At 38.4% G+C, this 72089-nt stretch overlaps 1 protein-coding gene and 1 non-coding gene across 2 annotated transcripts; one reads left to right on the forward strand and one right to left on the reverse strand.

The window, feature by feature from the left end:
• Positions 1–15311: 15311 nt before the first annotated feature.
• LOC120077301 lies at positions 15312–16385 on the reverse strand. The gene is made up of 2 exons (XM_039031189.1): positions 16293–16385; positions 15312–15725 (listed from the first exon to the last, which is right to left on the reverse strand). Exons 1-2 carry the CDS (start codon positions 16383–16385, stop codon positions 15312–15314), a joined length of 507 nt encoding a protein of 168 aa, XP_038887117.1.
• Positions 16386–25012: 8627 nt separating this feature from the next.
• On the forward strand, positions 25013–25119 carry LOC120078885. The gene has a single exon (XR_005482162.1). It is a non-coding gene; the product is annotated as a small nucleolar RNA R71 (small nucleolar RNA).
• Positions 25120–72089: the final 46970 nt, after the last annotated feature.

Below are 72089 nucleotides of genomic sequence, written 5' to 3' on the forward strand. Positions count from 1 at the left end.
AATAGTCATACATTAAGTAAACATGGTAACTTTTACAGAATAAATTTAGTTCATGGCATTAACCTTCCACCTTACCCCGTAAAAATTACTTACTCATGTTAAAAGAGAGAATGAATGTAAAGATGGAGAAGATGATGAAGATCGCCATGATAATATTAAGATAAAGATAAAGTCGTTGTCTACAAAATGGATAATCTCTTAAACAGAATGTAATACAACAACAAAAGTAGTAGAGAAGTAAAAGGAAACCATTGTCAGTAATTTGTTTCTTCCAACAGATGGATGTCAAGGCTATTGGGGATAGAGTGGTTTTGCGAATGGAGAAGGCCCTCTCAGACTTTGCTTCGACAAAGCTCCGATGACGAATCTAGATGAAGTTTGGAAGATGGAAGTTCTCTCATTAAAATCTCAAAGTCTCTCCTCGTGTGCATGTATATGTTTCTGGAAATATGGATATCTCTGGATCTCCCCGCGTGTATGTATATGTCTCTGGATAATGAATATCTATGGATCTCCCCCTATCTCTTAGGCATCAAGGCTTAATTTATAGAGTCGCGCGCTGGAATTGTTAGAATTCCCGCTCTGATGAATCGTTATCATCTGGCATGGTAGGTGCAGATGTTAACACATCAATCATAATCAACATTCTGGATGCTTGTCAGAAGATTTATGGTACCAACTCAGAGATCCCGAGGCATGGACCAATTGTTTGTTCGTCGGGTAGGAGTTTCGTGCATGCGACGAAGTCCTGTGATCAGCTACAAAATAAACATTTTTGGTGCAATTTATTCATGATATGCGGTTAGCATGAAAATCTAGTGTACTTCAGCGTAAGTATAATATTCAACATGAATTCCTAGCCTAATGAATGGATGTTTGCCTATTTTATCCTCATTATTCTAAGTAAAAGGCTACAATAACCTGTATTAACAGGTTGGGTTTTCCCCTTGTACTGATAGCGGAGTTCATTATTGGGTTTTTTTTTAAGTGTGAAAACATAGTGTAAAAGTTAAACGCATCTGTTCATACCTTTTCCACCCCTAAATTTTTTAGAGTAGCAAGGTCCTTAATGCATTGTAAGAAAAAGAAAAAAAACTTATTCAAAAATTTTGAAAAAAAGAATTGAGTAGAGGCGTACATGCATATAAGGTAAAACTGTCGAACACTGAAGAAGCTACTAAGGTTGTGAGAAGCATGAGACTCTTAAGGAATAACCAGGGAAATGCATGAGGATCATCACAATTGCTAATTTATCAATGTGCCATAAGACATAGCATCGAAATGAAATGCAAAAGGATAAGGCATGAAAAAAGAACAAGGCAAAAATAGACACAAACAAATAACATACGCAAATAAGCAGAGAATTCATTTGATTAAGATTTATGTGCTGAAGTACATAATGTTCTTATACACAAGCAAAGGAAATAAGATAGAGGAAATCAAAATCCAAAACAACACCCCCGAATTTACTGCTGCAATGAAGGGTCATCATTTTGCAGTGTCGGAGGAGTAGAGCCTTGCATATCATTAAAACACAAAAGCTGGCCGAGATGGGGGGAACGATTGGGCCATGAAGGTAAGTTGTTAGGAAGTTAAAATACTCATGGTTCTGTTCTGCTTGTATGTGTTAGAACTGGCAAAGGGTAAAAATGTTGCGCTGCATATTGACGAGTGACTGACAAAAGGTATCCGCATCGCGGCGCAATTTAGTGAAAGATTGTGCAAGCTGCATTTGGAGTTCACGGGAGAGAAAGAGTTGGAGCTCATCGAGGGTGAAGGATGGTGTAACAACCCAAATTTTGATGTAATTTTTAACTTAATTATCTTAAATCAATTAGGTGTTATTTTGAATTTTGAGTTTAAATTGAATTATTGTGTAAGGATAATTAAATTTTTTAAAATTTCTTCAATGAAAGATCTTTTCGGAATTTTTTAAAATTTAATTGTAAGAAAGTTTGGATTTATTTCAAAATTTTAAAGTATTCTAGCTACTGAAACTGCCTTCATGCCAGCAATAAGATTAAGAATAATTTTGTTGGTTCTGAGATTTTATGTGTCACGATTCTTGATTAGGGAGGTTTCATGAGCATATGATAATTATATTTGAAGCATGATTTAGAATATTATGAAATATTAAGAGGACAATTGAGCGTGGGTCTAAATCCTAAGGTAAGTGACACTACCACTAGAATGTCATAAAGTCAGGTGAAAGCTAGATGTTTGTTGATGAACATGTTTTATGTGATTTATTGTGGAAGTGTATATGCTATATGATTTATTATGAAATTATGTATGTTTTGTTGTTTACATGATCTAGTGTATGAAAGTGATGTACTAGGGTTGACTCATTACAACTAGATTAAACATGTATATGGAGACTGATTAACATGATATTGATGGGGAGATTTTACGGGACTCATGAATATGTGAATGTTATATGTAATATGAATTTAGATGCGACCTCTTTTCCTTTCAATACTATTTAACTGCGTGGATGTGGTGCATGTCTAAGGGCGTTAGTACATGAAAGAGATGTATTATGGCTGGTATGTATGAAAGTGATACATATGAAGAGGGGACTGGGTGTATGAAAGAGGTGCATGCCTAGTGGGTTATGTGTATACAAAAGAGGTGTATACATAACCATGTGCACGAAAGAGGTGCATATCCTGACATAACTAAAGAGGCCTGAGGTATACGAAAGAGGTGCACACTCAGTGGGTTATGTGTACACGATGTGTACGAGAAAGGTGTACACATAACTATGTGTACGAGAAAGGTGCACATCCCTACATTTGTAAAGAAGACTTGGGATATATGAAAGTGATGCATTCCCAGAGGGTATAAAAGAGATATACACCGGACCCGATGTATGTGAAAGTGATGCACGTCTAGGGGAAAGATAAAAGAGTGAGCCATATAAGAGAAATATTTTGGTCCCATTAGTATAGAATTACAATTCATATTGCATTTATTGGACATAAATGTTTAGCCTAGCCTCGGTAGTGGGGTTACTTACTAAGTATTTTATACTCATCCTTTCTCATGTCATGTTTTCTACATACTGACGAATGACAGAAGGAACTCGTGATCGAGCCACTAGGACCAGTCATATGCTTCCGCTCATGTTTTTAGGATTTTATGTTTTAAAATTTCTAATGTTGATGTTTGAACTTGAAGTTTTTGGTATTTGTGCTTTTAAACTTTATATAAGAATTTTCTAGTTCTATTTCATGGTTTTAAGGTTACCCTATTAAATGAATTTTAGTTATTTACTTTTTTTTAAAGTTATTTGTTTCATAGTATTTAGTTGGTTTGTTTACCAAATTATGGAAAAATGTCCATTTGAAATGCATGCATGTAGTAGCAACCTAGTATAATGTTGGAACACAGAAACAAGTAGTGGAAGAAAAGCAGGATCATTAAGCATTCTAATTCCTTAATTTTGACATCAAAGCATATTCATAGGGTATTAAGATGGTTTCAAGAAACACATACCTTTGAAGAATTCCTCCAATCCAAGCTGCTCCTCACGAATTCTCAGCTCCAAATCTTCAGTGAACCACCAAGAGATCTTCTCTACTATTCTCAGCTTCGAATTTGAGTGGTGGAACTAAAAAATTGAGCGAATTTGTGAAGGGAGTTGAATGGGTTTTTGGGTGAAGGAGAAGAACTCAGTAGAAAACTTTTTCCAGTTCTCTCTCTTTTTCATCATCAAATTTTAAGAGTTTTATATATCATCTTCATGCAAGCACTTGCAATGCTACTTCAATTGGACACACATGAATTGGGATGAGTGGTTAAAAAGTGAAGAAACACCTCCCTTTTGATGAATTTTGGATGTTTCTACTAACAATATAATTTTTATTTTAAATTCTTATTTTAATTAATTCCAAATTAACTAGAACTTATTTAATTAATTAAAAATTTCAAAAATTCAATTTCTCAAATTGAATCAAAAATGAAAATTAATTTGATTTTAATTAATTAAATAATAATTTAATATAAAATATTAAATTAATCACACACCTAATATTTAAATATGAATTCTATTCGTGTAATTAATATTTAAATATTATAAACTCTCCAATTTCATTTAATTTCGATAAATTAAACATTAATTAATTATATCGAATAGAATTGTACAAACCCTACTTTGAACTTGAACTACTCAAATTCAAACCCTAAATTCAATTTGAATATTTCAAATTGAAATTCAATTTGAACACTCCAAATTCATTCAATTTACTAATTCAAGATGTTCATGTTTTATGAGCTAGTAGAGGGACCTTATAGATCTACAGATCATGAGTTCTAACGATTTGAGATTAATTGGCTAAAACTCTTTAGATCGAATTAATCAATATTCGTTAACTATCGAGTCACAACACTATAGCTCAATAGTTGCACTCTCCTCACTGTAGATATATTTGTATCCACTTGATTTAATCATAATCAGTAATTCGACCCTTCACAGGTTGTTCGTAATAACGGCTGGGTCAAATGTTGTTTTAATTTACCCTCGAAATTACATCTTGCTCCTTAAGTTCCATTGATCCTCTAATAAACAATTGGTTTGTGATCCAATCACTAAACTAGATCCCTTTTGGGTCAATGAAAGGGTGGGGCCCCTTGTTTAAGACTTGGATTTAGCACTTAAGAGAACAATCTTCCTCCTATCCCTTAAATCAGGTAGGAGTGATTTCCATCTTGAAGAACTATGTGAAGGAAATCAAACATGAGGATTTCCATGAGCAGCGGAATGCGTTCCAAATTCAATTCGAAATTGAACAATAACAATTACAGTCACGAAAACAGAAACTTACAGGTCATGCACAATACGAAATTACAGCATGCTTTACAATATAATCAAGGGAAAAATTATACATACCTTTGAAGACTCTTCTTTAAAATCCCTCAATCACGAATGCTCGTTCAGTCTCCAAATGGCAACACACAAATGCTTGAACACAATGACCGTAACACAGCACGATGAATCAGCAACCACCACACGAACATGACGAACACACAATGAACGACCTCTAAAATCTCGACCTTAGTCGAGTTGAGTAAGACACCACCACAAGGGCTATCTTGGTATTCTCGATGTGAGAATTCAGATGTGTGGGCTCTGTGTGGACTTGGTTAGAGGAAGGGACTGGAGGAATAACAATCGTGTAAACGGTTGAGCAAATGGGAGATGACAAGAGTCTATCGTGTAGATGAATGCTTAATCGTATAGCAAATGCTCCGCGATCATATAACAAATGCTCTACGATCGTTTAGCTACAACCAACTGAGTGAACTATCGTGTAGTGTAACTCCATAATCGTTTAGTCTCTCTTTCAACTATCATTTAGTGAATCCAATTCACTTGACAGCAATTCCATGAGTTTTTTCGAGAATAGCAACTATTGCAAATCTTAAATCTACTAAATTTAGGAAAACGTTTTTTCTTTTATCTCACAGTTATAATGAAACCACCAATAACCTCCTACTCAATTGGTTATTAGAGAAAAAGATATAATAATCCAATAATTAATATAACTATAAATATATATGATAACCAACTTACCATACTATATTTATAACCTATAGTTTTATATTTCATCTCATGAAACATATAAACCACAATTCTTTTTCTATTTCATGGTACTTAATGTAAATCTCATTTACATTAATTCTCCACTTGATATATCTCATATATCACACTGATTATATCATATATAATCGAATTTCCTCTTGTCAATTTGAATATTTCAAATCAACACCAAGAACTAATTCTCAACTTAAATCCATTAAGCTACTAAGGAGACCTTATGGACCCGTAGCTTGAAGCTCCAACAATACGTGAATAACTGACTAAACTCTTTAGTCACAGAATCCACCATCCATTAACTATCAGGCACTCCCCTAAAGACCGACAACTGCACTCTCCTCACTACAGATATATTTTGTGTCCATATCAACCAATCAACAGTGTGATAACCCTTCACAGATTGCTCATAAATACAGCTGGGCCAATAACCGTTATGCCCCTATAATTACATCTAACTCCTTAAGTACCACTAATCCCTCTAATAAACATAAGTCATAGTCTTACTATGACTAAGTCCTCTCTTCCAGAGAGAAGTTGTGGCCACTATGTTCAAGACCCGGAATCAGCCCTTAAGGGAACAATCTATCTACTTACCCCTACTTCAGGGAAGGAGTGAATTCCATCTTGTATAACTGAGTTTCCAGCTCCCAAATCAGACAAATCCCCAAAAAGATAGGCATGTTGAGTTGGCAATCTGGCCACTCTCACCCATACTAATCAAAGGATTGCCTTCAAAGGCAGGAGTTCCCAAAACACTCAAGATTGAGGTTATGCCATATATGGTCGTTTAGGTGAGATGTAATTCTCAAGTATCAACGGCGTTATATAAAGAAACTATTCATCTCGTGGTCCAGTCTTAATATAGGACACCACCACTCGCATGTCTCCACATGAATGATCAAGATCTACCATCTGTAATAGTTTACAACACTTGTAAACCTCTACAAAGAGGGTCGTATCCATAGTGTCTCCAAGATCAGGTATTCCTCCTTAATCCTTATACTACAGACCTATTTAGGTTATCACTTAAGGTATGATCCACTTATATATCTTATATACATGCTTAAGTTTACATATAATAACCATGGAGCTTTGATTATTGGATATGAGTAAATGCCAAATAAAATAACTCTTATTTTATTCGTAACAATGTGTACAATTTACAAACTACGAGACTCGGGGAGAATTAGGACACCAATCCCAACACTACATCCCCAACTATCTATTCGATGTTATCCCCAAAATGGGAGGCTTATTAAGTAGTGATATTGGAGTACTTTCATCTATGCAAATCAAAGGATAATCCCGAATAAACAGGAGTTCATAGTTAGTTCAAGATTAAGATCGAGTTACCTAGGTCATCTAAGCGAAATAGTCAGTCTTAAACAATAAACAACACTATAAAGTAAGAGTGACTTATTTCTTGGTTCAATCTTACGCAGACTCATTTCATAGGACGCCCACACTCCTCATATGAATACATGAACAAATCAAAATCACTTTGTTTGTAGCACCTTAGAATAAATTGTAACAACTACAGAGTGGGTCGCATCTCATAGTGTTATCAAAATAAGGCACCAACCTTATTTGCATACCATAGATCTTTTTGACTATTTACTCGAACTTGATCTACTTTTATGTCTCCACATAAAGTTCAAGTATTCATATAATAGCCATGGATCTTAGTTTATTAGATTTAGTCTTTACAAGTGCAATTTATAATTCAATAACAACTTTATTGAAGAAATGTTAAATAACATCTTTATTGATAATAAAAAATGTTTCTCTACAAACTGCGAGTTTTAGGACATACAACCCAATATATAAGTTAGGGAGCCAGGTCATTACAAATGGAAAGTGGGTTGGTAGAGGATGGGGTGGTGAAGGGATGTGTTGAGAGGAGTGGGGTGGCAAGATGGTTCAAATTCTCACCATCTACCGTTTGGTGCTGGTTTGATGGACAAGCGTCCAAATCGACTAGGTCATCAAATTTGTCCAGGAGATGCAAAGAGAAGAATTTTCTTGGGGTCAGAGGGAGGAGATCTAGACGACGAAGGAGATATTGGTTGTTGCTCAGCAAGGGATGAGTCTTTTGTGCCTTTAGGAGAAGGAAGCAGGCTAAGGTCATTAAGTAAAGGGGATAGAAGCAGCAAGGGTCCTTGAGGTTTTAAGATCCTCAACAGCAAGGGAGTGCGGAACTGCTATTCAAGATTTTGCAGTTTAACACTAGTTCTGGCCACTTCCTTATCTTTGAGCTTGGACTTTGGACACTTGGCTGAGGGGGTTAAGGGTCATTAAGGTTGATGAGGATGGGGCACTTACGAGTTGGGGTAGGCACGGGGAAAAGAGAGGAGATTCTTAAGATTTTGCACAGAATATGGTTCGTGGTGATCCCATTTACCTTAGCCAATGGCTCTTCTTCAACACCAAAGCCCACACACAGGCAAAGGCTGGTGATTGTCCAAGGAAAGAAAATTTGTCCTCTCGGCTTGCCAAACATGCTCTTAATTTGCAATGCGATTATGCGCCCAACATTGATGGGGACGCCTCTCGCAATGTAGTATGCGGTAATCAGTCGATCCCTTGACACAGTCTTATCAGGCGTAGTGGGGATCAACCTCTTCTTAACCAAATATACCCATAGTCTTCCTTCTAGGAGTATCCTATTAGAGTCCAAAGTCTGAATGTCGTTAGGGGAGATCTTCCATATAGAGTCTCGTAGGGCTAACAGCCTCAGCGCATCCTCCATGTGTTCAGCATTTGGCACCATTATCAACCTATTGCCAAGCACAACATGGTTGCTTTTTTAACTTGAAAAGCATATTGATATCCTCAATTGAACGACACAATGTGACCAGATTGATGGAACACGAGACATACGCAGCAGAATAAAGATCTAATTACACTCTAATTGCTTTTAATTAAAAGGAAAATAGCATGCAAATGAAGGAAAAAACAGTAAATTAATAGGGATAGAATACAACCTTTGTAGCTTCCCAAAAAATGCTTTTCCTCGCTGAATCTCGACCCAAACTCTTTCGGACCACCACTAGAGTTGACCTACTATCCTCTGGACTCATAATCGAGTTGTGGGACCCGATGGATGAAGAACCCGAGAGAGAGAAAGAGATGGAAAATAGGTGATGGAATTTTTTGGTTTGGGTTTTTATTTTTCCAACAAAATTTAGAAAACTAAAATTGGCAAAAAGTCAAAAGTTTTTAATCCAAATTGAAAAGCCCATATTTATAGAAAAGGGCCATGCAAATTGCATGTAACAAATTCATAAAAACCCAACACCTAAAATCCACAATCTAAGTGGGCTTAATGTCTCCACTATAAGCCAACACCTAGCCCACTATTTTGTTAGTGGAATTATCCAACAAAAGTTTGGATTTTCCCACTAACTTTAGTCAAAGGGCAAAATAGTCATTTTATCAAAGTCAAATTTTGACCTAAAAGTCAACATTTTGACTTTTTATGATTTTTTTGTGTGGACTAATTTTGACCTCCCGAGCATGAATCCGCATTCATTTTCTCGAAATTCAAATCACATTTGAATATAAGGTCGGTCAAAGTTTTACTTTTCAAAGTCAAAAGTCAACTCTTTGACTTTTTACATCTTTGACCATTTCCATTATTTTCGAGCTTCCGGATATGAACGTATTCATATTCTTGATATTTAAATATTAAATCTGTATCTCTAAACTGAAAAACTAACCACTATATCACATATACTTGTTGGTTTTTCTCTCTTCACCTAATTCGATCAATTTGAATTATTCTATCATACTGTTCTAAGTTTATTCCATATGAGCTACTAGGGGAACCTAATGGACCTATAGATAATGGGCTCCAACGATCCGAGATTAGTTGGCTAAACTCTTTAGACGGAGCTAATCAACATTCGTTAACTCACAGGTCATTCTACTATATTCCCGTAGTTGCACTCCCCTCACTATAGATATATTTGTGTCCATATGATATAACAATGATTAGTAAGCTAATCCTTTACAGGTTGTTCGTAATCTCGGTTGGGTCATAAAAACCGTTTTACCCCCAAGACTACATCTTGTTCCTTGAGTTCCACTGATCCTCTAATGAACAATTGGTTTAAGATCCAACCTATAAATCGAACCCCTCTTGGGCCAAGGAGAGGGTGAGGCCCCTTGTTCAAGACCTAGATTTAGTACTAAAGGGAACAACCTATCTACTATCCCTATAACATGTAGGAGTGAATTCCGTCTTGCACCCTATGTTCTCAACTATCCACCTGATCTTACCCCTGAAATGGGAGGCTTATTGGGCTAGGGATAATGAGCTGCCCTCACCTATGCAGATCTAAGGATAATTTCGAGTGAATAGGAGTTCATAGTTAGCTCAGGATTAAGATTAAGTTACCTTGGTCATCAATTAACGAAATAGTCAGTTTTATACATAAAACAGAGTTTAGAACGTAAAAAGTGACTATTTGATGGTTCAGTCTTATGTAAACTCTTTACATAGGATGCCTCCACTTTCATGTCTCCACATGAACGATTTAGGATCACATCGTTTGTACTAACTACAAAATGGGCTGCATCCATAGTGTCCTTAAAATAAGGCGCCCAACCTTACTCATATACTATAGACCATTTTGGCTATATATTTGAACTTGATCTACATTTATGTCACTACATAAAGTTCAAACTACATTAAATAGCCTCAGGACCTTAGTTTATTGGATTCAAGATTACAATTTCAATAACATTTTAATCGGAAAAAAAAAAATAGAATATGTTTATCAATTGACAAACTACGAGTTTTAGGACATAAAATCTAACACAGATACCGTCACTACATTTTTCTCCTTGTGCAAGTTTCCGTGGTAGAAAACATGTACAACGTTAGGGTTCACGATGGAGGGACTCTGGAAAAAGTCCTCCTATCCTAGTTTTGCAATGATGTTGGTGATGTAATCTAGTAAAAGCGATGCACTAGAGTAGCATATCATCCCCTTCCTTCTTCTCCCCTTTCTTGGCTACTCTATTTCCAGGAGATGACTCGTCCATCTTCTCTTTGTCCCTTTCTGGGTCCTTTGCGTCTCTTGAGCCCATTGTCGTTTCGCACTCAAGTTTCTGCTTCTTCTTCTCCTCTTCCTTCTTTTCTTTCTCCCATTATTATTTTTCAATTATCTTCAACACTTTGTTATGCTTACTTCTCTCCTATTGCCGCGCTTCTTTTTCTTCTTTTCATTTTCTATCTTTTTCTACTTCTTCTTCCATCTCTCACACAAACTCCTTGGTGGTTGCCTCAATGCGCTTATCTTCTTCTTTCTTTTTCCTCATTTCTTCTTCTACCCTCGCATTGTCGCAGCGTACTTCTTCATCGTATAGCTCTCTCGGCAGATTGGGGGATGCAATAATCAGGTAAGCTTTCTCCATCTTCTCCACCTTTTGCTTCTTCACCTTCTCCTTCTCTTTAGTTATGTGCTCAACTAACCGTGCATGCTCCAAGTCCACAGAAGGCCTAGCTACAGTGACCTTAGTGTTGGTCATTGTTCATCTATCTTGCACCCAATAACCCCTTCTTCTTCTTCTTCTTTTCTTCTTGGTTTGTGAATGAGAGGGTTAGGCGCATCATCCTTATCTTCTTCATCCCTTCATTGGGCCTTTGATGTGTTCCTAAAGAAACTTTACTTCGTTATGCAACGTTGGCTCAGCAGATTTCATCACCAATAGTAATTCCACCCTTATGTTGGTGGACTACTCCTGTGAACCCCGAACCCTACTTTCCTTACCTAAATAAGTTGATGGTTGAGATTAGTAAGATGAGAGGATTGATATTTGAGTTATTTTTGAATTGTAGGGAAGTGGGTAAAGATTAAGAAAATGAAGTAGGAAAATGCATAAGTATTGGAGGACTTGGTTCTTGGGTGAATATAAGTTAGCCTAGCAAGAAGAAATTTTGGCTAAGTGTTAGAATGGGTGTTGGCCTTGTACTATGCATTGAGGTAGGGAATTTGGCGATGACTTTGCTGTTTTGAGGCTAAGAAACTCTTACAGTGACTAAGTGTTGGCTATGTGTTGAGGCTAAGCAATGAAGGTATGAGCGGCTGCATGTTGCGATGGCATGTTCTACGCGATGGAAATGAGCTTACCATGGTGGTCAGGCTGGACACATGTGAGCGGCAGCCAAGAACATGTGAGGTTAGTAAGCATACGACAAGAATGAGCTAGGCGTTGGCAAGGGAAGATACAACACAAGGTGGTTGTCCAGGCGTAGGTGCAAGGGAACCAGCGCAAGTGTTCAAAAGGTGAGCGTTGGCCGTGAGCTTATGCGTTGAAGGCAGTGTGCATTGACAAAGGCCTTGGAGGTTAGCATGCGATGAGGGGTGTGCGACAAGACAAGCCATGGCTGTTGGAAGTGAGGCATTGGCTTGAGTGATAGCTTAGTGTTGCGCAATGGCCAAGGCTGGCATGCGATGAGTGAGACATGCGTTGATCAGGCCTTGCAAGGTTAAAGGCTGGGAGATGCGATAATGTTGAAGGCCTGTCTCTTATACACATCTAGATGTGTATAAGAGACAGGCGTTGATCAGGCCTTGCAAGGTTAAAGGCTGGGAGATGCGATAATGTTGAAGGCCAAGAGGCCAAGGCGTCAACCTTAAGCAAAGGTTTGAGTGAGGCTTGAGTTGGCACAAGCATTGGAGACATGCATTGGCTTGGCATGCGTGTGAGGGCTGTTATGCATTGAAGCTAGCTGAAGGCAAGGCTTGCATTGATGGCAAGGGAAGCTGATCAGCGTTAAGCACCATTTAAGAAGTCCAACTGTGTTGGTTTAGTGGGATCAGCCAACTAAGTGGCTGATGTGGCAGCCTATTAAGGATGCATGGCTGGCAGATTCAAGTATAAAAGGGGAAAGCTAACATCAGAGAGCTGTTTTGAGCAAACCACTCGAGCATTTGAGGAGATTCCAAAGCCATCTGAAAATGTTTAGTTGATGGAGGAGGGCTGCCAAAAGAAGAAACCAACGGGAACTAGCTAAAATTTTGGAGAAATTTCAAGAAGGTCAAGCTCTCGGGTAATCCAAAGCTAGTGTTAACGTTTTTAAGATTCCGGCCAAACCATGAAGAATTCTGAGCTCAAATTTAAGGTAAGCATCTTGAGATATTTTTTAGTGCAGAAGGAAGTTTCTTGAGAAAAGCTCTAGAAAATGAGTTATTTAACAAGTAAATTGAATCTGGAATTCTTCGAACAAGCAGGTAACTGCTTGAGTTGAACAAGTTGGCAGCAAGTGGATGCCTAAGACAAGGAAGGCCAAAGGTGGGGCATGCATTGACACTAGTGTTGTCGCCTAGCCAAGCTTGAAACCTAGAATTTTTCTAAGTGTTGAGCAACTAGAAGGTATGTGTTGGAAGGTGAAGTCCTTTACTAAAAAGATCATAAGTTTATTTATGAAAGTTAGTCTAAAAAGGGAGACCCTTTCCAATAGCTAAAGTATAATGTTTTGTCCACAAGGTTGACACCAATAGAGGAGGCTTACCATCCACTAAGGAGTTGCCAAAAGCTGTGAGTGACTAAGTGTTTATGATGTTTTAGAAATTTATGTTTCAAATGGAGGTTTTATCTCATGCTAAGTTAATTTACAAAGAATTTCCAAGCAAATGTATGAGTCCAATGCATGCTAGTTTAAAAATCATGAAGTATGATATTTTCAAACGTATACTAGCTCTCCAAAGTAAAGCTTTATAAAATGTTTTAGTTATAAACTATTTCAAGAATATGAAGCATGCGTTGGTAGCTATACTTTGAGCTTATATGTTGAACTTAGCTCAAGTTATTATGATTTATGTTTACATGATTCAGTATAAGAGTTTTTAATACATCAAACTCAATACTGAAGTTCTTGGAGAAGGTATCTCAGCAGTAGTACCTAAAGTATGACGATACTTAGTTATAACGACGTGCACATAGGTAGTTTGATGTCGAGGGATCGAGCAAAAGGGTTCTCTCTCGACTAAGGCTAATTGTTGAGGGTTTGAGCAAAAGTGTTCACTCTCAACTAAAAATCAGTGATAAGCTTATGACCAGACTTCTTATGATAAAAGTTTTTATGTTTAATTGGTTGGAAATATTTTGTATTCCAGTATATTGTTCTCTAGTATAGTTAAAAGAACTATGATTTAAGTCACTCACTGGGCTAGTAGCTCACCCCGTTTTATATGTTTCTTTTCCATAGGTAGCAGTCAATTCCCCAGAAGATAACTCTGCTGCTGCTCTGCCACTCAAGAACAAAGATTTAGTTGTCTATCGGTAATTACTTGTACACATGTTTTGGTGCATATAGGGACTAGTTTGTGAGTTTGGGTTCTTAAGATCTTATTAAGTTCACTTTGTTTATGTTACTGATGTATGAAACCTTAATGGATGTGACTATTGGTTGTTGAGTATTTAATGCATGTTTGTTGTAATCAGGGTTTCTAGACAGGTTAAGTAGGTTAGTAGGCAATAAGTGCCAACAAAAGGGTTGGTAACTGCTGCAGTCATATCTACTTCCAAGTTTAGAGGATTGTCTGGGAGAGGGTGTGACAGTTCCTCCACAATTTGATGCTCCGTCTTGCGTCGATGCTTTTCTTCCCTTTTCATCCTCATTTCTTCCTTTCTTTTTTTCTTTTCTTCCTTTTTCACAGCTCCCTTTTCCTTTTCTTCCTTTTTCACAGCTCCCTTTTCCTTTTCTTCCTTTTTCTCCCTTTCTTTCTCCTTGTACTTTGCGACAAATGCTTCCAAAATTGGCTTGATGGGTCCATCATTAGGGTCTGCTGGCGCTTTTCCTTTAGGATCCTTGGCCACAAGGGCTGACCCTTACGGTGACACCACCACTTCTCCACCCTGATGCTTCTCTCTTCTTTTGAGCTGATTGACAATGCCAGCCTCTACCAAGCCACCAACCTTTTTTATGGTGCTCACGATGCTTCCAAATACTTCCTTATCATCTTTCCTTTTAAGCTCACTCTTAGTTAGAAGGGCTGGCGCAACAATAACAAGAATGGCAGAAGAGGTATCCTCCTTGTGCTACCCCTCATGGCTGTGTGATGAGGCCGAAAGAGTCAGAGATGAAGTAGGTTTTTAGATGATCGGCTTAGGACGGGAAAAGGTGGTCATATTGGTTTTTGCTGAGCTTGACCTCTCTACTTGAGGACTAAGGTAAAGGAACTTAGCGAAAACGATGAGAAACTAATCTAATGGACGAAGGTTTTATAACGATTTACGCTCGGGAATCAAAAATGTCGCAGACAATAATGCCAGCTAGAGTCATATCATTAAATGCGAAATAGATGAAAGGAAGTTTCATGGCGCACTTGATTGCCTCAAGAAACGACTCGATAGAGACCCTACACATTCCATGTGTTGAACTAGTTGATTAAGAATTACCACATAGAAGTATGGATGCATCATTCATTTTTATCATTGTTTATCGCATCAACATTTATTGCAATCAGATAAGAGTTAAATTCAATTTCATTCAAACCAAGAAGTTAATAAGAAGAATTCAAAACAACAAAAATTCAAGAAACCAAAACCAAAAGCTAACTAGGAAAGAAAATTAAAGAGAGATAGAAGACATCCCTATAAAGATTGGAATGCAGTCGCCGCAGAGGGTCTTCCCTATGGGCGAACAGTCTTACCCGCATAGGTCAATGGTTTCTTTGTCACGTTCTACAGATCCTCCAAATTAAGGCATCACACGCTGTCCATTGACCTTGAACACATTACTGCCATCCTTGTTTATCAACTCGACAAATTCTTGGGGGAAAACTTCGCGTACTATGAATGGACTAGACCATCTTGATTTTAGCTTACTTGGGAATAGATGAAAATGAAAGTTTAAAAGCAACACCCATTGACCAATAGTGAGATCTTTCTTACTGATCTTGCTATCATGCCATTGTTTGCTTCGCTCCTTGTATAGTTTGGCATTTTCGTATGCGGTCAAGAGCCATTCAATTAGCTCATTCAGTTGAAGCTTTCTGGCATCTCTAGCTCTTGTCAGGTCTAAGTTTAACTTCTTCAGGACCCATAAAGCTTTGTGCTCGAGTTCTAACAGGAGGTGCATGCCTTCCCAAATACTAATGCATAGGGTGACATGCTAATGGGCATTTTGAACGTTGTTCGATAGACCCAGAGAGCCTTGTCTAATCTTTGCGACCAATCTTTTCGAAAGGTGTTGACCACATTCTCGAGTATAGACTTAATCTCTCGATTTAAAAGCTCTACCTGACCATTAGTCTATAGATGATATGCAGTAGCAACCCTGTGCTTCACGTTAAATATAATCAAGACGTTAGATATAATTCGGTTAATAAAGTGCATAACTTTTTCGCTTATTAATGCACGAGACGTCCCAAAGCGTGAAGATGTTCTTTTTCAGAAATTTCGCCATAATCGACTCATCATTTTTGGCACATGAGATGGCCTCCACCCACTTGGAGACATAATCAACTGCCAACAAGATGTACTGATGTCTGAAAGATTCTAGGATTGGACCCATAAAATCGATGCTCCAAACGTCAAACTATTCCACTTCCAGAATGGAAGTCAATGGCCTTTAATTCTTTTTTGGTATAGTGGTAGTTCTTTGACATCGGTTGCAAGCCACCACATATGAATGGACATCCTTGAATAGAGTGGGCCAGAAGTTGCCGCATTGAAGGACCTTAGTCGTGGTCTTCTGCCCTTGAAAGTGTCCACCATAAGGGAACTCTGACATTGCGCTAGGATATGCTGAACCTCTGTCTCTAGCACACATGGCCACAGAATATGGTCTAGTCTACTCTGTACAAATATGGATCATCCCACCAATAAAACTTTACATCGTGAAAGAGCTTCTTCTTTTGTTGAAAGTTGTAGTCTTTTGAAGTTTTCCCGCAAACCAAATATTTATCGATATCTGCATACGATGGTTCTTTGTCGCACAAACTTATCAGTTTCTCGTCAAGGAAGAAGTCTTCAATTTGTTTTTCCTTCTTCTGCATCTTCTCATTCTCCAATCTTGATAAATGATCGACCTCTTGGTTTTTAGTCCCTTTTTTGTCTTTGATTTCAATATCAAATTCTTGTAGTAAAAGCACCCATCGAATTAGTCTTGGTTTTGCATCTTTCTTTGCCATGAGATATTTGATCGCAACATGATCAATGTAAATTACCGCTTTGGAGCCCACTAGATATGGTCAAAATTTTTCAACCGCAAATACTACGGCTAATATTTCCTTCTCATTGGTAGTATAATTTTCCTGGGAGTCATTCAAGGTTTTGCTGTCATAGAAGATCAAATGCAAGATTCTTTCCTTTCATTGCCCCAGTATAGCTCCCATTGCATAGTTATTGGCATCACACGTCAGCTCGAAGGGATGCGACCAATCAGGTGCCACCAGAATGGGCGCAGAGATCAGTGCATTCCTAAGCTCATTGAATGCTTGCATGTAGGTATCGTAGAAATTGTACGGTTTATCTACCTCCAAGAGGATACTCAAGGGGTGTGCGATTTGGGAGAATCCTTTGATGAATTTCCGGTAGAATCTTGCATGACCTAAAAAGCTTCGTAAGGTTTTAACATTTATGGGCGCAAGGAGTTTGGCAATTGCATCAATCTTCACCTCATCTACTTCAAGTCCTGCTTTGGAGACTTTGTGCCTCAACACGATGCCCTCTGTCACCTTAAAATGGCATTTCTCCTAATTGAGGACAAGATTGGTATCTTCACAACGTTTCAAAACTTTCTCTAACTTCCTTAGGCAGAAGTTGTATGTAGCACCAAAAATCGAGAAATCATCCATGAAGACCACTACAGACTGTTCCAGAAAGTCTGAGAATTTTCCATCATACACCTGTGGAACATTCCGGGTGCATTGCAAAGCCTAAAAGGCATGCACTGGAAAGAGAACATGCCAAAGAGGTACGTGACCGTCGTTTTCTCCTGGTTTTTTTGGGCAATTGCGATCTGATTATATCTGGAATATCCGTCCAGAAAATAGAAGAATTCATTCCTTGCAAGTTTGTCTAACATTTGATCAATAGATGGTAGAAGGAAGTGGTCTTTCTCCCAAGGATCAGTTGCGATAATCCATATATATTCTCCAACCAGTCATAGTCCTTGTTGGAATCAGCTCATTCTTACTATTGGCAACAACCGTCATTACTCTTTTCTTTGGGACACATTACACTGGGCTTATCCAGCTACTATCTAAAATGGGGTAAATTACCCCTACATCCAACCATTTTATTATTTTCTTTTTAACCACCTCTCACATGGTTGGATTCAGCCTGTGCTGTTTTTCCAAAGATCCATCTTTCCCTTCCTCTAACTGATTTTTGTGCATGCATTATGAGGCACTTATTCCCCGTATATCAGCCAAGGTCCATCCAATAGCGTTCATATGCTTCCTCAACACTTGTAGTAAGGGTCCATCTAATGGCGTTCATATGCTTCCTCAACACTTGTAGTAAGGCAATCTCATCATTCGCACTCATTGCAGCAGAGATAATGAGTATGCAAGGGAACAGGTTAAGAAGGTTTTTTTATTTTAGCTAACACTTCCTAAGATTTTGTTCACGTTATGCGATCATGCTACATACATACAACAGCAAGTCATCTCTCAATGTAAATGCTATAGCTCCTAGTTTTAGAATGCCTTCGATGTATGCGATGATGTCTATAGAACTTATGTCTAAGACTCTATTCTTGTCTATGCGATGACGAATGACACACACATACACAAGGCGACCGCATACTATCATAACCTATTTCTAGGGTGCATGCGATGCATGTTAGCAAACAGAGCTTATCTCTAAGTCTCTATCTCTACTTATGCAGATCTAATCTTACTTTCTCAAGTCTAGATTCTAACCTAGCTCTCTCAAGTCTAGGTTCTTTCTTTAGACTCTCTCTCGAGTAGCTTTAAAGGGGTGATGGACGCAACATAAGACAAGATGATCACATGAAATGAAGATCTTAGGTCATGCTAGATAAGTACTTCTCAACCCATTTGAAAGTTTAGTTACTCATGTGTAATGTAAAGAGAGTGAATAGATGTAGAAATGCAGGTTCAATTCTATAAATGAAATCAAAATACAAAATGACAATGGGAAATAAAGATAAGGAGCCTGGTAGCAATTTATTGCCTCTTAAGGCTTTTATACTATTTTTCTCTACTCTGCTCAAAGAATATTCTTGCTTTTGCAAGAGTCAGCCCTCTTTCTATTTTCCACGCTCCTTGGCACTTTCTCGAGCCGACCAGGACGATCTTCCAGTGTCCTCTATCTTCTCTCGCCTCTGCCTTCTAAGTGTAAGAAAACTATGAACAAAGGCTAACTATCTTCTATATGGCTCAGCTAAAATAAAAACTGAACTCCTTTAACGAAGGTGGCCTTCGGTATTTATTGAGCTTCAGGGTGAAGAGTTTTTTCTCTCAAATGATTGCACTGATGGGATATCATTAATTTTCTGTCTGATGCGCCGAATAATTGTCACCGAAAAGTTGAGTGTACTTGCTATAGTGTGTTGTTAACGGCTTGTCAAATAAATTCGGATTCGACCATTATCAGCTTTTTGTCCCATTGTGATTTATTAAGCTTTCACCTTGATGCGCCGGCTCTATGCAGCCACCTTCTTGAGCAGATTTTTATGAATGCATATGATCGCATAGCCTTGCGATCACAATCTTTTATGTCTCGGACGCTAAATTTCTTGGATCGCAACTCTGCCTTGCGCCAACGCATTTTCTTGCACATACATAAATTAGCTGCTTTAATGTGATGGACGCATGCGATCTCAATGTTCTAAACTTAATGCTTTTGGACGCGATTTTATATATTTTTACAGTCGCAATCCTTCATTTTTTTATATCTTGCGTTGTAATAACGTGCATTTCTGCCTGTTATCACACCCCCAAATTTAAAACAATGCTTGTCCTCAAGCATAAACTAAAGATTTTATCTAGAAAGTCAGTCGCCTTTTCCTTTCCTAGATTTCTCGACGTGTCTTATTCAAATCCTATGTACCAAAATCTCCTTAATTCCTATTCAGGTATTTTCTCAAAATATTTCTAAAATTTAGGGACCACAAGTTTAACCTTCAAAAAGACTTTGTTTCTAGGGCATCGTAGGATTTATTTCAAAAAAAAGACTTTTTCAACTGGGGTGTTTTCAAATGGTTTTATCCTTGCGTAGTTTAGATATATTTTTTTTTATGACTTTGCACTGATCCAAGTGCCTAGCCTTCGTTTTGGCTTTCCCCCACGTGTGTCATGCGAGCATCCAACTACGAGCAAGGTGCTCTTTCTCAGTCTAAACTCATGCCCATGGATTTATGGATTTTATTTATGCGTTGATCACGATTCCTACCTTCGTTTTGGCTTGCCCCCATGGATGTCATGCAGACATCCAACTACGAGTAGGATCCGATCACAATGTTATGATTTTTTTTTAATGCTAAAAATAGCAAGGTTGAAAATAAATATCGCACCCCCAAATTTAAACGCAACAATGTCCTCATTACTGAAAGATCGAAAGAATTCATGCGATGCTCTTAGGAAGTTTCGTAAAAGTCAGCTTGAAAGAAAGCTGGTGGACCACCAACTTCTAGAAATATTTCATGAATTGACTATCCTAAAATTAAGTTTACTCTAGTGCATGTGAAAATAGAGGCATGCATTTCATCATTGAAATCATAATTGGCAAAGAAAAAATAATGCGGTGACTTACTAAATTAATCAATGTGTAATGATTGCGCCGACTAAAGAGGATGCGATGATAAAATTATCAAAGTTCAAATGAGATGTGATAGTGCAAAATTTGGAATAAACAAAGTCAAGGAAAGATACAACCCCCAAATTTGCTCTGTCGCCCGCATTATTTGTGATCGCATCCTTCTTTGCGGCGAGCCAATTTCTTCAATTGCGATGGCAGAATAATCTAGTTATGTCTTTCGTGTAGCTCCTCCGCAATCGTTCACCACGATCATTGCAAAGAAAACATCGAGAGGGTCAAACAAAAGATAGAGTAAATTTTTTTTTTTGAAATGATGCAAAGGATAAAGAAATGATAATGACTATAAAGAGGTAGAATTAAGTTCATGAATTGAAGGTTTCAAAGAATACTTCACAAAAATTGTGTCCCTGATGAAATTAAATCGCATGAATGTGCAGGGGCTGCCCACTTCTTCTTCAGTCAGAATTCCTCAAGTACACGGTGGTGTTCTCGCAGTGCAAGTCTTCTTCGTGATATATTTTGACTCTTTGCCCGTTGACTTTGAACATTGGTCTTCTCCTCATTGGATAACTCAACCGTGCCATGCGGGAATATCTCTCTTATTATGAAGGGTCCAGACCAGCGTGACTTTAATTTCCCAGGAAAGAGTCGTAGTCGCGAATTGAATAATAAGACCTTTTTTTCGACTTGGAGATTCTTCTCACATAATTGTTTTTCATGCCAGTGTTGCGTGCTCCTTGTAGATTTTTGCGTTCTCTTATGCATGATTTTTCCATTCCTCAAGCCCAACCAACTGAAGTTTCCTTGCTTCCCCTGCAGCCTTTAAGTCAAAATTTAACTTTTTCACTGCCCACAATGCTTTATGCTCTAGCTCAAGCGGTAAATGACATGTCTTTCCGGACACCAACACATATGGAGACATGCCTATAGGTGTCTTATAGGCGGTCCTGTATGCCCACAAGGCATCGTCCAGCTTCATTGCCCAATCTTTTCGAGAAGGTTTTACCACCTTCTCTAATATCAGCTTGATTTCCCAGTTGGACATTTCAGCTTGACCATTTGGCTGTGGATGGTATGCGGTGGCCACTTTATGGAGGATATTATAATTGAGCAGCAAATTGTTGACGATGTGATTAACAAAGTGGGAGCCTTCATCACTTATTATGGCACGTGGAGTGCCAAAACGAGTTAAAATATTTTTCTTTAAGAACTTGGAGACTATCGTTGCATTGCTTGCGACGCACGATACCGCTTCTACCCATTTGGAAATGTAGTCAACAGCCAATAGAATGTATTTGCCCCAAACTCGAACAGTTCCAATTCTAAGATGATGCTCATGGGCATCGTATGCTTCCATGAAATGTTTCCCTTGCATTGGCACCGATCGCATTTCATTACATAGTCTCTTGCGTCCTTAAATAAAGTTGGCTAAAAATACCCACTTTGTAACACCTTTGCTACTATGTGTTTCCCTCTAAAGTGTCCTCCATATGGCGAGTCATGGCATTGTGATAGTATGCGTTGGTGAGTAGCATCTAGTATGCATAGGCGCAAAATCTAGTCTAACCCCATCTTATAAAGATTTGTCTCATCCTAATAATATGATCTACATTCATGTCTGAGCCACCTCTTCTGGTGGGCTATGTAATCCTCAGGGAATTGTTAGCAAACTAGAAAATTGGCCACGTCCGCATACCATGGTAGTTCTTCAATTTTAAATAGTTGTTCGTCTGGGAAAGTTACATTCACCTCTGACTGGTTATGGTCAACTTCTGGATTTTCTAGTCTGGATAAATGGTCTGCAACCAGGTGCGGTTGTTAATGCATTCTTCAATATCTTAAATGCATCGAGGCATTAGTCATCAAAGTCAAACATTCTTTCTGCCTCCAGCAACGCATTCAATGGTCGTGCAATCATCAATAAGGAGGCCAGCATGTCCTAAGGAAGCTCCTGACAGCCTTCACATTCGTTGGAGGTGGAAGCTTTTCAATTGCCTCAATCTTCGCCTTGTCCACCTCCAGCCCATCCTTGAGACTTTGTGCCCAAGCACAATACCTTCCTTCACCATGAAGTGGCATTTCTCCCAGTTAAACACAAGGTTTGTCTCTTCATATCTTTTCAGTATCTTCTCCAGATTGTTGAGACAGACTTCGTATGTTTGCCCATACACTGAGAAGTCATCCATGAAAATTTCTACAGAATCTTTCAAGATACTCAGAAAAGATGGACATCATACACCTCTGGAAAGTGCTTGGCGCATTGCATAGGTCAAACGGCATGCGTCGAAATGCAAATGTTCCATAAAGGCAGGTGAATGTGGTTTTCTCTTGATCTTTGGGAGCAATCATGATTTGGTTATAGCTGGCATATCCATTCAAGAAGAAGTAGAAATCATTTATAGCTAGGTGGTCTAGCATCTAATCAATAAAAGGCAAGAGGAAATGATCCTTTTTTGTAGCCGCATTCAGTTTGCAGTAGTCCATGCAAATTCGCCAGCCAGTGATAGTCCTCATTGGTATCAATTCATTATTTGCATTTGGGAGTATCGTCATCCCTCCTTTCTTCGGCACACATTGCACGAGGTTGACCCACGTGCTGTCAGCAATTAGATAGATAATCCCTGCATCTAACCACTTGATTATCTCCTTCTTCACAACCTCCTTCATCGTAGTGTTGAGTCTGCATTGATGTTTGATCGATCCCTTTTTATTGTCCTCGAGACGAATCTTGTGCATGCAATATGCGGGGCTAATTCCTCTGATGTCTTCTAGCATCCAGCCAATTGCTTTTATATACTTTCTCAGGATGCTCAACAGTTCATTTTCTTGATCTTCATGAAGTGCAGAGGAAATTTTAACTGGAAGAGCCCCAGGAAAGCATGCTTCAGATGGTTTGGAAGGGTTTTTAGCTCTACTGTCGATGGTTGTTCCAAGGATGGTTTTGGTATTTTTCTTTCTTCATTCATTATCAGCTTGTCTTCTTCGGTTGTTGTTTCTGTGATTGCATTGCAGGCTACTATGGATGCGGTCCCATCCTCATCTTCATTTTCATCTTCAGACTTTTCTTCTTCATTCAAACTTGGTTCATCATCGGATTCAGCAAGGTCTTCTTCTTCTGGGTATTTCATGGCTCTGAATATCAAACCTGAGCTTCTGTCCATTCACACTCAGTGTGATCTCTCCTTTATACACATTAATCTGAGCGCGACCAGTAGATAAAAATGATCGTCCCAGTATGATGGGTACATCCTTGTCCGCTTCATAGTCCAGGATGATGAAGTCTGCCGGTAATATAAATTTGTCAATCGTAACTAGAACATACTTCACCTTCCCTTCTAGATGAACAAGAGATCTATCAGCTAACTGAAGAGTCACCGTCGTGGGTGCCAGCTTCCCCACATTCAACTGCTTGAAAGAAAGAGGCATTAAGTTGATGTTGGCCACGAGATCGCAAAGCGCTTGACCAATATATAACCCTCTAATTGAGCAGGGTATTGTGAAACTTCAAGGGTCGCGCATTTTCGGTGGAATTATGGATTTTGAACTTTGCGTCAAAGCCATCATTGTGAACTTACCAGTGCTTCTTTTCTTCGTCACCATGTCCTTCAGAAACTTCGCATACTTAGGCATCTGTTCAATCGCTTCAATGAATAAAATGTTAATATGCAACTGTTTCAGCATATCCATGAAGCGTTGATACTACCCTTCATCATTTTTCTTCTTTTTAAGTCTCTGAGGGAATGATCACAGCTGTATTTTCACAGTTCCCTGTTCTTTTGGCTTCGAAGTGGACGCAATCTTCGGTTCCATCGTCTCCTATTCTTCTGTTTCTTCTTTAGTCAATGGGATCTGCGGTTCCATCACAATTGGAGCAGTCCTACTCAGCTCCTTCTCCTCCGCCACAATCTTTCCACTTCAAACGTCACAACTTGACATTGCTCTTTTTTCGTACCCCTTGGGTTGTGCGGGAGTTCTGTTGAACTCAACAGTGCCCCTTGCGATCTAGTCTTGAGTTCGCCTGCAATCTGTCCTATCTGAATTCAAGATTGTGGGTGGACGTCGCTTGATTCTAAAGCACTGTTTCATTTTTTTCAATATATTGTTTCAGTAAACTTTCCAAAGATGAAGATTGTGGCACCTGCGAACTGCTGGCTTGGTTTTGCATTTAACCATTTGTTCGTGGGAAAAATCCTGGTGGCCCTTCCTTTTACGCCATTGGTTGAAAATTTTGTTGTTGATTTTTCCACGCGAAGTTAGGGTGGTTTCTCCACCCAGGGTTGTAAGTATTGGAAAAAGGATTATTTTTCACAAAATAGATTGATTGTGGGTTCCTCGGACACTCCTTCATTGGATGACCTTCACCGCAATTAGCACAACTTGCGCTCGTTTGGTTGATTACTTTGACTTGCCCACTATGCATCCCTGGGCTACTGATTGTGATTCCTTGTATCAAATTCATCATCGCAGTCATTTGATTCTGTAGGGATGCAATGGCCCCATTGCTTGCGTCACTATCCTTAATTCTTAATCTTTGATTGCTTTCCCTCCAGTCTTCATGATTTTTAGAAATGCGATCAAGTAGTCGTCTGTGATGCAGGTGCATTAGTAGTCGTCTGTGATGCAGGGTTCAAACCGTGGTAGAAAATTTCCATTTGTAAACAATCTGGTAAGCCATTATGCGGGCAATCTGTTACCAGCCTCTTAAACCTCACCCAGGCGTCAATGAGCGATTCGTCAATATTCTGTTCAAAATTAGTGATCGACTTCCTTGTTCTGGCGTTCTCCGTCAGGGGGAAGTACTTCTTCATGAACTTTTCCACTACTTGTTCCCATGATGTAATCTCCCCTGGTTTGAGAGAACAAGCCCATTTCCGTGCCTAGTCACACAACGAAAATGGGAACAATGTTGATCGAACCTCCTTAGCGGAGATGTTTGGGAACACGAACGTATTGTAGATCTCAATAAAACTCCAGAGGTAGGCGTGTGGATCCTTGCCACCCTACCGCCAAACTGTCCGGCAGTTTGAATCATCTACAGCATCATTGTTTTCATTTCAAATCTCAATCCATCAAGAGTTGACCTCATGATTCCTGGTGAGAAATCATAAAGGTTGGGCGATGCATAATCCCAGATGGGCCAATCGTTTGCCAAAAGCATGGGATTCACCATGATATTATTTGCATTCGGTGCTCTATCTTCTAGTTGCTCCGCCATGTTTTGATCTTTCTCTTGTTGTCGTTGGCAGCAGTTTCTTCTTCTTCTTCGAAAAATTCTCTCAATCTCTGGGTCGTGATCGGGCTCAGAATTTTCGACGCCCACTTCTTCCTTTACCTAAGGAGAAGCAGTGCACAAAGACGAAGAGTCTGCAAAGAAAATCAAAAAGTTAACGTTAGCACAATCTGTATTGTCGTAGTCCCCGGCAACAACACCAAAAACTTGATGCATGGTTAATGCGATGAAATAATGGTGTAGAATGTGATGGTGGAATATGCGTTGTGCATGCAAGTTCTCTTAGCAAGATCCAAGTATAAATCCTACTAAGTTGCCTGGTAAGCCTAGGTTCGAACACAGGGACTATGGAAATAGTATGCGATGGTAATTTCATATCTCTTTGCGGTGACAAATAAATCAATGCGTTGGTTGGTATGATTGTTTAATGTATAGATTCTATGCGGCGAAATTGAGAAAAGAGTCAATAACACGAAAGTACAATGAGTATGCAAGGGAACGGGTTGAGAAGTTTTTTTTTAGCTAACACTTGCTAAGATTGCGTTCACGTTATGCGATCATGCTACATACATACAACAGCAAGTCATCTCTCAATGCAAATGCTATAGCTACTAGTTTTAGAACGCATGCGATGTATGCGATGATATCTATAGGACTTATGTCTAAGCCTCTATTCTTGTCTATGCGATGATGAATGACACACACATACACAAGGAAACCACTACTATCATAACCTATTTCTAGGGTGCATGTGATGCATGTTAGCAAACAGAGCTTATCTCTAAGTCTCTATCTCTGCTTATGCAGATCTAATCTTGCTTTCTCAAGCCTAGATTCTAACCTAGCTCTTTCAAGTCTAGGTTCTTTCTTTAGACTCTCTCTCGAGTAGCTTTAAAGGGGTGATGGACGTAACATAAAACAAGATGATCGCATGCAATGAAGATCTTAGGTCATGCTAGCTAAGTACTTCTCAACCCATTCGAAAGTTTAGTTACTCATGCATAATGTAAAGAGAGTGAAAAGATGTAGAAATGCAGGTTCCATTCTTAAATGAAATCGAAATACAGAATGACAATGGGAAATAAAGATAAGAAGCCTAGTAGCAATTTCTTACTTCCCAAGGCATTTACACTGTTTCTTTCTATTCTGCTCAAAGAATATTCTTGCTTTTGCAAGAGTCGGCCCTCTCTCTGTTTTCCATGCTCCCTGGCACTCTCTCGAGCTGACCAGAATGATCTTCCAGTGTCTTCTCTCTTCTCTCGCCTCCGCTTTCTAAGTGTAAGAAAACTATGAACAAAGGCTAACTATCTTCTATATGGCTCAGCTGAAATAAAAACAAAACTTCTTTAACGAAGGTGGCCTTCGGTATTTATAGAGCTTTAGGGTGAAGAGCTTTTTCTCTCAAATGATTGCACTGATGGGATGTCATTAATTCTCTATCTGATGCATCGAATAATTGTCATCAAAAAGTTGAGTGTACTTGCTACAGTGTGTCATTAACGGCTTGTCAACTAAATTCGGATTCAACCGTCATCAGCTTTCTATCCCATCGTGATTTATTAAGCTTTCACCTTGATGCGCCGGCTCTATGCGGCCACCTTCTTGAGCAAATTTTCACGAACGCATACAATCACATAGCCTTGCGATTGCAATCTTTTATGTCCTCGAACACTAAATTCCTTGGATCGCAACTCTGCCTTGCACCAACGCATTTTCCTGCACAAAATACATAAATTAGCTGCTTTAATGCGATGGATGTATGCGATCACAATGTTCTAAACTTAATGCTTTTGGATGCAATTTTATATATTTTTATCGTCACAATCCTTCATTGTTTTATATCTTGCGTTGTAATAACGTGAATTTCTGCCCATTATCATTGACAGAAAATGGTGCCCCAAGATGATTGGTATTTCAAAGTAGGCTTCGTAATCCAAAATTATAAAATTCACATGGAAGATAAATATATCAACTTTCACAAGAACGTCTTCGATCTTCCCTTCCAGGTACATTATGGACCGATCAACAAGCTGCAAAGTCACAGTAGTAGGTCTCGCCTCGCCAATGCATAGCTTTTTAAAGATGGATAGCGACATCAAGTTGATGCTAACTCCTAAGTGGCATAGTGCTGACCAACTTCTTTCCCACCAATTGAGCATGGTAAAGTGAAGCTTCCAGGGTCTTTCATCTTTACAGGAATGTTATTCTTGAATAATGCACTACACTCTTGAGCGAGCGCAACCATTTTGAATTCATCCAACCTGCACTTTTTTGTTAGGATGTCCTTTAGAAACTTCACATAGCTTGGCATTTGCTCAAGAGCTTCCACCAGTGGGATGTTTATATGTAGCTGTTTCAGCACATCTAGGAATCTCTTGAATTGTTGGCTATCGTCTTTCATCTTTAACTAATTGGGAAAAGGAGCTGGCACTTGTAAGATTTCTCTTGCTTTGTTTTTCTCTTTTGTCGCATTAGGAGCTTGTGACGGTGCTTCTGGGCTTGTTATCTTTGGAGTTTCTGTATTGTCAAAGTTCAATATTGTTGAAGGTTTTTTAGGAGGTTGAAAATTTGAACTGGGAAGATCTGTTGTGGAGTTAGGGTTATCAAGGTCAATTGGAGTAATTGTTAGAGTCTTAATTTCTTATTCATTTGAAGGTTGTGATTTCACTGGTCTATTTGATCTGGATTCTTGGGGCTCAGCTTGTAGCTTTCTCATAGTTTTCCCACTACGTAGTGTCACGGCCTAACACTACTCCTTGCCATTTCCCCGTGGAGCCTCAGTGTTGTAGGTAGGGCACCTGGTTGCCTGTTTTTCAACTCATTGGCAATCTGCCCTACTTGGACCTCCAAATTTTGTATCGAAGAGGCTTGCGACTAGATTTACGCATCGTTATTTTTGAATATATTCTTTGAGAAGTGCCTCCAATGTTGATGATGCGTTCGAACTTGACGCATGATTATGGTTATATTGCTGTCGATTTTGAGTTTGTTGTTGATCATGGGGGTGCTAATTGAATCTTGGGGGATTCCCTTAAGGCGCTTGTTGTTGTTGATGTATATTCTTCTAGCCCAACTGGTCTTGATTTCTACCCTAAGAGAAATTGGGACTCCTACAACCCGGATTCTACGAGTTACTAAATGAGTTATTATGGATGAAAGAAACTGTCTGGGGATCATGCAGGCAAACCTCGACTGAGTAAGGTTCCCCACATTATATATAGCTTACTACCACAATTTGCGTCATGGTATTCAGCTGAGCAGATTTTCTATTTAAAGCACCTTGGTTTATTGCCATTCTTTTCAGAAGAGAAGTAATAGTAGCCATTTAGGCGACTCTTGAGTTCATCGCATCTTGTACTATTGCTCATTCCATCTTCCTTCTATCAACGTTCCTATTCCCATAATTGTTATCAACTCAATCGTCCGTATTCCTAGAAATCCAATCCAAGATCACTTTGGACTCAATACAGGTCTTGTTCATAAATCTACCTACTGCAGAGGCATCTACTATCGTCTGTGTGGCTCTATCTAGCTCGTTGTAGAAGGTTTCCATCAAAACGCAATCAAGAATGCCAATATGCGAGAAATTACGTACAAGGCGCCTAAATCGGACCCAAGCGATGGTCAGAGTTTCTGAGTCTCCTTGCTCAAAATTCAAGATGTCTCGTCATCTCTTTGCGTTAACAACCGAAAGGAAAAACTTTTTCATGAAATGTTCGACTAACTGGTCCTAAGATACAATTTCATTTGGTTCTAAGAAATGGGCCCATTTCTTGGCCTCGTCATGGAGAGTATAAGGAAAGAGAGATAGCTCGATTCCCTCTGGTGTTACACCCAAAATGGAAAATGTATTGCACATTTCCATGAAGCTCGTTAGGTGGGCATGCAGATCTTCACCCTGGAACCCTCCAAACTTCCCAGCATTTTGAATCATTTGAAGTCTAAGCTTTAGACAAGTTGGAGATTGTTGGGAGTGGTGACCTAAATTTCCTTGTAATCTCGTAGTTTGTGAACTTTGTATAAACATATTGTTGTTAATAAAATAAGTGTTATTTTATAAGCATATACTCAATCCAATAAACTAAGATTTGAGATTATTTGATGTAATTTAAAAATGTATGTAGAGACATATAAGTGGATCTTGTTTAAATAATAACCTAAATGGTCTATAGTAGATGGATAAGACTGGGTACCTTATCCTAGTAACACTACGGATACGGCCCGCTTTGTAGGTGTTACAAGTGTTGTAAAGTGCTATAAATGATTTGATCCTGATCATTCATGTGGAGACATGTGAGCGGGGGTATCCTATACAAAGAGTTTGTATAAGACCGAACCATAAAATGATTAGTCTCTTTATATAATGTCATTAATAATAGAGATTTACATTTCACTAGGATGATCATAGGTGACATGACCTGAATCTTAAGTGAGTTGTGAACTCCTGCTCATGAAGGCGATCCTTTGATTTGTATGTGAGAGTGACCAAATTACCAACTCAACAAACCTACCATTTTGGGGATTCATCTGATTGGGGAGTTGAGAACATAGCTACACAAGACAGAATTCACTTCTTCCCCGATGTAGGGGCAAGTAGATAAATTGTTCCCTTAAGAGCTGATTTCAAGTCTTGAACATAATGTCCACACCCTCTCTTTGCCTGAGAGGGACTTGGTCATAGTTGAACTATGACTTATTGTTCATTAGAGGAATCAGTGGTACTTAAGGAGTTTGTGAAGGGTCATCGCACTGTTGATTGGTTATATCCAATGAACACAGAAATTTATCTATAGTGCGAAGAGTGCAACTGTTGGTCTATAGTGGAGTGACCGACAGTTAACAGATATTGGATAATTTAATTAAAGAGTTTAATTAATTATCCAAATACTGTTGGAGCTTCAATCTACAGGTTCATAAGGTCCCCTTTGTAGCTCAACAGGGATTTAATCGAGGATTAATTTGAAGTGTTCAAATTAATTAAGGGAATTAATTATATATGATATATTTAATTAAATTGATTATATATGTTATATAATTAATATAATGTATTTGATACATTATAATTTAAGATAATATGAGAGGAATTTGAATATGATTCAAATACCAATTATATGAATGAGATTCATGTAATTAAATATAAATATGATTTATATTAAGAGGAATTAAATATTTGGATATGATCCAAATATCAATTATATGGATGAGATTCATATAAGTGGATTGTGATTTATATTAAATATCATCTATTGTTAAGAGAAAATATAATTTATAGTTTATGTGGTATTTGATGCAATATAAACTAGAGGCTATATGTCATATTTGATATAACATATAGTGTATATATATATATAATAAAGTAATTATTATTATTATTATTATTATATATAGTAATTTAATTGAGATTAATTAAAGGGAAGGAGTTACAACTCCTAACCCTTATTCTCTTAAGTTAACTTACATGAGATTCAAGAAGCTAGATTAATGATCTTTTTCCAAAATTCTCTCTGAGAGAAAAATTCTCTGTAGAAACTTCCCTCTCTTCCTCTCTATCTTCTTTCCTCTTCCAAGGATCCAAGTAAAGCCCACAACTCTTGTTTGAATCCTTTTATCCTAAGAAAATACAGAGAGTTCTCGATGGTGGTGTCTGTTCTTAAAGATGGAGATCCACTAGAGAAGAAGTTCCGTTCGTGGCTTGTACGAGGGAATTCTTGAAGAAAGGGTTCTTCAAAGGTAAGGGTTTCTGAAACCCTATGTAATTTCCTATATAATTTGTTTTAAAGCATGTTGTAATCATGTAAATGCATATCTTATTGTTGTTTTACTATAAAACTTTATATTCAATAAAAAAAATAGAATTTGGGACGATTTTTGCTTCTGTTCAAAGGATATTTTTTCGAAAAATTTCCTTCACATTAGAGGATCAGTGAAGACTTTAGGAGCAAGATGTATTCAAGGGTAAAACGATAATTTTGACCTAGTTGTAAATACGAACAATCTATGAAGGATCGACTTACTGATTATGGTTAAATCAAATGGACAGAAATATATCTACAGTGAGGAGCGTGCAACTACTAAGGTATAGTGGAGTATCTTGGTGGTTAACGAATATTGATTAATACAGTTTAAAGAGTTTAACCAATTAATCTCAAATCGTTGGAGCTCAAGATCTTTAGGTCCATTAGGTCCCTCTATTAGCTCGTAAAAGGATTAAACCTTAGAATAGCGTGTTGAGAGAATTTGAAATGCTCAAATTTAGTTTAGGGTTTGGATTATTATATTCGATATAATTAATGTTTAATAACAATTAAACAATTTTTAGAGAGATAAAAATATTTAAATATGATTTAAATACTAAATACATGAATAGTGATTCATGTTTGGATTAGGGATTTTATTAATTTAATATTTTGTATTAAATTAGTTTAATTATTTATTTATTTAAAACAATGTACTTTAAATAAATTTGAATTTGAAAATTTCAAATTTAGAAATTTTTTTCTTTTAAATTTTTTTTAATCAAATTAAATTAAAAAGGAAAAAATATGTAAAGTGTGATTTTCCCACTTTTTTCCTTTACCTCCACCTATTCCACTCAATTAGTTGAAGATTGAGTGTCAATCTCCCAAATTAATCATTTTGCATGTTTAAATTGCATAAATACAAATTGAATCTCAGTAAATTTTTCATGCAATTTCAATTTTTGAAGAGAAAACTCTCTAACAAAGTTTCTCCTCTCCAACTCTCAAAATCCACACCAAATCTCTCTCAATTTGGGTTCCACCACCAAATCTAAGGTTTGAGAATAATGTGGTGGTCTACTTTAAGGATTGAAGAAGAATTCCGTGGATATTTGGAGCAATCAAGTGAATTCATCAAATGTTGTATTCTTGAAACCCTACTTTTGTTATTATCATGAACATGCATGTTAATCCACTAAAATTGATGTAATTAGAGTGCTTAGGATCCTAATAGCTTCCATTTTTTGAATGTCAACTCCATCAGTTATTGGCCATATTCCTTCTTCATCTATTCTTGTTTCGTCTTGCTCTACAATGGAAAGTTCTTTCGATTTCAGGGTCAATAATGAATTCAGCGTCCGTACCCGTACTCATACACTATTTGTCGCCTGTCACTTAAGCTGGCAATGCTCCTAAATTCGAAATGATGCCTGCAAAAACATGAAATCAAACACTCGATTAGTTGCCAAATCCTCGACAACAATACTAAAAACTTGTTGATGATTTCTCAATGTGTCAATCAAGAACTACACTGGGATATATATGTGATGTTATGTTATGTGATCAGGTGTAGTAAATCATGTGCTAGCCACAAGTTTTCTTGTTCTCTTGCCAAGTATAACAAGATAATAAGTTTCTCGGGTTGACCAAAGGTCGAACACGGGGATTTGCACTAAGAATGCTAGATAAATTTGCAAATGCGGCAAAACTAATGTAAATAAAGTGAAATTGAAAGCATTCAATTAACTAAACTATGCAATGTAAATATCTAAACTAGCAAAGATTACATTGAAATTGATTCTAAGGAAACTTAAGTAGCACAACAACATTAGTGCGCAAGAAATATGTGGAGAAATCAAGGTTTAGGGGAAACCAAGGCTGCATCCGTAAGCTTCAATGTAAAAGTTAATAATGGCTTGCAATTTTTGTTTATCGTACATCTCTCAGTGGCCAGCCACACTGATCATATTTCTATGATGCATGTGAAGGAACTCTTATCAAATAGTACCTATGAGCAGAAGCAAGATCATTTCAAATTCATTGTGACAAAAATACAAGCAACATACACAGTAGTTATGCATTTCAGAACAAATTACGGCATGCTTACATAAACTAAAAACAAAGAAACAAGAGAATCATCGTTAAAGAACTTTTCATATGTTTTTCTCTCGCTCTTGCTTGGATTAGCACCTCTCACTATTGCTGCAATGCCAAGCTAATCGTTTACCCAAATCTCTCGCTATCACTTATCACAGGAACAATCTTCTCCACGAACAGGCAACAACTTAGACACCACCACTCAGTGACCTTGGTATTCTCGGAGTGAGAATCTAGGAGGTGTGGGCTCTGTTGAATTTGGTAGAGGAAAAGAGGAAACAACAATCATATTCAACGATCAAGCAAGTGGGAGAGGTTTTGTGTCTATCATATAGACTTGTGCTTGATCATTTAGAAAAAGGTACACGATCGTTTAGGAAACAAGTTTGATCGTTTGGATGATCATTTAGTAAATCTTGCTCAAGCGCACGATCGTTTAGTAAAAACTATACGATCGTTAGGTAGATGCGCATGTACACGATCGTTTAGGAAATACTTGAGGCTGTAGTACAATTAATGAAGCGATTAAGCAATCCTCTTCCAAAATGAAAACATTTTTCATTTTATCCTTTCAATTATGAAAATTGAATACAACCTCCCACTTTCACGCACGGTTATGGAGAAAACCACCAACAATTATCTCATAATTGTTTTAATTATAAATGAATATAATAACTAACTTATCATATTATACTTATAACCTATAGTTTTAATATCACATCATATGCTACATTTAAACCATTGTCCTTTTCTCCTTTACTTAATATAAATCATATTTATATCATTTTCCTCTAAGTAATGTATCTCATACATCATGTCAACTATATCATATATAATTGAACCAGTTTAATCATATCATATATAATCAAACTCCCTCTCGTCAATTTAAACACTTCAAATTGACCCAAAAACTTATTCTCAACTTGAATCCATTGAGCTACCAAAGGGACCTTCTGGACCTGTAGCTTGAAGCTCCAACGGTACGTGAATAGCTGATTAAACTCTTTATCCACGAGATCCACCATCCGTTAACTATCGGGTACTCCACTAAAGATCGACAGTTGCATTGTTCTCACCACATATATATTTTTGTGTCCATCAGATATAACAAGTCAACAGTACGATAACCCTTCACAGATGCTCATAAGTATAGCTAAGCCAATTTACCATTTTACCCCTATAGTTACATCTAACTCCTTAAGTACCACCGACCCTTCTATTGAACAATATCTCATAGTAATACTATGAGTGGACATCTCTCAGGCCATGAGAAGGTATGTGGCACCACATCGTTCAAGCCCTGGAATCAACTCTTAAGGGAGCAATCTTTCTACTTAACCCTGTTTTTGGGAAAGGAGTGAATTTCATCTTGTATAGCTGAGTTCCCAACTCTCAAATCAAATGAATCCCCGAAGTGGTAGGTTTGAGTCGGCGATCTGGCCACTGCACCCATGCAAATCAAAGGATAGCCCTCAAAGGCAGGAGTTCCTAACTCACTCAGGATTAAGGTCATGTTACCTATGGTCATCCTAGTGAAGTAAAGTATCTGTCATGAACAGTGTTATATAACAAGACTAAACACTTCATGGTCCGGTCTTATACAAACTCCTTTGTATTGGATACCCTCGCTCGCATGTCTCTACATGAATGATGAGGATCAGACTATCTGTAACACATCACAACACTTGTAACTATCTACAAAGCGAGCCACATCCATAGTGTCACCAGGATAAGGTTTCCATGCTATATCCATATACTACAGACCATTTTGGTTATCACTTAAGGCATGATCCACCTTTATGTCTCCACATACATGCTTAAGTTACAACGAAAGCTAGGGATCTTAGTTTATTGGTTTGTGGTAAAGCACTTTGTTCTTCTGATCTTGAAAGATCTGAATACCAAGAACAAACTGAGCCTCTCCTAAATCTTTCATTTGGAATTGGGTCGCTAGCCAATTCTTAACTAATGTCAGTAGACCTACATCATTCCAAATGAATAGGATATCGTCTACATACAACATTAAGAAAACTACTGAACTGTTGATGATTTTCTTGTAGACACAAGGCTCATCAACATTTTGGTCAAAACCATATGATTTGATCACAATATCAAACCAAATGTTCCAAGATCGAGATGCCTGTTTTAGCCCATAAATGGATCGATTCAGTTTGCAAACCTTTTGCTCTTGTCCTTGGGCTATGAATCCCTCGAGCTGCACCATATAAATGGTCTCCTCGAGATTACCATTCAAAAAGGTAGTATTGACGTCCATTTGCCATATCTCATAGTCATAATATGAGGCAATAGACAGGAGGATGCAGATAGTCTTTAACATGGTAACAGACGAGAAAGTCTTCTCATAATCGACTCCCTCCACTTGGGTATAACCCTTTGCCACAAGTCTAGCCTTGAAGGTTTGCACCTTCCCATCAGCACCCTGTTTCTTCTTACCGATCTATTTGCAACCTATAGGTTTTACCCCATCAGGTTAATCTACAAGATCCCATACTGAGTTGAAGTACATTGACTCCATCTCAAGATCCATGGCTTTGACCCATTCAACCCCATTAACATCCTCTGCCTTCTGATAAGACAACGGATTCTCAACCTCGCCATCGGCCACCATAGCCAGGATTCCCGTGAAACCTATATAGCGAACAGGTGGGTTTGCAACCCTCCCACTACATCGAGGTTCCCTCAACACTTGAGATGGAACTGACCTATCAGATGAATTCCATCAACAACTCTTGTTGAAGTTTCAGTAGTTTCATTAGAAAGTTCACGCAACACGATCTTACTACATAGACTGTGCTCCCTCATATGATCCTCCTTCAGGAAGGTAGCGTTCGTAGACACAAACACTCTGTTTTCCATAGGATCATAAAAATAACCCCCTCGTGTACCTTTGGGGTAGCCTACAAAGAGGCACAACTTCGAACGTGGTTACAATTTCTTTGGATTAGCCTCAAGCACATGTGTTGGGCAACCCTATATGTGGAAGTGACGTAAACTAGCTTTATGCCTGTTCCACAACTCCAAAGGTGATCTCGCAACACTTTTGGAAGGAACACAGTTAAGGATATACACTGTAGTCTCCACTGCAAAACCCCAAAACGAGTCTGGTAAGGAAGCGTAACTCATCATCGACCAAACCATGTCCAACAAGGTTCTGTTTCTCCTCTCCGTTGCACCATTCTGCTGAGATGTACCCGGCGCTGAGAGTTAGGAAACGATTCCATGTTCTATCATATAGTTCTGGAACTACGAATCCAAAAACTCTCCACCCCGATCCAATCAAAGTGTTTTTATTCATCTATCTAATGCATTTTCAACTTCAGCCTTAAACTCATTGAACTTTTCAAAGGATTCAGACTTCTGTTGCATCAAATAAACATACCCATACCAAGAGTAATCATTAGTAAAAGTGATGAAATACTCATAGCCTCCCCTGGCTCACACATTCATCGGACCACAAAGTTCAGAATGCACTAACTCTACAGGCTCTTTGGCTCGATAACCTTTTCCAGTAAAACGTCTTTTAGTCATCTTGCCTTCAAGGCAAGATTCACACACCGGTAAAGAATTTTCCTCTAACTCGCTTAGAAGTTCATTCTTCACCAACCTCTCAATCCTATTGAGATTGATGTGCCCTAATCGAAGGTGCCAAAGTTGGGCATTTTTCTTAGGAGAAACCTTTTGTCGTTTATTTTAAGTTACGATAGTTTTAAACATCTCTATGTTATGGAGGGAACTCGTTGCTAACAGCCTTAGCACATACAAGTTATTTTCCAGTTTTGCTGAACAGATCTCAATTTCATCTTTGTGAATAAACACTTTATTCAATTCAAAATTAAGAGTATATTTACATTGTCAGACACTTTACAGAAATCATGTTCCGCTTTAACTCGAGAACTACATAAACATCATTCAAAATGATAAACTTCTTCTGTAAAGTCAACTGGAGCCCTCCCATTGCCACAACTGAGACAACGTGCCTGGAACTCACATCATCATCTCTCCAGCCTATAGCTACCACTAGGATCTAATCCTCCTAAAAAGAATAATAGACCTGATTAGTGACCCCATAGTCAATAATCCAGGCAGAATCATCATTCTCCACTAAACAGGTTTCAAAAACTAGTAAATCATATTTACTTTATTTTGCCTTGGCCTTAGCCTTCTTCTTCTCCTTGATCCAGTGAGGACAGTTTCGATTTCAGTGCCCATCCTGGTTGCAATGGAAACACTTTCCTTTCTCAACGAGCGCAAGTTGCCTACCCTGCTGGGCGACAGGCTGTGAGTTTGGCACACAAATAAGCCTCTATTCTTATTTATGCGATGACAAAATGACACACACACAAATAAGGCGACCACATAATATCATACCTATCTCTAGGGTGCATGCGATGCAGGTTGGCAAACAGAGCTTATCTCTAAGTCCCTATCTCTTATTTATGTAGTTCTAATCTTACTTTCAAGAGTCTAGATTCTAACCTAGCTCTCTTAAGTCTTAGGTTCTTTCTTTAGACTCTCTTTCGAGTAGCTCTAAAAGGATGTTTGGCACAGCATAAAACAAGATAATCGCAAGCAATGAATATCCTAGGTCATGTTAGCTTAGTTCTTCTCAACCCATTCGACAAGTTTAGCTACTCATGCGTGCTAAGAGAATGAATAGATGTAGAATAAGAACTTCCATTGTATAAATATAAAGATGAAGTACAAAATAACAATGCAAGAATAGAATAAAGAGCCTGGTAGCAATCTCTTGCTTCCCAGGCTTTTACACTATCTTTCTACTCGTGTTCAAAAGATAATCTCACTCTCGCGATAGTCGACACGGTCTCTGTTTCTATGCCTCCGGGTTCTCTCTCGAGTTACCCTGGGCGATCTTTCGGTGTCTCTACTCTTCTCTTGCTCCGCCTTAAAATAAAAAGGAAAACTATGGACAAAGACGAGCTGAGCTAACTAATCCGAACCCCTTTTCTGAAGGATGCCTTTAGTATTTATAGAGCTTCAGGGTGAATGGCGACTTCTCTCTTATGATTGCACACATGGGATGGCTTTAATTCCCTAACTGATGCGCCAATTATTTGTCACCGAAAAGCTGAATGTACTTGTTATCGTTAGCAGCTGTCAACCTAATTCGGATTCGACCATCATCAGCTTTCTGCCCCATCATGATTAATTATGCCTTTCACCCAGATGCACCATGCACCCACCAAGTTGCGTCGTCTCTTATGCGACAATCCTTCTTGAGCAAATATTTGCGAACAAAATCATCGCAAAGCCTTGCGGTAATGCTGCGCTCGACCAATGATTTCCTGTGATCACTCTTTCTGCCTTGCGTCAACACATATTCTGCATAAAAATACAAAAATCAACTATTCCTATGTGGTGAACGCATGCGACCGCAATGTTATAAACTTAATGCCTTTTGGACGCAATCTAACATATTTTATCAACGCAAACCCTCATTGTTTAATAACTTAGCAATGTAATAACGTGCATTTCTGCCCGTTATCACACCCCCAAATTTAAACAATGCTTGTCCTCAAGCATATTCTAAAGATTTTCTTTAGCAAGTCGACCGCAATGTTCTTTTCTTAGATTTCTCAAGGATACTTCATTCAACTTCTATACACCAAAATTTCCTTAACTCTTATTCAAGTCTCTTCTTAAAATATTTCTCAGACCTAGGGATCGCAAGCTTAACCTTTAAAAGGACTTTACTCAATTCCGGGACATCGCATGATTTATTTCAAAAAGAAAACTTTTCCACCGGGGTGTCAAATTATTTTATCCTTGCATATTTTTTGACATTATTATTTTTCTGACCTTACACTGATTCAGGTGCCTTGCCTTCATTTAGGCTTGCCCCCACGTGTGTCATGCGGACATCCAACTACGAGCAATGCGCTCTTTCTCAGACTAAACTCATACCTACTTAGTAGCGGAGTTACGGTCATTATATTTATGTATCGATCCTGATGACTTACTTTCTTTTTGGCTTGCCCCCACGTGTTTCATGCGGACATCCAACTACGGGTAAATGCCCTTCACAACTTAACTCTTATCAACATGGGTTTCCCCATTGCATTGACCATGGAGTTGTTATTCTCAAATTTTTTTTTTCAAAATAGAAAGGTTAAATATAAATACCTCACCCCCAAATTTAAAATGCGGCAATGTTTCCATTGCCAAAAGATTGAAAGAAGTCATGCGATGTTCTTAGAAAGCTTCGTAAAGAGAGTTTGAAAGAAAGCTAGCAGACTCCTAACTTCTAGGAATATTTCATGAGTTGACTATCTTAAAATTAAGTTGAGTCTAGTATATACGAAAGGAATAGAAGTATGTTTTTCATCATTGAAATCATAATTGGCAAAGAAACAACATGCGGCAACTTACTAAATTTATCAATATTAAATTATTGTGGTAATCAAAGAGGATGTGATGATAAAACTTTCAAAATCAAAATGTGATGCGATAGTGCAAAATTTGAAATAAGTTAAGGAAGAATACAACCCCCAAATTTATGTTGTCGCCCGCATTGTGTGTTAACGCATCCTTCCTTGCGGTGATCTATCTTCTTTGGATTGCGGTGACAGAATAAGATAAGTTTCTTTTTCGTGTAACACTTCTGCAATCCTGCGCCTCGATCGTTTGCAAGAAAACCAGTGAGAGGGTCAAATGATTTTAAACAAAACAAAATTCTTTTACCGCAATCTCCATGTTTTTTTTTTTTAGAATGTAGATAAAGAACTGAAAAGATATAGTGCAATGAAAATTTAGAGTAGTAGAGAAAAGTTACAGATTCCATGATTCCAAAACTTGCATCCCTGATGCATTTCGATTATCTGATAACAGAGGGACCACCTACTTCTTTCTTTATTCAAAGTTTCTCAGCTCCACGGAGTCGACTTGTGGTGCCAGCCTTCTCCATGATACACTTTTACTCACTGCCCATTAACTTTGAATATGTTGGTTCCGTCATCATTTGATAATTCAACTACGCCATGCAGAAATACTTGTCTAACTATGAATGGTCCGGATCAACATGACTTTAATTTTCTAAGGAAGAGCTGTAGTCGTGAGTTGAATAGTAAGACCCTCTGCCCGACTTAGAAGTTCTTACCGCATATGTGTTTGTCGTGCCAGCGCTTTGTGTGCTCCTTGTAAATCTTTGAATTCTCATATGCGTTAACCCTCCATTCTTCTAGCTCGACCAGTTGAAGTTTTCTCGCTTCTCTTGCTTTCTTCAAATCAAAGTTTAATTTCTTCACCGTCCACAATGCCTTGTATTCTAGCTCCAGAGGCAAATGACATGCCTTACCTAATACCAACGTATATGGGGACATATCTATGGGTGTTTTAAGTGCAGTACGGTACGCCCACAACGCATCGTACTGCTTCGTTGCCCAATCTTTTCACAAAGGCCTTACCACCTTCTCAAGTATCAGCTTAATCTCCCGATTGGACACCTCGGCCTGACCATTCATCTGCAAATGGTATGTGGTGGCCACTTTATGGAGAATGTTATATTTGCGCAGCAACGCCTTGATATTATGATTGACAAAGTATGACCCCTCATCACTTATTATGGCACGTGGGGTGCCAAAATGAGTGAAAATGTTTTTCTTCAGGAATTGAGAGACTACCGCCGCATCGTTTGGGGCGCATGCCACTGCCTCTACCCACTTGGATACATAGTTGACGCCTAATAAAATATAATGTTTACCATTCAAGGGAGGGAATGGTCCCATGAAGTCAATACCCCACACGTCGAACAGCTCAAGATCTAAGATGATGTTCATCGGCATTGCATGTTTCCATGAAATGTTACCTGTGCATTGGCACCGATCACGTTTCATGGTGTAGTCAGCTGCATCCTTAAACAATGTTGGCCAAAAGAATCCACTCTGTAAAACCTTAGCTGCGGTGCACTGTCCTTCAAAGTGCCCACTATATGGTGAGCCGTGACATTACGATAATATGCGTTGTTGAGCAGTATTTGGTACGCATAGTCGCAGAATCTGGTCTGCCCCCCTTTTGTACAGATTCGGCTCATCCCAGAAATATGATATGCATACGTGCTTGAGCCTTCTCTTCTGGTGGTCAGTATAATCTTTTGGAAATTGCTCACAAACCAGATAGTTGACTATGTTAGCTTACCAAGGTAATTCTTCAATATGAAACAGCTGCTCATCCGGGAACACCGCACTCACCTCTGACTCGTTGCAGTCAACCTCAGGGTTTTCCAATCTCGACAAGTGATCCGCAACTTGGTTCTCCCTCCCCTTTCGATCAATTATTTCTATGTCAAATTCTTGGAAGAGGAGAACCCATCTGATCAACCTCGGCTTCGCATCCTTTTTTGTCATTAAATACTTTATTGCCGAATGATCAGTATGGATAAGTACCTTTGTTCCCAACAGATATGCTCTAAATTTTTCCAACGCAAAAATTACCACAAGTAGTTCTTTCTTTGTGGTGGTATAATTAGTCTGAGCAGGATTTAACGTCTTACTCGCATATGTGATGGGATGTAAGATTGTTTTTCTCTTCTATGCTAAAGCTGCTCCCATCGCATACCCGCTTGCATCGTACATTAATTCAAAAGGAACTGTCCAATCAGGTGCAATTAACACGGGTGCGGTAGTCAGTGCATTTTTCAAGATTCTGAATGCGTTGAGGCAATTGTTGTCAAAATCAAATTTTCTGTCAGCCTCCAACAACGCACTCAGTGGTTATTCTATTTTCGAAAAGTCTTTGACAACGCGTCTGTAAAATCCGTCTTGCCCCAAGAAACTTCGTACAGCCTTCACGCTTGTTGGAGGTGGATGTTTTTCAATTGCTTCTATTTTTGCTTTATCCACCTCGAACCCATCCCGAGAAACCTTGTGCCCCAACACGATGCCCTCCTTGACCATAAAATGGCATTTTTCCCAGTTAAGAACGAGATTCGTCTCCTCGCATCTTTTCAGTATCTTCTGTAGGTTGGCCAGAAAAACTTCATAGGTGTGCCCATAAATGAAGAAGTCGTCCATGAAGATTTCAACAGAGTACTCAAGTCTGAAAAGATGGCCATCATGCACCTTTGGAACTTGTGATAACTTGTAGAAATACAAGTTATTTATTAAGTTGTGAAAGAAGCCTGCTCGTAGTTGGATATTCGTATGACACCCGTAGGAGCAAGCCAAAACGAAGGTGGGTTTCCAAAAACAACGCAATATGAAAATGAGAAAAAAAAATAAAAGAAACAAGAGACAACTCCTCTGAAATTCAAGAGTTAAAGTTGAGATTGGCACACAACCATAGTTGGATGTTCGCATGACACCTGTGGGAACAAGCCAAAACGAAGGGTGTCACCATGATCAACATTCTCTAAATAAATGACGCAAAGTTTGACCACCGCATCCAGACGCATCAAGTTGTTTTGACAAGAAGAGGTAAACATTCTTTTTAAAACTAGAAAAGCATTTTTTAGCAGAAATTTGTAGTATAGAAGAATAAAGTAGGGCTTTGTTAGGAATTATCAAGGATGGAAAGAATTACAATGTTAAGTAATGTGCCTAGGTGGAGCATTCGAAGCAACCAATCGATGCAAAATTTAGGATAGGAATTGAGCAATATTGCTTTAGTAGAAGATATGCTTGAGGACAAGCATATATCTAAATTTGGGGGTGTGATAATTTGTAGAAATACAAGTTATTTATTTTGTTTTATTTAGATATTGCAGCCAAAAGAAAGGAAAGTTGCATCAATTGTATAGAAATTAGTTAAGAAATGCGAGAATTATAAATTGTTGTCAATACTCCCATTAACACCATTGTGATGGTAGAAAAGGATATTTCAAGTCTGTTTTGCAGGAAATCAAGTCACCGCATGCGCTCTTGGCTCAAAATAATCCGAACAACGCATCTACGTTGCATTTCGCTAATCATTTAGGAATGAATAGACGATCAACGCAATGACGGTGCATTCGACAATCGATCAAGAGCTAAGCGATCAATGCAATCTCAATCGCATTCGGTAATCAAAAACAACACCCCATGCGGACAAACGATTGAAGATGTAAAGAGCAACGCAATTGCGGAGGATTCTGACACATGTATTGTGCATTTTTTACGGGATTGATTGCGTAACAGAAGTATTCACTCCACCATTTCAGGAACTGCCTTAACAATAAAGTGGGGACCACAATGCAAAGGGTCAAAGCTTAGCCTATAAATAGCTCCGGCCATTGCACTGAAAAGACATGCTTGAATATAGAGAAAAGTGTATATACTAATCTAAGAGAGAGACTGGTTGAGCGACTAATCAGAGTAGATTCGGGAAGAATTAAGAGACAAGGTTGAGAGGTGAGTCTTCGGGCAAAGAATCCTTCCGATCCCCACCATTGAAGCTTTGTACGAAGGTCACTTCTATCGGACAAGCAAGCCTGAGAGGGAAGCTCTTCTCTTCTTCCACTTCACACGCCGGCAAGCAAAACCACCGTCCAGATCTGTGTCAAGACGTTGACACTCTTCTGTATTTGTTTCTATCTATTTATCATCAATTGTATTCATCTTCTTAATCTCTATCATTCACACCATGTATCAAACGCTTAATTTTATAGTTAAATGTTATGATCATTTCCATCTCCATCTCTTTGCCTATTTCCGTTCATCCATATTTCACTTTCTCCACGATGTTTTCTTAATCCATTGCATAATTAGCAATAATTGAGCAAGTAAATTAATTGGGTTAAGGAAATAATTAAGTTTAGTCAAAGCATGCTAGACAACATCTTCACCTGTGAGAGCAGAAATGAAGATGCCATTCCGTCTATCGAGAGAGGGTTGGAAGAATGCGTTCACTAAAGAGAGAATTACTTCCAGAGATGGAAGCAACCTTGCGTTCACCACGTTCATCCTTGTTTCACCATAGAGATATGGGGATGCGGCCGATCACCAAGAGGTGTATGCTAAGGGAAAGCGGAACCTTAGTTGTATATTTAACGCAATTAACAAACATGTGATGTTTGTACTAATTATTCTTTCTCCTTCTGATTCATCCATAAAACCTTGCCATCGCATACCACGATCCTTGTATAAACTTCACAGTCAGTCTCGAACTCAGCATCATGTATATCATGTATCTTGTATCTTGCATCATGTTAGCTTAGGTTTATTTTTATCGCACTTTATTTTATTACCGCAACTTTAGTTTATCTGCACAATTTTACTTTACGCAATTTAATTTCCTATACAAACACAATCTTTATTAATTGTAAAAATCGGTCGCATATATCACAAATGTAACACATTAACGACAACAATCCCTATGTTTGACCTCGGATCACTCCGAGAAACTTGCGTTGGAATTATACTTGGTTCAAGGAAACTTGTGACAACACATTACTCCATAGCATACTACAAGCATTTAGTTAACAACGCATATATCTAAAAGTAGTATCGCATAAAGTGTGCATGAGCAACAACACAGCATAAGATTACATTTTGCATTACAAGTTTATGGCAACATGAGCTTGTAGCACATCATCATGCATGCACATTACATGCCCACACATTTTATGTCATCAACATGCTTGGTGCATTGCAGAGGCCAAATGGCATGCAACGAAAAGAAAAGGTCCCATATGGGCAGGTGAATGTGGTCTTGTCCTGGTCTTCTAGAGCAATCATAATCTGGTTATACCCAGCATAGCCATCCAGAAAGCAGTAAAAGTCATTTCCGGCTAGACGATCTAGCATCTAGTTAATGAACGGTAGAGGGAAATGATCTTTCTTTGTGGCCGCATTCAGCTTGCGGTAGTCCATACAAATATGCCACCTGGTGACGATTCTTTGCGGTATCAGCTCATTGTTTTCGTTCGGGACTTTTTAGGCACACACTGCACGAGGCTGACCCACGTGCTATCTGCTATCGAATAAATAATGCCCACATCTAACCATTTAATGATCTCATTTTTAACGACCTCTTTCATCGCAGGATTAAGTCTACGCTAATGTTCGATCATTGCTTTGTGAACTTCTTCGAGACGAATTCAATGCATACAGTACGCTGGGCTAATTCCTCGAATGTCGGCAAGCATCCAGCCAATTGCTCGCACACGTTTCCTCAGAATGCTCATCAACGCATTCTCCTGGTCATCATTAAGTTCGGAGGAAATAATCACTAGCAGCTTCTCATTCTGCCCCAAAAATGCGTACTTTAAGTGATTCGGCAAAGTCTGTAATTCCATTGTTGGTGGTTCTACTAGAGACGGGTGCGTTGTTTTTCTTTCTTCTTTTTCTGTTGGCTCTTCTTCTTGGGTTGCGATCATCTCTTCTTCCTTGCTTTTTTTTGTTATGATCGCATTACAGGCAGCAATGGATGTGTTTGCATCCTCTTCTTCATTCTCTTCGTCAAACTTTTCTTTTTCAATCAAATTCTGGTCGTCATCTGAGTCATACAAGTTTTCTTCGTCAGGAAACTTCATGGCACGGATTATGTTTAACTTGAGCTTCTGTCCATTTATGCTCAAAGTGATCTCCCCTTTATGCACATCAATCTGGGCACGACCTGTTGATAAAAATGGCCACCCCAGGATGATGGGCACATCTTTGTCGGCTTCGTAATCCAAGATGATGAAGTCGGCTGGTAGGGTAAATTTGTCGATGGTGATCAACATGTCCTTCATCTTCCCCTCTGGATGCACTAGAGATCTATCTACAACTTGGAGAGTCACAGTCATGGGCACAAGTTGCCCTACATTCAGCTGCTTAAAGATCGACAGAGGCATCAAATTGATGTTGGCTCCAAGGTCACACAAGGCTTGCCCGATATATAGTCCTCCAATGGAGTAGGGTATAGTAAAGCTCCCAGGATTGCTCATCTTCGGTGGAATTATTGATTTCGAACTTTGCATTAAAGCTACCATGGCAAACTTATCAGCTTCTCTCTTCTTGGTTACCATTTCCTTCAGAAACTTCGCGTATGCATGCATCTCCTCAATCGCTTCACTAAATAGAATATTAATATGTAATTGTTTTAACATAGACAAAAAGCATTGGTACTGTAACTCTTCATTCTTTTTCTTTCTGAGTCTCTGTGGGAAAGGTGGCAACTGCACTCTCACGGTCCCCTTCTCTGTTGGCTTTGAGGTGGACGCAACCTCGGGATCTATTGCTTCTTTTTCTCCTTCTCCTTCTTGATTCACCGCAATTTCAGGTTCCAACGCAATGGGGCAGTACGGCTAAGCTCATTCTTTTCACCCCTCCATAGTTTTTCCACTCCGCAATGTTACAACCTGACATTGCTCTTTACCTGATCCCCTCGGGTTGCATGGGAGTTCTTTTGAACTCGGCAGAGCCCCTTGTAGTCTGTTCTTTAGCTCACTTGCAATCTGGCCCATCTGTAATTCTAGATTGCGGATGGACTTAGCCTGACATTGAAGCACAGTTTCGTTTTTCTCTATATACTGCTTCAATAGGCTTTTCAGAGAGAAGGATTGCGGCAGTTGCGAGCTACTGGCTTGATTGCTTGTCTGACCATTACTGCGCGGGAAGAATCTAGGTGGCCCTTCTTTCTGCGCCACAGGTTGGAAATTCTGCTGCTGATTCTTCCATGCAAAATTGGGGTGGTTTCTCCACCTGAGGTTGTAGGTATTAGCAAATGGATTATTTTTCACAAAGTAAATAGGCTGTGGATTCTATGGGCATTCTTCCATTGCGTGCCCATCACCACAAGTCGCACACCTTGCGGTGTTTTGACTAATTGTGTTGATTTGCCCATTTTGCGGTGTTGGGTTGTTGATCGCAATTCCCTGAATTAAGTTCATCATTTCGGTCATCCGAATTCTGGAGGGAAGTAATAGCATCCATTACTTGCGTCGTTAATCCCTGGATTCTCAGTCTCTGATCACTCTCTCTCCAATCCTTCTGGTTCTTAAAGATGCGATCCAAGATGTTCTTAGCCGTCAAATCGTTTTGTCAGCAGACCACCTGCGGCTGCTGCATTAATAAATCTACAAAGAAGAATTAAACCATGATAAAAGATTTCCATCTAAAGGCAGTCTGGCTGTCCGTTGTGTGGACAGTCCCGAACCAACTCTTAAACCTCGCCCAGGCATCGTTGAGCGATTCGTCAATGTCTTGTTCAAAATTCGTGATTAGTTTCCTTCATCAAAGCATTCTCAAGTAGGTGGAAAATATTTCTTCATAAATTTCTCTACGACCTTTTTCCCAATGAGGTGATCTCTTCCGGCTCGAGGGAATATGCCCATCTTGCCTGATCACAAAGAGAAAATGGGAACAAAGTTAGTCGAACTTCTTCGGTAAAGATGTTTGGGAACACAAAAGTATTTTAAGATTTCTATAAAGCTATGAAGGTGGGCGTTCAAGAGTCCTCACCATGCTGTACTCCGAATTATCCTACAGTCTGGATCATCTGTAGCATCACCGACTTTATTTCGAATCTGCTTCCATCAAGGGTAGGCCTCATGATTCCTGGAGAGAAATCATAGAGGTTTGGCGATGCATAGTCCCAAATGGGCCTATTACGATCGTTTGCCAACAGGATTGGATTCGTCATGATGTTGTTTTCGTTTGGTGCTCCGTTTCCAGGCTGCTCGGCCATATCTTATTTTGTCGACTATTGTTGTTGGCGGTCTCTTAAATCTTCATCTGAACATCCTCTCAAATCTCCGGGTTGTAAATTTCGCCAGAGATTGAAGAGTCTGCAAAGAATTAGAAAAATTATTGTTAGCAACTATTTTGTCGAAGTCCCAACAAACGGCACTAAAAACTTGATGCGTTATTTTTAATGAGGTGGAATTATGGATGGAAATGCGATGAATGAAAGATGCATTGAGCATTCTCAAATTTTCTCAGTTGAATCTAAGTGTAATCCCCACTGAGTTTCCCTGGTAAGTCCAGGGTTGAACTCAGGGAACTTGGGAAAGCAATATGCGGTGGTAAATTTTCAAGGAAAACTTTGTGGTAACTAAATAAATAAATAGTTTGTTGGGGTTGTTATTTGCGGTAATGAAAATAAACAAATGCGGCAGAGTTCGAAAAGAGTTGACAAACGGAAGATGCAATGAGTATGCATATAAACGGGTTAAGAAAGGGTTTCGGCTAACACTTCCTAGGATGTGTTTTCATGCTTTGCTGTCATGCAACACACATACAATAGTAAACTATCTCTCGATGGAATTGCCTACGACGGCTTCTGATTGTTAGAACGGATTGCGTAATATGGATAATGTTCTATAGGACCTAACATAAGGCCTCCTGTTCTTAATTATGCGAATGACGAATATGACACACACACAAATAGGCGACCCACATAAAATTATCATACCTATCTCTAGGGTGCATGCGATGCAGGTTGGCAAACAGAGCTTATCTCTAAGTCCCTATCTCTTGTTTATGCAGTTCTAATCTTGCTCTCTCGAGTCTAGATTCTAACCTAGCTCTCGAGTCTTGAACAGATGGAATGGCTTTAATTCCTTGACTGAGGCACCGAATATTTATCACTGAAAAGCTAAATGTACTTGTTATCGTTTGCGGCTGTCAACTTAATTCAGATTTGACCGTCATTAGCTTTCTTTCCTATCATGATTAATTATGCCTTTCACCCATATGCGCCCACCAATTTATGTCGTCTCTTATGCGGCAATCCTTCTTGAGCAAATATTTGCGAACACAATCACCGCAAAGCCTTGCGGTAATGCTGCGCTCGACCAATGATTTCCTGTGATCGCTCTTTCTACCTTGCGTCAACGCATATTCTGCATAAAAATACAAAAATCAACTATTCCTATGTGGTCAACGCATGTGACCGCAATGTTATAAACTTAATGCTTTTTTTACGCAATCTAACATATTTTATCAATGCAAACCCTCATTGTTTAATAACTTAGCAATGTAATAATGTGCATTTCTGCCCGTTATCACTGAGACCATAGGCTCATGCTTCTTGGCCAAAACATCGTTAAGACTAGCCAAGATATAAGCTCGGGCCTCCTCATTCGCCCGTGTCCAGTGCTCATAAGCCTCCTGAACATTTCAAGTGGCGTTCTGAGGTGGAATAGGAAAACACTCCTCCGTAAGGATGAATCTCATGTCATCGATGATTAAAATGGTTGTGATCATGTGTTTCCAACTAGCATAGTTCTTGCCAGTCAATTTGCGGCACTTAAAAGAGCTAATGTGGCTGTAGCCATACTAATGTTGCTGAAAACATAAAAAACTTAAGGAATCTACCCAATACCACATTTTAACACCAATTTTTGTTTTAGCAAAATAGTTTCCATGTACCCTAAGTGAAAAGACATCTATTTCTCAATGATGCCCCAGCAAGGTAGGACAAACGTCACCATTGGAGTCATCAGATGCCCCTTCACTGGGATGAGACACTCTCAACCATTAGGTAGAAACAACTCTTGTAACTAACCCTAATAATCACCATTTTTCGGTCCATAAAGGTTAACCCTTAACAATTCTGTGTAAGGGTAACCCCTCATTTGCAGCCCTAGAGTCCCGCCTTAACGTGCCCACTGTAGGGAAAAAGAAGATTAGGATAAGAGACTAAAGCCACCTTATCCTATACAGGAGATCAGATAAAGAGTCGTGCAAAACTGACATCCTATAGGGGGACACTCCTAGGATGCCTCGAAGCAATGCACAGAAACGTTATCCAATCTAATCAGAGAAACTGTGGGATATGCTGAAAGTCCTGCTCCCACTTACTATGAACATTCTCTCCATTCACCTTGGTATTGACCTACCCAAATGCCATCCTTTAGAGGGAAACTCCCAGGGTGCCATAAGGCCAAGGATAGATCTCACGGTGTGAACATAAAGGGAAAAATGCAAAGAGGTTTAAATGAAGTATCATATACCCCAAGTACCTCCCATTGAATGTTCTACCTAGGGATTCATTAACTTAGACCATCCAGCTACTGATTTTATCTAGGTCAGTTTAATTTGCTAAAAAACAACTCTTGTCTTTGAAATTAAACAAGTTCAAGTAGTCCCATTAAAATCTTTAACGGACTATCCTCAAATTTGCATGCTATGAGTGGACACCTTTCCAAGTAGGTTCTCAGGTAGGGGTGTTCCGTTTCCGTCAGCTTAAATACCTCAGCCTAGACAAAACCTGCCTTCGACAAAAGATCCCTTATAGATAGATTTACTACATATTCAATCTTTTATTAGTCAATTTAATAATATTAAACTGATAAAAAGATTAAACCTTAGATTGCTAATCTCATTACAACCACGATCTTAGGTCTATCTCTACCAAGTTTTAAAACACTTTTAAAACCATGATTCAAGCCTAAGTTCACATGCATGTCTTTCTTATTGATTTTAGTTCTAATTTCCCTTATAACACTTATAAAAGAAACAATCAAAACCCATTCACATTGTCATGCATAACTAGGTATTTATAACTCTTATAAATTTAACCTATGTGTCATGTTTCATGCAATGTCCATTCATTACCATATATAAATCTAATATACTTGGTAATGAACTAAGCAAATATGCTTCCATACACCCTTATATTATAACATTTATAATATAAAGATGATGCATGTCTATGCTTAATGCATGCATAAATATAACTCTTATATTATATGATGCATGAGCATGCTCTTATGTAATTTTAAGTCATACAAACTACTATATTATAACTCTTACAATATAGAGATGATACATGACCAATGCATAATCTAAGGTGGGATTTCAACTATATGACATACCATATGACATATAATCAAACATTCATCTTATGTACATTCACCAAAGACTAATGGAGCGGGATGATTTAGCCTCAAAAACTGAAAATTAAAATTCTATCTATTACATTAAATCCATCAAGCAAACTGGTTCACAAGCGAACCGGGTCTTGAACCGCCTAGGCAAAGCCTCCCTGATCGTTTAGTAAACTGGTTGAGTATCCATGATCACTTAGCTATGATCGAGTACCATTTACAATGTGATGAAGCATGATGCACTCAATCGTTTAGTGCACTAACATTAAACGTGCAAGTCTAAACCATCATTTAAACGAAGACATTGGTGTGAAGCACGATCGTCTAGACGATCATAGAACAAGTGCTTAAGTAACATTTACTCCGCAATCGTGTAGTCAGGGACTAAACGATGAAGCTTGCTGAGCTACACGATCGTTTAGTGCTCGCGCGTCCACCTTGCTATTGAGTATCTCATACACAACGATCATTTACCCCATTGTTTACACGACCTAACCAACGTTTGGTCATCTTCATCCTCAAAGTACAGTGCAACTCCTTGCCTTGAAGCTTCATCATGAGCGACTCACAATAACCCAAACACTTTGAATTACAAACTCGATAGCAAGTTATTATGCCCAGAAACACAAGGGCCCTTACAATTAACTTTGAATGTAAAAGATTAAACAACCAGAGGCAACCATCCCAGAAAACCCCATTAATCCACATCCACAAACACATGTTTAACACTTAAATAGAATGTAGACATGCTTCACCCATCTAGAATGTAAATGTTATTCTATACATCAATGGATTTGGTATATCAGAAGATGGCTCTGATACCAATTGAAGGAACTCTTATCAAAGAGTACGTATGAGTAGAAGAAAGATCGTTCCAAATTAATTATGATAGAAATACAACCATTCACAAATATACATAGTAGTTATGCATTTCAGAACAAATTATGGCATGCTTACATAGACTAAAAACAAAAGAACAAGAGATTCACCTTTGAAGAACTTTTCTTCTATTTATCTCTCGCTCTCGCTTGGATCAGCACCTCTCGTTGTCACTGCAAAGCCAAGCCAATCATCTACCCAAATCTCTCGTTGTCGCTTATCACACGAACAGTCTTCTCCACAAACAGGCAGCAACTTGGACACCACCATTCAATGATCTTGGTATTCTCGGAGTGAGAATCCAGGAGGTGGGGGCTAGGGTTGGCAATAGGGTCGGGGCGGGCCGGGGGGGCGTCCCCCGTCCCCGGCCCCGTGGGGGAAATTGTCCCTCATCCCCACTCTCGTCCCCACCATTTGAAGGCGGGACGGGGGCGAGGATTCCCCATCGGGGAAAGGGGTCCCCGCGGGGCTTCATTCCCTGTTTCCCCTCGGGGATTCTTCGTGGGGATTCCCTGCGAGGATTCCCCATTTCTTTTTAGTTAAAATTCTATTAGTCCACGAAAAATTTATTAAAAAAGTTTATCGAATTCCTCGTTTTTTAATTCAAGTGATTTTATTTGAAATTTTACTAATGAATAACAAATGAACAAAAAACAATAGACTATTCTATGAAATAAACACAATTGACAATTAATTGACAATCAATTAACAATTTAAAAGCTAACAATTCCATTAGATAACTTTACAACTTAAAATTCAACAAAATTTGAATAAGGAAGTCAATTAAAGGCAAACGTCTTATACATTCAAATAAGTATACAACTTAAAATTCAATAAAACTCGTCCTTCTCTCTTCAACGATTTCACAATCAAATCTTTCACCTTTCTTGGCATCATCCCATCCTTAGTTGTATTCATTCCTACATTTAAAATGTAATAAACAAATAATGCCACAAAAAAAAAATAGACCACGAAATAATGTTAATCCTTGAACATACTTTAATCATCACGCCATCTTCATTAGAATTGTCTGCATCTTCTAGAACAGTTGCTAAATTTTCAAAATCTCCTTCTTTATTGTGTTTCTTGACACCATCTTAAATAATGGTTGGATGACATTACAAAATTCCCTAAAACCTTCATGCTCAACTATTGAGAGAGGATATTCATGTCTTATTATCATCCTAGCTAATGCTTTTTTTGCAGCTTCCTGATCAAAGTTATATAAGCTCAATGTATTGTTCTTCTCTCTATTAGGATTCAATAGGGATTGTCGTATGTCTTTTTGTCCTTTATATGGGCATATTTTAATATGATCATGCAAATGTTTGGTTCCATTTTTACTTTCACCCCCTAATTTTCGTTTGCAGTAATTACAAATCGTCTTGTCTGCACCATCTATTTTTTGTTTCTTAAAATGGTTCCAAACAACCAATGTCAATCTCCTCTTTAAAGATCCCTTCTCAATATCCTCATCAAGAACAACACAATTATCAACATTCAAATTATCATCATTTGATGAGCATGGAGTTAAATTTGGGGTTGAATTTGGGGTTGAATCTAGGGTTGGATCTGGGATTGGACTTGGAATTGGATTTGAAGAATCTTTATTTGTAGAAGGTGATGACGACATTGTTTTCAACCTACCAAAAATTTAATTTAAATTTTAAAAACCCCTCTTCAGACTTGGACTTCATTTTTAAATTATTCAAACATATTCAAAGCATTCAACGATTCAACCCCAAAATTGAAAGCATTCAAATTTCAAACATACACAAACATATTTTCTAAACATATTCAAGCCTAAAATTCAAAACATTGAAATATCAAATACACACGAACATATTTTTCAAACATATTCAAGCCTAAATTTCAAAACATTCAAATATCAAACATACACAAACATATTTCTCAGAATCTCAAACATATTATTTACTAATTTCAAGTATGCTTTTCAGAAATATTAAACAGCCAAACAAGAGAACGAAAGGAAATTTTTACCAACATCGGCTTGAACTTTGAAGTCTTGAAAGTTGAACGAATAGATCTAAAATAGCAAAAATTTGTTTTTTTCAAAAGAAAAACAACAAAAAAGTTAGAACAATCAAATAGGTATAAAAAACAAAGACTCGTTATCAAACGGCCAAACACAGAAGTTAGATCTTCATCTGAAACGCCACCGGACAGAATTCTCAACTGAGGCAGACTTCAACGGAGGATGGAGTTGGGGGTAGACTTAAACGGTTACAGATCTTCCACTCGCGTGTGTGAGATGTGGGATCGGAAGCAGGAAGTAGTGGAGACTGAAGGCTGTGGAGACTGGAGCGGAACTCGAAAGCAGTAAAGAGGGCCTGTTTTAAAAGTAGTGGAGAGGGTCGGAGGGATTTTGGTGAGCAAGAGGGTCGGAGGGATTTTAGAAGCAGTGGAGAGGGTCGGAGGGATTTTAGAAGCAGTAGAGAAGGGAGGGATGCAGAGAGCAAGAGCTGAGAGGGGAGGGATGCAGAGAGCTAGAGCCAAGAGGGGAAGGATGCAGAGAGCGAGATGGTCGGCACGGCAGGTAGTCGGCTGACTCGCTGAGGCAGTAGGTGTAGAGACAGTCGATAGAGAGGGGAGGGATGGAATTTAGGGATTTTTATTTTTTCATTTCAATTTTCAGTAGCAGTAATAATTTTAGGGATTTAGGGATTTGGGCTTTTACATTTTTAGGTCTTTTTATATATAAGTTTATAAAATTTCTAAAAATATATATATATTTATTTATTTATAAAAATATATATATAAATTCAGGGTCGGGGTCGGGGTCGAGGTCAAGATCAGAGCGGGGATACTATCCCCGTTCCCACCCGTCCTCTGACGGGGCCCCAAATAAATTCCCCGATTTGACTCCATCCTCGGTTAAACTGGGGAATCCCCGACCCGAACGGGGTGGGTTCTCGAGGCGGGTTTTGTTGCCAACCCTAGTAGGGGCTCTATTGGATTTGGTAGAGGGAAGTAGGAAACAACAATCATATTCAACGACCAAGTAAGTGCGAGAGATTTTGTGTCTATCGTATAGATTTGTGCTTGATCAGAAAAAGGTACACGATCATTTAAGAAATAGGTTTGATCGTTTGGTCGATCATTTAGTAAATCTCGCACAGGCGCGTGATCATTTAGTAAAAGTTATACGATCATGTAGGTAGATGTGCATGTACACGATTGTTTAAGAAATACTTGAGGCTGTCGAGTAGGCTCTAGTGAGCTAAACGATAGGCAATGTACAATTAATGAAGCAATTAAGCGATTCTCTTCCAAAGTGAAAACATTTTTCATTTTATCCTTTTAGTTATGAAAACTTAATACAACCTCCCACCTTCACGCACGGTTATGGAGAAAACCACCAACAATTATCTCATAATTGTTTTAATTATACATAAATATAATAACTAACTTACCATATTATATTTATAACTTATAGTTTTAATATCACATCATATGCAACATTTAAACCATAGTCCTTTTCTCCTTTATTTGATATAAATCATATTTATATCCTTTTCCTCCAAGTAATGTATCTCATACATCATGCCAGCTATATCATATATAATTGAACTAGTTTAATCATATCATATATAATCAAACTCCCTCTCATCAATTTGAACACTTCAAACTTACCCAAAAACTGATTCTCAACTTGAATCCATTGAGCTACCAAGGGGACCTTATGGACCTATAGCTTGAAGTTCCAACAGTACTTGAATAGCTGAATAAACTCTTTAGCCACGAGATCTGCCATTCGTTAACTTTCAGGCACTTTACTAAAGACCGATAGCTGCACTCTTCTCACCATAGATATATTTCTGTGTCCATCAGATATAACCAGACAATAGTATGATAACCCTTCACAGATGCTCGTAAGTACAGTTGGGTCAATTTACCATTTTACCTCTATAGTTACATCTAACTCATTAAGTATCACTGATCCCTCTAATGAACAATATCTCATAGTTCTACTATGAGTGGACACCTTCCAGACCATGAGAAGGTATATGGCACCACATCATTCAAGCCCCGGAATCAGCCTTTAAGGGAGAAATCTATCTACTTACCCCTGTTTCGGGAAGGAGCGAGTTCCATCTTGTGTAGCTGAGTTTCTAGCTCGCAAATCAGATGAATCCTCAAAGTGGTAGGTTTGAGTCGGCGATCTGGCCACTCGCACCATGCAAAGTCAAAGGACCGCCCTCAAAGATAGGAGTTCCCAACTCACTCAGGATTAAGGTCATATTATCTATAGTCATCCTAGTGAAGTTAAGTCTCTGTCATGAACAACGTTATATAACGAGACTAAACACTTCGTGGTCCGGTCTGATACAAACTCCTTTGTATAGAATAGCCCCGCTCACATGTCTACACATGAATGATCAGGATCAGACCATTTGTAGCGCGTCACAACACTTGTAACTATCTACAAAGTGGGCCGCATCCATAGTGCCACCAGGATAAGGTTTCCCTCCTATATCCATATACTACAAACCATTTTGGTTATCACTTAAGGCATGGTCCATCTATATGTCTCCACATATATGCTTAAGTTACATCAACAACCAGGGCTCTTAGTTTATTGGTTTGTGGTAAAGTAATTAAAATAACTCATATTTCATAGACAATAATGAATAAAATATCTCATATTATTACACCACAAGCGTTTGTTCAAAACAAGTGTTTACAAACTATAGGACCCAACAAGAGTTTAGAGCATCAACCCCAACAGCGTGAATGTTGTTTCCTTGAGCGCAAGGTTATTTCTACCTCTAGACATACTTCTTACTTTGCTTAATGAGATCTACAACTACTTACCCTCTCGAGCAGTTAGTTATAGCTACTTGACTCAATGAGTGATCATAGGCAAGTATTTAAATAGTCATACATTAAGCAAACAGGATAATTTTTACAAAATAAGCTTAGTTCATTGTCACACCCCTTCTCTCTAAAACCCAAAAGGAGGCCTGAGGACAACAGATACCACTTTTTTGTGATACCTACTACCTATCTAAACCTATTTCATTCTCTAAACTTAAAGCCAAGTAAATAAGCAACAACTGTTTGGCTAAACTTATTTTATTACAAATAGCATAACATTTATATAATCTCTAGACTCAACTTAGTAAATGTTTACAACAACAACTTAAATCCGAAAGTGTGGTTGTGGTGTGGTAGACCTTGACCTTAGCAGTACCTCAGTACTCCTCTCTTTCGCGACCTGAAAAGAAAAACATGAAAGAGAAGAATGAGCTTCAAGAAGTCCGGTGAGTGACTTAGTAAAAACAAACATAAAACTCATGCATAAACTGGAAGCTAAGAACTGAAACTGTTAATTTGAGTTAGAGATTGTATAAGCATTATACTGTTTGTAATAAAATAAGTTTAGCCTAATAGTTGTTGCTTATTTATTTGGCTTTGAGTTTAGTAAGAATGAAAGGTTCAGATGGGTAGTAGAAATGAAAAAAAAGGTGATGCCTGTCATCCTCACGCCTCCTTTCGGGTTCTAGAAGTGTACTCGGGAGGGGGTGTGACAAGTTGGTATTAGAGCATAATTTTTCGAGAAACTTGAGGTTGAGTTCAAAAAAACCTAAGGGTTGTGTCGTAAAGTAGATTCCATAAGTTAAGAGAAACTTGGGAATTAGTCAAAGTTAGACTAGAGGAACAGTGAAGTGGCAGATCAGCAAACCCCGGCTAGAACTCAAAACACTACCTGAAGATCCGCCTAGAAAGGTAAGAACGAATTAAGTTATTCTAAATTAGAGTTTTAGATAGAAAAGTTATTTGTAGATAGTTTAGTTCGACGACTAGCCAAGAGGCTAGAAGAAGTACCGTTGGAAAAACTAAGGAAGTTAATATCAGAGTGGCACAGTGAAAGTGTGGTAATAGAGAAGGTTATGGAGGTTTGCAACAAAGGTTTTTGTGAAACCTTAAACCAGAATAGATTCGAACAAATTTCGAGGACGAAATTTCTTAAGGGGGAGATAATTGTGAAACCTGAACCGTACTCTCCCTACTTAAAATGAAGGGTTTAATGTTTAAGTTAATGAGGAATTGTAGGGAAATGGGTAAAAGATAAGGAAAAAAGAAGAAAAATGCTTAAGTATTGGAGACTTTGGCTCTCAGGTGTTTATAAGTTAGCCTAGCAAGAAGAAATTTTCGCTAGGTGTTGGCCGTGAAAATGGTGGCCAAAGCTTATTTTAATGTAAGTCTATAACATGTAGTGTTTGACTTAACATACTTCTTTAACGATGGAGAGTTTAGGCGTGGAGTCCACTGAGCAAGAATCCACCGACCCACTCCCCACCGACACATTACACACTGAGTCCACTCCCCCCTTGCTAACCGAGTCTAGAGACCCCATTCATCCACCCTTCATCGAGACTCTTGACTTCATTCCTCCACCAACCACGGAGTCTAGTGACCCCATTCCTTCACCCTCCGTTGAACCATGTGACCCCATTCTTACACCTTCCACAGAGCCCCTTAACCTCATTCTTACACCCTCTACCCAGTCCCATGACCCCATTCCTCCACCCTCTACAGAGTCCCCTAACCTCGTTCCTTTACACCTTCACCAAGTTTCGTGACCCTATTCCTTCACCCTCTATTGATCCCATATTTCCCACCGAGTCCATCCTTCTCATTGTTCCAGTATCCACCGCATCTCTTCATATGTTGCTTCACGAAATACCACCATTTCCCTCATTGGCCTTATCACATCCTGAATTATTTCCCCTATAGGTGTTGAAGAAGTTGAGGATTAAGAGTGAGCCCAAGGTAAAAGTCGAGCCCAATGTGAAGGGCGAGCCCACGGTAAAGGTTGAACCCAATGTGAAGAGCGAGCCTGTGGTTGTTGAGAGGGAACAAAGATGGACAGGTAGGAAGAGAAAGCCGACACAACCGTACATCCCTCTAGTTGACACGATAAGGGTGATAGGGAAAACATAATTAAATTAATCTAATATCATTGGAGCTTCTAATCTGTAGGTCCATAACTTTCCCGTGTAGCTTGCTAAGGATAGTAAAAAAAAGAATGATTTGAATTGTTCAAATTAATTAAAGAAATTTTATGTTAATATAACGTATAGTGAATTGTGATAGATATGATCTATAATCCAAACTATATTATGAAAAAAAAATGTATTTGAATGAGATTCAAATATTAGATTTATATGAATTGGATTCATAAAGAGATATATGCATATAAATATGTGATATTTGTATGTTAATTAATTAACTTTATTTAAATTTGATTTAGTATATAGTTATTTAATTTGCATGCTAATTAATTATATAATAGTTAATTAAAATTAGCTAATAGGAGGAAAGTGGAAAAGCTTGGAGAAGGGGTTATCCTCTGTCCCTATAAATATACTATTATAATCCTTTTTAGGGTAAGGTTTGTTTTTGTGAAAAATAACCTAGTCTTCACCATTCCTCTCTAATCTCTTTTCTCCAAAAAGAACTTCTCTCTAAAAATTTCACCATCAAAAGGTCTTAGAGCCCACACTTCCAATCCCTTTTTATTCCAAGAGAATAACAAGGTAGCCTTAGAGGTGATGTTTTTGTTTGTTGAGAAGTTTGAGATTGTTTGTGACCTTTGGAGGGAAAAATGTGGAAGGAAAAGAATCCACAAGGCTGAGTTCATTTCTTCCATTCTTAACAGGGTCATTTTGTATGTTTATCCTTTGAATATTTCCATGTGTTCACCGATTTTTATTTCTCACAAAATCGTTTTTCAAAATTGTAAGGCGATCACACGCTTCCGCAGGAATTGGATTCCCTTCACTAGGTACTTTAGGAATGATTTTGCAGGTGACATTCACATTAGTACCTTAGAGTCAAACAAAACCTTATTAAGTGATGTAGAGAAGATGAGGGCCAATGTCGACAAGACCTTATTAAGTGATATAAAGGATTTGGATTACTTCAAGAGCATCGATTGGGGAAACATGTTATGGGAGAGACAAGATAGAGATACTAGGGTTGATGAACGACCCGTATATGAGCACACTGATACTGAGACGAGCTCCTCAGAGGCACATATATCACACCACGATAAGGATGCTCATAGTCACTCTAGTGACTACAAAAGTCACGAGCATCAGTCTCACGAGCCAGAATTCCACGAGTATCAGTCTTACGAGCCTCCTACTGACGAGTGTGAGACTTACCCTCCTCATAATGAGTCTTACGAGCATGTGCCCCCCCATTGAGGAGCGAGTGTCACCTTGGCCGAATACACCTCATCTGAGCTCATGAGAGGTGTGGGCATTCGTAGATCACTCCATGACATAGACTAGAAAGTATTGATGGTGGAGCATAAATTGGATGATGTTCGTTCTTACTTGAGTGTCCTTTAGGCCAGTGTACAAATAATCACTAACCTATTGTGATCCTTATGTCGATACATAGTATTATCTTAAACTTATTCTAATGTAAATCTATAACATGTAATGTTTTACCTAACGTACTTCTTTAACGATGTAGAGTTTAGGAATGGAGTCTACTGAGCCAGAATCCACCGACCCACTCCCCACCGACACATTACACACTGAGTCCACTACCCTATTCCTAACCGAGTCTAGTGACCCCATTCATGTTAGAATCAGATAACATGTAGCGAAAGTTAAACGGATCAATAAGCATTCTAATTCATTAATTTTGGTTTTAAATTAAGCATGCTCATAAACTAATAAGAGGGTTTCATAACATACCTTTGTAGAACGACTTGAATCTCGATTCTAGCTACAAATCTTCTCCAAATCAACTTGTGAATCACCTCAAGACCCTCCCTACTATTATCTTGGTGCCTTAGATTGAGTTGTGGGACTCAAAATAAGCTTGAATAAAGGAAATTTGGAGAAAAAGATCACAGCTGCATCATGGAAGAAGACCTTCTTCAACCTCAAGTTCTTCAGCAAAAACTTATCAAGTGCATCAGTTGCATGCCCGATTTCCACTTCAATCTTCCCTATTTATTGCAAGACTATCAAGCAAAGAAGATAGCTACAGGAATTGCACCTCATGCTTGGAAATTTGACTCAAAAGAATGGTGGAATATGTGTGAGTAAGATGGAACGGAAAGTGGAGAAATCACACTTTTTTCCATTTTCCATCTTTTCAATTTTTTTATTTCTAAATTGATTTCCAAAATCAATTTTTCATTTTAAAATTGAAATCTTTATTAATTTTACAAAATTAATTAATTAATTAATTTTCTAATAAAATTAATAATAATTAAATAAATAAATAATTTTATTAATTCTAATTAATTCAATATAAAATATTAAATTAATTTAACACTAATTCCACCATCATGAATCCTTATTCATGAATTTAATATTTAAATCATATTTAAATATTAATTGATTCTCTAGTTTCATTTAATTCTAAAATTAAACGTGTAATTATGTCACACATAAATACTAATTCTCTTAATTCTAATTTGAACGTCTCAAATTAACTTATCACGCTACTCTAAGGCTAATCCATTTATGTACTAGTAGGGGGACCTCGTGGACTTACAGATCATGGCTCCAACGATCCAAGATGAATTGACTAAACTCTTTATACCGAATTAACCCCCATTCGTTAACTATTGGGTCACTTCACTAAAGCCCAGAGTTGCACTCCCCTCACTAGGGATGGCAAAATTTCTCATGATGTCGGGTCCCCGACCTGATTTCTTCTACAAACTTTGAATGTGTCACTATCAAACTACATTGTTCGGTGCTCATGAAACCACCCTTGAAGTAGACCTGTTATATATTTTAGCAACGAAGTTATTGGCAACAACCTTACTTCTCTGGTAATAGCACTGAAGCATTAGACACTATTGTTGGTCATGTTACCATATTGGTTCCCGAACTAGTAACATCGTGTCCATTGCTGAACATCAGTATCCTCCAAATATCTAGCAAGGGAACCATTGTTGTAGTCACTATTCAGTCCCAACAATGCTTGAACTCTGATTTTGATGCGCTCTATAAGAATTGTTAAACAATTTTCTCATGGACACATCCTTAAAGTATTTTTCCACATTCCTTTTCAAATGGTAGGTACAAAGTTCATGATAAGAATTGGGGAATACGACATCAACAACATTAGCTATATTCTATGACAGACCCGAAACTTTCCAAGATCTTATGGCCAATGCATAGCAATGCCTAGTCCAACACTTAGTCAAGTTTTAGGAATTTAAGCTTAACTCAAAGCTACTCACATAGCAATGCCTAGTCCAACACTTAGTCAATTTTCAGGGATTTAAGCTTAACTCAAAGCTACTCACATAGCAATGCCTAGTCCAACACTTAGTCAATTTTCAGGGATTTAAGCTTAACTCAACTATTCAAGGAAAATCTATATAACACCTAGAAATTTCCTTCACTTCAACATAGGATTTAACTTTTACTTAGTTAATTTCCTTAACCTCCTGCTTAAGTAGGAATAATGGAAATCCGGGTTTCACATTTACTTCTCCCTTAAGAAAATTTCGTCCTCGAAATTTACTCGAACTAACTCTGGTCTAAAGTTCCACAGTAACCATTGTTGTAACCTTTTATAACCTCGTCTATTACCACGCTTCCACTACGCTATTCTGATATCAACTTTCTTAGTTTATCCAATGATACCTCACCTAGCCATCTCTAAGCTAGATGTTGAACAAAACTATCTACAACATAATCATTTCTATCTCAAACTTTAAATGAGAATAACTTAAATTCATCCTTACCTTCCTCGGTAAATCTTCAGGTAGCGTTGTGAGTTCCAGCTCCGGTTGCCTACTAGGTCATGCCACTTCTGCCATTCCTCTTAGTCTACCTTGACTAACTCTTAGGTTTCTCCTTAAACCCTTACTTTACCACACTTCCCTTTGGTTTTATTAAACTCAACCCTCAGGTTTTCAAGAACATATACTTTGATACCAAGCTAGTATCAACTCACCCGTTAACTTTTCCAGAAACTTATATTTTGATACTAAGCTAGTATAAACTAATTCCTCAATTGTCCAAGAAACTTATGCTCTGATACCAAGTTGGTATCAACTTAAACTTTATACTCAACCTTCTCCCAGGTTTTACGTATACATTTGCTCTGATACCAAGTTTTCACACCCTGCCCAAGACTACTCTCTTGGCCTAGGAAAGGGTGTGACTGCAGTAGTTATCAACCCTTTTGTTGACACTTACTGCCTGATAACTCTTGCGAAAATAACTCTAATACCAATGAACAAATTGAACAATTAACTGATTAAGTAGACCCATTTTATTACAGCAATATAACGTGAACAGTCACTTTCTGCTACCTGGGGGGGGGGGGGGGTTAAAAACATAAAACATGGATAACATGAGCTATAAAACCCAGTGAGTGGTGCCTTTAGATAAACAAATAACTTTTTCAACAGAAATATATTTTTGGGAAAGCAATGCATAGTCAACAAGAACATTACCACAAGTTCATTATTATTTTCCAACCAAACCGCTGGTTAAAAAAACTAACCCCACCTTGACCGCTAGTTATCACATGATATAAACATCCCCAGTACTTTCACATGTATACTAAGATAACAACAATTCCTGTGGAAACTTTCCCTGTACCCTATTGTCCTGCCAATGTGCACATCGACTATTTTTCCCGCTAGCTATGCTTAGGTAACTTGACTATATTTTCCGTCAGTCGTCACCAACTATAATTTTCTGACGATCGAAGCCGACTATATTTTCCCGCCAAGTATCTTTTCAAGAATGCTAACTATATATCTTGGGTACAATTCCAGTTTCCAACACAAACATACAAGCAATATCTTAACAAGCATAGTAATCAGATAAACATATATCCCTGATCATGCCAATTTAACATTATCCCCTATATATATTTACTTATATATAGTAATTATATCAACAATACAACACACAATAACCACTCACCTTTGTTGGTTAGGAACTTTCCTTTCCGAAGTTCCTTAGGTATCCTTGGTTTCCCTTTTGAATCCTAAATTTCATATTCAAATATCAGCTTAGATTATTCATAGTTCTAGACCTTATTTTAAGATACTTCCTTCTGCAAACATGTTCTAAAATGTCTCAGGAAGATTACCATAAAATCTTAGCTCATAAATTCTCGTGGTTTGTCCAGAATCATCAAAACATTAAGACTAGCCCAACTTACCCTATAGCTCGACCCTTCTTTCTTTTCCTCATTTTTCAGCCCGATTCCTTAGATATTCTTCTCCAGAAGCCCCACCATGAAAAATATACTCTTTTAGATTTCATATGGCTTTAGAATCACATCAAACACACGAGTATTCTGGGAGAACTTCTCGTTCTAAGTTGATGTTACTTTCCAGACTTCACTGTCCAATGCGTCCTCTTTGAACTTCTATGTCCAACGCATGGATTTTGCTCTAACGCAAGGTTTCCTCAACTTTCCCACTCTTCTTAAATGTATTTTGAGTTGTGATCTAAAGAATGAAGTCTTTGGTCCTATTTATAGGCGTCCAAGATTGCTCCATGGCCGACACCTTTTACTTAGCCGCATGACCAAGTGTCTCTTCCTTACACCATCAATGCAATCTTTGCATCAGCACAACCTAATATGTCTTCTTCTCCTTTCACCAACACATGGCCCTTAACTTTGTATGTCTTTATGTTGCCACCTCTTTTACTTAAGGCTTAAGAATTCTTTCTAACAAGCCACATGTCTGGATGACATCCTCCATGAGTTCATCCTTTATATGCGTCCACAAACTCTTGGATGTTCAACGCATCACTTCCATTTTCCTTCCTTCAGCCGCATGCCATCACCAACAACCCTTCCAATGCATCAACACAACTTCTTCCATCACATTGGTCCCTTCCAACGCATCAACACAATTTCTTCCAACGCTTTGATCCCTTCCAACGCATCAACACAACTTCTACCGCATTGGTCCCTTCCAACGCATCAACACAACTTTCTATACTTAGCCAAATTTCCAAATTTTCCCTTTGCCCAAGTACTCTTTCCAAGATCTTGTGGTCAATTCATAGCAATGCCTAGTCCAACACTTAGTCAATTTTCAGGGATTTAAGCTTAACTCAAAGCTACTCACATAGCAATGCCTAGTCCAACACTTAGTCAATTTTCAGGGATTTAAGCTTAACTCAACTATTCAAGGAAAATCTATTCAACACCTAGAAATTTTCTTCACTTCAACATAGGATTTAACTTTTACTTAGTTAATTTCCTTAACCTCCTGCTTAAATAGGAATAATGGAAATTCGGGTTTCACATCTACGGACTGGGACAAATACGAGATTAAGAAATTCTCCAATTTTTGTTTTAAGGTTTGTTATAAACCACTTCAATGCTCGGTCATTCTCACTATCAAAAATTGCATATGTTAGTGGATACAATTGGTTATTACCGTCCATTGCAACAAAAACTAACATGTTCCCTTGTACTTTCTCTTTAGATGAGTATCATATACAATGATCACGGGTCGATAACTCTTAAAACCTTTTAAACTCAAACCTAGTGCCATAAACATGTATTTGAAATATTATCATTCTTCAAGCTCAATCTCAAATACAGTTACGGGAGTTTCTATCTTTAAAGCCTCACCATATGCATACAAGACGACATATGATTCCTCTAGCGTCCCCCTTGCAAGAGCGAAACCAATTTCTCTCACACGCCATGCCTTTTCATAACTAATATTGACATTATACTGATGCTATATATCCTCAATAATATGACGTGGTTTATTGGCCTGACCAATGCCAAACTTGTCCTTGATTAAGTGACCAATAAGGAATGTGTTGGCTTGCCTATGGTCATGATTAAGTACTTCAATCAAGCATGTGTGCTCGGCGCATGCATTTTGTAATCTTGAAAATATCACATCCATCCATTTTAATTGTTCAAACAACCCACTTACAAATCGGGTGTAACATTGAACACTATACAATTTTTTGTTCAATTTCATAACCCGTAGATCAAAGTTGTTCTTATTTCCAATATTGCTAACCTCATCTTCAAAAAATTCTTGCTGAAGAAAATTTAATGTACATCAAATCCCTCATTTTGGTGTTATTACTAGATGGTACATTGCATGGATTTTTGGTAAGGCGCACACCCAATAAAATAGCCAAAATCATTTGATAGAATTGATGCGTTATTTTATGTAATGAAATTACAGAATGAGATGCAATGATGGAAATGTGTTGAGCAACAAGTTTTCTCAGCGGAATCCAAGTATAAACCCCATTGAGTTTCTTGGTAAGTCTAGGGTCGAACTCAGGGACTTAAGGAAAACAGTATGCGGTGATAATTTCTAAGAAGACTTTGCGGTAACCAAATAAATCAAATAGTTGTTTGGGTTGTTGTTTGTGGTATAAAAATAAATGTATGTGGAAAAATTGAGAAAAGTTTGATTATGCGGTAGATACACTGAGTATGCAGAGGAACGGGTTGAGAAGGTCTTTCACTAGCGTTTCCCGGGAATGCGTCAAACTATGCGATCATGCTACATTCATGCGTCAGCAGATCATTTTCCAGTGCAAATGTAGTGCTCCTAGTTCTAGGACACATGTGTTGAATGCAACAATGTCCATAGAGTTTATTCCTAAGTCTCTACTCTTTTCCTATGCGATGATGCAAGATGCACACAAAGACAAGGTGACTACACACAATTATATCCTATCTCTAGGATGCATGCGATGCATTAATAGCAAACAATGCTTATTCCTAAGCTTCTATCTCTTGATTATGTGTTCTAACCTGACTCTCCCGAGCCTAGATTCTAACCTGACTTTCCCAAGCCTAGATCCTGTCCTTAGACTACCCTCCCAAGTATTTCTAATGAACGAATGAAGCATACATAATACAAGATAATCGTATAGAATGAAGATCCCCAGTTATGCTAGCTAAGTGCTTCTCAACCCATTCAACAGATTTAGCTACTCATGCGTAATAAACAGAGAGTGAACAGATATAAAGAAGTAAATTATAGATAAGTTGAGTAGAAAATGACAATAAGGATAGAGAGCCTGCTAGCAATCCCTTGCTTTTCAAGGCCTTTACACTGTCAACTCTATTCTGTTCAAAAGATATTCCTGCTTCTGCAAGAGTTAGCTCTCTCTCCGATCTCGATGCTTTCGGCACTCTCCCAAGTTCACCGGAACGATCATCGACACAATCTCGCTTCTCTCGCTTCCGCCTTAAAATAAAAGAAAATCTAAGAACAAGGCTATTCTAACTATGGAGAAAATTATCTAAGTATCTGAATTATCCGAACTATCTGCACTCTTTTGCTGAAGGTTGCCTTTGGTATTTATAGAGCTTCGAGGTGAAAGGCGGCTTCTCTCTTATGATTGCACAGATGGGATGCGTTTTATTCTCTGACTAATGCGCCGAATATTTGTCACCAAAAAGTTGAGTTGTTGTCGTTAGCGGCTTGTCAACTTAATTCGGACTCGACTGTCATCAGCTTTTTATCCCATCGTGATTAATTATACTTTTCACCCAGATGCGCCCATCAAGTTGCACCGACTCTATGCGGCAATTCTTCTTGAGCAGATGTTTGCGAGCACAAATCACCGTAAAGCCTTGCGGTAATGCTGCGCTCGATCGTTGATTTCTTATGATCGTGCTTTTCGCCTTGCGTCAACGCATATTCTGCATAAAAATACCAAAGTTAACTGTTTTTATGCAATGAACGCATGCGACCGCATTGTCATGAACTTAATGCTTTTTGGATGCAATCTTATATATTTTATCAATGCAAACCTTCATTGTTTAATAACTTAGCACTGTAATAACGTGCATTTCTACCCGTTATCACACTCCCAAATTTAAACAATGCTTGTACTCAAGCATAAGCTAAAGATTTCCTTCGTAAAGTCGGCCGCAATATCTTTTTCTAGATTTCTCAAGGATACTTCATTCAAATTCTATACACCAAAATTTCCTTAATTCTTATTCGAGTCTCCTCTTAAAATATTTCTAAGACCTAGGGATCGCAAGTTTAACCTTCAAAAGAACTTTACTAGATTCCAGGACATCGCATGATTTATTTCAAAAAGAACTTTTTCACTGGGGTGTTAATTGATTTATTTCAAAAAGAACTTTACTAGTCTCCTCTTAATTGATTTTTGACATTATTATTTTTCTTTGACCTTGTGCTGATCCAAGTACCTTGCCTTCGTTTTGGCTTGCCCCCACGTGTGTCATGCGGACATCCAACTACGAGCAAGGTGCTCTTTCTCAAACTAAACTCATACTTACTTGGTAGCGGAGTTGCGGTCATTTATTTATGCATTGATCCTGGCGACTTACTTTCGTTTTGGCTTGCCCCCACATGTGTCATGTGGACATCCAACTACGGGTAAGTGCCCTTCACAACTTAACTCTTATCAACATAGGTTTCCCCATTGCGTTAATAGTGGAGTTGTTATTCTCAGAATTTTCCCTCTTTTTTTTTTTTATAGAGCTAAAAATAGCAAGGTTGAAAATAAATACCTCACCCCCATATTTAAAATGCGACAATGTCCTCATTGCCAATAGAGTGAAAGAAGTCATCTGATTTTCTTAGGAAGCTATGTAAAGAGTCAGTTTGAAAGAAAGCTATCAGACCACTAACTTCTCGAAATATTTCATGAGGTGATTGTCCTAAAATTAAGTTGACTCTAGTATATACGAAAAAAATAGAAGTATGTATTTCATCATTGAAATCACAATTGGCAAAGAGAAAGCATGCAGTGACTTGCTAAATTTATCAATGTTAAATGATTGCGATAATCAAAGAGGATGCGGTGATAAAACTTTCAAAATTAAAATGTGTTGCGATAGTGCAGAATTTGGAATAAAGTCAAGAAAGAATACAATCCCCAAATTTGCGCTGTCGCCCGCATTGTTTATTGGCGCATACTACTTTACGGTGATCTTCTTCTTTTGGATTGCAGTGACGGAATAAAGTAGTTACATCTTTATGTAGCGCCTCCACAATTTTGTACCTTGATCTTTTGCAAGAAAACATTGAGAGGGTCAAATGATTTTAAACAAAACAAAATCTTTACACCAATTTTCCCCCTTTTTTTCTTTTTTTTTTAAGAAAAAAAGTATGCGATAACAGATAACAACATTGTAATGAAGGTTCATGAAGTATTGATGTAGATAAAGGATATTCAAAAGGATTGTGTCCCTGATAAGGTACTCAAGGGTTGCTTATTTTTGCGGTGCAAACTGGACTTTTTACGTCCACGGTGGCTTTTTCTTCTTTTCTATGTCCTTTGAAATCTTGACTGCCTTAATCCGGACCTTTTCCCCATTAATGTTCATCACAATCTCCCCCTTGTGCACATCAATTTGAGCGCGACCAGTCGAAGGGAATGGTTGTCCCAATATGATGGTCGCATCTTCGTCTGCTTTATAATCCAAAATGATGAAGTCTGCCGGCAAGATGAATTTTTCAATTGAGATTGCGACATTTTTCAACTCTCCTTCAAGATGTATTCGAGATCTGTCCGCAAGTAAGAGAGTCTCTGTCGTGGGCGTGAGTGTGCCACTATTCAATCGTTTGAAGATTGATAGCAGCATTACGTTTATACTCGCCCCAAAATCACATAGTGTTTGGCCACTGTAGACCTCTCCAATGGAGCATGGTATTGTGAAGATTCCTGGGTCGCACATTTTTGGTAGGATCATAGCATTTTGCGTTACTGCCATTGTTGTGATCTTGTCTTCATCATTTTGTTTCTTTTTCAATCTTTGCAGGCATGGTGGTAGCTGGACTTCTTTTGTCTCATGTGTCTGAAGGCTTGGTGGTGGACGCAACTTCGGGGTTCATCTTTTCAAGCTTTTCCAAATTATAGGTCAATGGGTTTTTGGTTGTTACCGTATTTAAGTTGGTCATAATGGGTTTTTCCCCTACTTCTGCAGTCATTTTATCACTTAGTAAGGAGACTGCTAAGCATTGTTCCTTCCCTGTACCCCAGCGTTGCAAGGAAGCTCGGTTGAGCTCGGCAAAGCTCCTTGCGGTCTATTTTTGAGCTCGCCCGCAATTTGTCCCAGCTGAATTTCGAGATTTCGGATGAATGTTGCTTGATTTTGAAGCACTGATTCATTTTTCTCAATGTACTGCTTCAACAAGCTTTCTAAGGACGAAGATTGCAGTGTTTGGGAGCTACTAGCTTTGTTATGCGTTGGACCATTGTTTCCCAGGAAAAATCTAGGTGGCTCTTCTTTTTGCGCCACTGATTGGAAGCTTTGTTGTTGATTTTTCCACATGAAATTTGGGTGGTTTCTCCACCTAGGGTTGTATGTATCGGAATAGGGATTATTCTTTATGAAGCATACTGACTGCGGGTTTTCTGGGCATTCTTCCATCGAATGAGCATCTCCACAGATGACACAACTTGCAGTCGTTTGAGCAATTGTGTTGACCTGCATTTTCTTCACTCCTGTGTTATTGATTGCGATACCTTGTATCAAACTCATCATCGCAATCATTTGATTTTGAAGGGATGCGATGGCCTTATTGTTTACATCACTGTCTTTAATTCTTAATCTTTGATCGCTTTCCCACCAGTCCTCGTAATTTTTGGAAATGCGATCAAGTATACTTTTGGCCTCCTCATATGTTTTGTCACTAGTTGCTGCCGCATTGGTAGTGGTCTACGAAGCAGGGTTCAGACCTTAATAAAAAAATCTCCATCTGCAAGCAGTCTGGTAAGCTGTTATGTGGACAGTCTCTTACCAGCCTCTTGAACCTTGCCCAAGCATCACTAAGCGATTCGTTAGTTTCTTGTTCAAAATTTGTTATTAATTTCCTTCTTCTAGCATTCTTGGTTGGTGGGAAATACTTCTTCATAAACTTTTCCACCACTTGTACCCACGAAGTTATCTCCCCTGGTTCGAGAGAATACACCCATTTTCTTGCTTGATCACACAAAGAAAATGGAAACAGAGTGAGTCGAACTTCCTCGATGGAGATATTCAGGAATACAAAAGTATTGCAGATTTCTATGAAGCTCCGGAGGTGGGCATGCGGGTCTTCGCCACGCCTCCTTCCAAACTGCCCAATAGCCTGGATCATCTGCAGCATTATCGACTTCATTTCAAACCTCGATCCGTCTAACGCTGGCCTCATGATTTTTGGAGAGAAATCGTAGAGGTTGGGCGACGCATAGTCTCGAATGGGTCTATTGCGGTCATTCGTCAAAAGGATAGGGTTGGCCATTATATTGTTTGCGTTTGCAGCCCTTTCTTCTAGATGTTCTGCCATTCTTGGGGTTCTATCTTGTTGTTGGCAGTTGTCTTTTAATCATCATCGGAATGTCCTCTACATCTCCGGGTCATAATTCGCCAAAGATTGAGAGCTGCAAAGAAATCAAAAAAATTAACGTTAGTACACTGATTTGCCGAAGTCCCCGGCAATGGCACCAAAAACTTGATGCGTTATTTTATGTGATGAAATTAGGGAATGAGATGTAGTAATGGAAATGCATTGAGTAACAAGTTTTCTCAGTAGAATCGAAGTATAAACCCCACTGAGTTTTCTGGTAAGTCCAGGGTCGAACTCAAGGACTCAGGGAAAACAGTATGCAGTGATAATTTCTAAGAAAACTTTGCGGTAACAAAATAAATCAAATAGTTGTTTGGGTTATTGTTTGCGATATAAAAATAAATGTATGTGGCGGATTTGAGAAAAGTTCGATTATGTGGTAGATACACTGAGTATGCGGAGGAACGGGTTAAGAAGGTCTTTCGCTAGTGTTTCCCGGGAATGCGTCAAACTATGCGATCATGCTACACTCATGCAACAGCAGATCATTTTCCAGTGCAAATGCGGCGCTCCTAGTTCTAGGATGCATGTGTTGAATGTAACAATGTCCATAGAGCTTATTCCTAAGTCTCTACTCTTTTCCTATGCGGTGATGCAAGATGCACACAAAGACAAGGTGACTGCACACAATTATATCCTATCTCTAGGATGCATGCGATGCGTTAATAGCAAACAATGCTTATTCC

This window comes from Benincasa hispida, chromosome 5 (assembly GCF_009727055.1).
Source record: "Benincasa hispida cultivar B227 chromosome 5, ASM972705v1, whole genome shotgun sequence".
Taxonomy (NCBI): Eukaryota; Viridiplantae; Streptophyta; class Magnoliopsida; order Cucurbitales; family Cucurbitaceae; genus Benincasa; species Benincasa hispida.

Coding starts and splice junctions, on each gene's coding strand:
- LOC120077301 (XM_039031189.1), bottom strand. CDS start 16,385: ATGTGTGCTAGAGACAGAGGTTCAGCATATCCTAGCGCAATGTCAGAG. Junction 15,726..16,292: donor GGCAGAAGACCACGACTAAG/GTCCTTCAATGC, acceptor AATGCCCATTAG/CATGTCACCCTATGCATTAG.